Genomic DNA, 72,089 nt, shown 5'->3' with positions numbered 1-72,089 from the left:
GTGTTTTAATTCCCACATTTGTCATATGATTACTTTCATAGAATGTATTGAAACTTATTGTCGGATTCATTAGGAAACAAAAGACATGCATTAAATAATTATATTGCCATGCATGTTTTTCTATGAACTGTAATATTAGAAGTATAACTGCCATATTACAGGGAAGGGGACAACGACAATGAGCGAGGCAAGGTATTGTAATATTGTAATGCGCATCGGGGGGGGGGGGGGGGGGGGGTTAGAGGGTTAGAGTAAGGGCCTAATAACATTAACCCTTTCCCGACCCCTAACACTTACCTAACCATAACCCATGGTTATCTCCCCTATACCATGCCTCGCTTGATGTCGTTGTCCCCTTCCCAATATAACACAGTTACCGACTGTGCCCTTGTATGGCAAGCGGTTCGACGCATAATCCCAAGAAACTAGGTTAAAATTGAAAATAAAATTCGCATGATAACCTAGATTTTCAAATGAAAACCTAGGTTCTTGTGAAAACCTAGGATACCAAACAAGAACTTAAGTTCTCAGAATGAGAACTTAAGTTCTGATGAGAACCTAAGTTTTATGTGTCTATGAGAATCTAGGTTCTCATGAAAAACCTAGTTGCTTATGAGAACCTAGGTTCTCAAGCGTAAACTAATGTTTTCAAATGAGAACCTAGGTTCTCATGAGAACCTAGGTTCTCATGAGAAACCTGGTTTCTTGGGATTTTATAAACCTAGTGTCTCTAGGCAAGTCTATCTTTGCCGTGTGCAGTAATATTTGAAGACTTTTTTTATCTTCGATTTATTCATTATAAAAGTGCAAGTGAATAATTACCAATCATGGCGTGCGTGGGCCGATTTTGAATTGCCGCACCATGGGTTGGGGCTGGGATCCGGGTGCAATAGAATTTTCCCTTTTGTACGTTGTAGATGGATTTTGGAAGGAATTTAACCCCTAAATCTCTAAATCTAGTTACAAGTTAGCGTAAAATAAAATACAACGCAAGTTAATTATATGTTTTGGTGATAATATTATCCATATACGTGTAAGGCGACGGGTTTTATAGCGTTTTTATCTGTTCCACTTAATATATCAAATACACGCACGTGCGCCTGTGCTTAAGCCAAGGTAAGCGCCTGCAAAGTACCCGATGATTGTGCTGAACAGGTTCATCGGACAACGGACTCCAGATGAGTCGATATACGCGCCGTGATCGGACGTCACCTCCGTTATATTATTAACTTTATTATTAAATTAGATAAGCTGATAAAGACTGACATAATATGCTGATATGCTCCGAGTTATCGATCTATGTGTTTATCTCATACGTCATTATAATTGCGTTACCTCAGTTGCGCCGGACTACAAATCCGAGGTTCGCGTTTCGCCCGGCCAATGAACTACGACCATTCTCCCCCTACCTCTGAATCAGGTAATGCAGTTTCCAGTTTATGGCAGAAGTTCTGGTAAACAAGCTTCACAATTAATGTGAGTCGGTTAACTGTCCGCAGTAATGAATTTGAAAGCATGTGAAAACGGTGTAAAAAATCCGCATACAAAACCCGTCTCGAAGCCATGATATCTGTATAGAGGACACATGTTGAAATAGGTGAAACATCGTGTTTTCTTTCGTTACAGTTTGAGATCACAACACAGCAATATCGGTTATTACACGACGAAGGTGTGCCATGGATTCGTAATAGCACACCTTCCGATTGCAATGTCCCTGAATGTGTGCATATACGGCCTGGGCCCGTTTCATCAAAGGTCGTACGACAATCTTAATTTACGACTGAAATTTAAAAACTGAAAATATACAAGCTGTTGATAAATAGCTCCGCAAGATATAAGCCACGGGTGGGACAATGATGAAATACATGATTTTACACGAAGTTAGTAATAATATGCTTTGGTCTTTTAAAATAATGTTTCATTGAAATTCGTATCGTATTCTCAATTTTTCGTACGATGTTTGATGAAACGGCCCCACACCACAGCCGTTCTGTAACCTATACACGTAACCCATTTATGCCTAGTGGACTCTCCCATCCTTCTAAATTGGATCAATTTATTTCACAAATTAGGGATGTCTAGTTTATTTATTTCTATATTTAGAATATTTATTACAGAAATTCCTTTAAGCAAACAGCGCAGACCCTGATGAGACGCCGCATCATGCGTCGTCTCATCTGGGTGTACGCTGTTTGCCAATGCCTTTTTTCTAGACGCTAGGCATAAATGGGATAATCAATAATTTAGCATAATTTATGTTAGCTAAGATGCAAGCTTAGTTATGGTTAAACATATACATTAAGCTCGATGGCGTCGTAAGCCGAAGTCTTATTGAAACTCTCTCGAGTTCGTTTCCCGGGTAGAAATTTCAAGGACCACAATGGAAATAAGGGAAACTGATCTTTTTGTGTAATCCTTGGCGCTAGCGTGCATGCCATTGTGCCTTCTATGCACGTACTTCATATTGTTTTATGTACATGTTGTTTCAATGCATTGTGTGTATGTATGCTATCTCCGAAACAAATCTATCTATCTATCTAACCAGCAAAAGGTGTCTTTGAGGGAGATCTTACATACGCTCCTACTGTCGGGATCAAAACTGTGAACTACATGTGGACATAAAATAATATTCTTCAACATTGTATACTCGGCTGACGGTTAAAACGCGTGCGATGTTTATCGGATCAAAAATGTATTTACTACATGCATGTGACAAGAAAACAGAACAAACACGTTGCCCTAATCACAAGAAGATAACCACGGTAGGTTTATAATAATAGTATACGTACTGTACAGTCCGTTAATTTCGATGTAGTGGGTATTTGCGTAATAAAATAAACGGCAGTGAAGATTTCACACACTGTGAGTCAGTCTACAGTTTTAAACTAATAGAAATAATTTATATTGATCGGAGAGAACACGTTTCCTTACATACAAAAATACACGTTACTTGAAAGCAAAGGTCCGTAATTAAATGCAGCACATAAGATTATTATAAAAACAAATCGACTTGAGCAATAAAACCAAAACATGCTTTCAATCATAAAATGTGTATGAGAATTTTAAAAGTTCTAAATGATTTAAATCTGCCGAAATTCTCTTATGTTTTCATATATTTATTCTAGTGGAATTCGCACCCTTGTGCAAATATGCTCACATTTTTTTTAAACTAAAGACAGTAAGAAATATTTCGATTCGTGGACACGAACGGTGTAATCCAAGGTTTTTCGGACAACGAAATAAGTGAACATTGGACGACAGCGAAATTTAATGAGTTGACGGTACATCTACTAGTATATTCTTTCATCAAAATTCATGTGACCGCACACATGTGGTACTATCATATGATATCTATAGAATCTGAACACTTTGTTAAACCGAAACAATGGCGCAATGGTAGTGCAGCTGGTGTACATCACTGTTTCCATTCGATTTAAAACCAGCAACTAAATACGAGATTAAATTGTTTATCTTGCCAAATTATCGCATGTTCATAAACTTGAACAAATACCAACATCAATGGGTTCTTTGCCACATTACTTTGAGTGAACACTTTACATCTTTAGTGGGTATAAATGGGTAAAATATCCCGTAATGATCAAGCACTGGGACATGATACTTGTACGGCGTCTTCTCTTAGTCATGCCTATTGTTCAAGTCTTAATATTTCCACATATAGTATGTTCAGCTGCTTTTCTAAATATCACATTACACCAATCACACTGACTTCATCCCTTTTCAGTCAAAAGAAATGTGGGTTTATTAGTCCGCAAATATTTCAAGGTGCTGTCATAAATCTGTCTAAAGCTAATAACAAACCGAGTAGGGGGCATACGGACGCAGAACTATAATAATGCTTTTTTAAGCCTATGTCATTCCGAGTCGCGGGCTTAGAGACGCAAACCTGCCATTATGCTGTCTTAAGTCAATGACAAACCGAGTTGTGGGCTTAGAGACGCAGACCAGTCATAATACTTTCTTGAATCAATGACATACAGTGTCGCGGGCTAAGAGACGCAGACCTGACATAATGCTGTCTTAAGCCAATGACATACAGTGTCGCGGGCTAAGAGACGCAGACCTGACATAATACTGTCTTAAGCCAATGACATACCGAGTCACGGGCTTAGAGACGCAGACCAGTCATAACACTGTCTTAAACTAATGTCATTCCGAGTCGCGGGCTAAGAGACGAAAACCTGCCATTATGATGTCTTAAGTCAATGACATACCGAGTTGTGGGCATAGAGACGCAGACCTGACATAATACTGTCTTAAGAAAATGGCATACCGAGTTGTGGGCTTAGAGACGCAGACCTGACATAATACTGTCTTAAGCCAATGACAAATCGAGTCGCAGGCTAAGAGACGCAGACCTGTCATAATACTGTCTTTAGCCAATAACAAACCGAGTCGTGGGCGCAGAGACGCAGACCTGTCATAATACTGTCTTTAGCCAATAACAAACCGAGTCGTGGGCGCAGAGACGCAGACCTGTCTTAATACAGTCTTAAGCCAATAACAAACCGAGTCGCGGGCGAAGAGACGTAGACCTGTCATAAAACTGTCTTAAACAAATAACAAACCGAGTCGCGGGCTGAGAGACGCAGACCTGTCATAATATTACTGTCTTAATCCAATGAAATACAGAGTACCGGGCTTAGCGACGCAGACCTGTCGTGATGTTGTCTTAAGTCAGTGACGTCCCGAACCATAGGTTTAGAGACGCAGGCCTGTCATAATACAGTATTATGCCAATGACATACCGAGTCATAGGTTTAGGGACGCATGCCTGTCATAATGCTGTCGAAAGCCAAGGTCATATCGAGTCGCGGGCTTAGAGACGCAGGCCTGTCATAATGCAGTCTAAAGCAAAGGTCATACCGAGTCATAGGTTTAGAGACGCAGGCCTGTCATAAGATTGTCTAAAGCAAAGTTCGAGTCGCGGGCTTAGAGACGCAGGAGTCGTTAGCTTTATTTCAGTTTTCCCATTTCGCTAAGCTACGTAGATTGCTCTATAAATGCTCTATGTCGATAAGCGAACTCTTGGATGTAAACATTTACAATGACAACAAAGCACAATGAAGCGACGTAAGACAATGCACAATTTACAAAAACTACATAGGACCGTTCAAAAGTCAAGTCAGGTTTTCAGATAAAGACCACAGTGATAGCTGCAGTGAAGTGATTGCTTTAAGTTTCTTTGTACATAAACACTTGTTGAACTCCGTTAATGCCACTTAAAGAATTGCCATTTAAGGCTTTAATAGAAATGTTTTTTGAACAGTATTGAGTAATCAGAAATGTTTTGTGAACAATACTGAGTAATCGTCAACTCCAACGAGGAAGTTATAACGTAACATTAATGTATATTCTGGTAAAGTAATACAGATTGTTGGTACAAAACCACATTAAAAACCTCTATGAATCATTACATGTCGTTCAGTAAGTTTGATTCTTTTCTTGCTTAGTTATTGCTTGACTTGTTATTCAAAAGAATATGAGAAAGTATTTCAGCAATTCGATAATCCTGTGTATGATACTCAAACATTGTACTTTAATTTTTAATTAATATTTTAATTATTATTTCAAAATTTTAAACAAGATGGTCATGGGCGCTTAGGCACTTGGAATGTGACTGCTAGATGTGAACAAGCTTTCTTCAATATGACCTAGTTTTTAAAAAAATCTCAAATGACCCAGTTTCGAACTCACTCGAGATTTAATTGGGATAAAATTTATGTTTTAATAAATTTTCATACGGATTGGACTAAAATGCGACTCCTTGAGTGGCGAAAAGATATCATTAAAGCCATATTTGAAAAACTGCAGTGCCTTTTGCAACAATGGTTTTGACAGACCGGAACCATTTTCAAAATCGACCAAGATATATTAGACTAAAGGTTCTTACCAAGTTTCGTGAAGATTTGACTAAAATTGTACTTAGAAAGTTAAAAATCGTTTGCAATAGCAATATTAGTAAAACTGCCCCACCATTTTATAACTCAGATGAGATATATTTTGAAAAAATGATCTGACCAGCTATTTATGAATATTTGACAATAAATGTGACTTCTAGAGTGTTAAATAATTCTTACCAACATAAGGAAAATGCCTCGCCCCCTAGCGGCCATATATTTTTACAGACCAGACCAGAACTATTTTCAAGAAACCCAGTTATAATTAAAACAAATGTTCTGACCAAGTTTAATGCAAATTGGACTTAACATGTAACTTCGAAAGCCTCACAAGGTTTTACAATAGCCATATAATGAAACTATCCCGACCTCTGGCGGCCATGTTTTTCTACGAACCGAAACCATTTTCAAACTCTGCCGGTTGTCATTCAAACAAATACTTTGACAAAGTGTCACGTAGTTTGGACTAAAATATGACTTCAAGAGAGTAAACAAGGTTTTTCTTTAACCATAAAAGAAAAACTGGTCCGACACCTAGAATTTTCAATGGACCGGAACCATTTTCGAACTTGTGGACCAGTAATAAGAACAGATGTTCTGAACAATTTGCTGGTTGCAATGACAACCACGTTTTACTTTAATAATTAAGTTTTGGGTCGTTTACTGTATAGTTCAAATGAATATTAAAGGAATGATTGGCGCCTAAGTGTATTGGTAGGTCATACAATTGCGAACCTGTATGAGGTGTTCCGGTTTCTGAGTACCAGATGGGCGCTGAAAATTGTAGATAAGAATTTGTGTATTCCTCCTAATATAGCCCCCTCTCATAGCCAAATTGCAGGTCTCCCTTTACAATACTGAGTACATTCCCAGATGGTAAGGTGTGGACCCCAGTTCTAAAGCCTTTCAGAGAATATTGTTCAAAAACGTTAATGCCACATGGCTGGAAAATCCAAGATGGCCGACCTTTGCATTGCTTAGAACTTTTATTTGCTGTGAATGAGACTGATTAGATGTAAAACATTGCTAAGAACTATTATTTTCTGTGAATGAGACTGATTAGATGTAAAACATTGCTAAGAACTATTATTTGCTGTGATAGTCACTGATAACATGAAAAACATTGTCTAATCATGAGAAACAATAAAAGAAATGGTAGAATGCCCCAGGCATCTGGCAATAAAAATGACCAAGCCAAATCCCATGAACATAGCTATAGTACTGTTGATGAAAATACATGCTCTCTGTGTGAAATTTATCTGGATGAGGAAGAAGCTAGTATGCAATGTGAACTTTGTTATAGTTGGTTTTGCTTGATATGTGCTGAAGTAACACAAACTTTTTATGATGAGCTAAATAAAGATAACCATGGTGATAACTGTATCTGGTATTGAAATAGATGTAATACCATGTGTGCGTAAAGTGCTCAATATAGTGAGTGCCATGAAACAGTATCAGGATGAAATGAATAGCCGTCTTGGAACGATTGAAAGTAAGCTTCAAAATGTGGGCGCAAATGCCGAGTTAAGTATGGATTTTAAAGTTGATCAAGCCTTGTATGATCAGAGAGAACGTGAGGTAAGAAAAAACAACAATATCCTATACAATTTACCAAAATCAAACACTAAGACGAACGAAGACAAGCAAACTTAAGATGAGGAGAAAATCAGAAAAGTATGTAAATTTGTTCAGAACCAAGAAAAGTGTGAACCAATAGAGATTAAACAAACCAAGAGACTGGGTGAAATACAAAGAGGTCCAAAGGCCAGACCTAGACCGATGAAAGTTGTTCTTGAAAGAGAAAATTGAAAAGGCAAAATTCTTACGAAATGGCGAAAACCTGAAAGAAAGTGAATATAAAGTACGTTTTACACCTGATTACACAAGAAAACAAAGGGAACTAGAGCTTTGTCACAGACGTGACGAATACCCCCACACGCCGCATTGACACATAATATTTTGCATGTCGTCTTTTCAAAAAACAACGGACACCATGCTTAATTTTTAAAACGCACTTAGTGACCCCTTGACCTAGTTTTTGACCCAGAAAGGCCCATGTTCTAACTTGGCCTTAAGATCATCTCCATAAAACTTCTGACCAAGTTTGGTGAAGATCGGATGTAAACTACTTATATTAGAGAGCGGACACCATGCTGAATGTTAAAAAACGCACTAAGTGACCCCGTGACCTAGTATTAGGCCCGGAATGGCCCATGTTCAAACTTGTCCTAGAGATCATTTAGATAAAACTTGTGACTCAGTTTGGTAAGGATTGGATGAAAACTACTTGAATTAGAGAGCGGACAACATGGTGAGGAATAAAACGCACTAAGATACCCCGTGACCTTGTTTTTGACCCGACATGACCCATATTCAAACTTGACCTAGACATCATCTAAACACAACTTCTGACTAAGTTTGGTGAAAATTGGATGAAAACTACTTGAATTAGAGAGCGCACAACATTGTGATGTTTAAAACACACTAAGTGACCCCGTGACCTTGTTTTCGATCCGACATGACCCATATTCAAACTTGCCCTAGACATTATCAAGATACAACTTCTGACCAATTTTGGTGAAGATTGGATAAAAACTACTTGAATTAGAGAGCGGACAACATGGTGAGGTTTAAAAAACACTAAGTGACCCCGTGAACTAGTTTTGGACCCGGCATGGCCCATGTTCGAACTTGACCTACGCATCATCTAGTTACAACTTCTGACCAAGTGTGGTGAAGATCGGATTTAAACTACTGAAATAGAGAGCGGACACCATGCTCAATTTGTAAAACGTACTAAGTGACCCTGTGACCTTGTTTTTGATCTGGCATGGCCAATGTTCGAACTTGGCCTTCAGATCATCTAGATAAAACTTCTGACCAAGTTTGGTGAAGATCGGATGAAAACTACTTAAATAAGAGAGGGGACACCATGCTGAATGTAAAAAAACGCACTAAGTGACCCCGTGACCTAGTTCTTGACCCGGCAAGGCCCATGTTCGTACTTGGCCTTAAGATCATCTAGATACAACTTCTGACCAAGTTTGGTGAAGATCGGATGAAAACTTCTTGAATTAGAGAGCGGGCATCATGATGAATGTTTAAAACGCACTAAGTGACCCCGTGACCTAGTTTTTGACTCGGCAAGGCCCTTGTTCGAACTTGGCCTAGACATCATGTAGATACAAATTCTGACCAAGTTTGGTGAAGATCGGATTAAAACTACTTGAAGTACAGAGTGGACACTTAATACGGACCGACAGACAGACCGACCGACAGATAAGTTCACTCCTATATCCCCCTAAACTTCGTTTGTGGGGTATAATTAAATAATAAAATGTAAAATAAGGTAGCAAAAAGGCGTGAACAGGATCCTTCCTTCACTTATCGTAAGTTAAAGGATGAACTGTATGGAAGAGGTAGTTATGTTGGAAATTTAAATGAAACGGAAGGTTCAGAAAATGGGTCAAATTAAAACCTATCGCAAAGTAGAAAACCTAGAGCAAATGGTCCCAATACTAAGATCCCTATTCCTACTCAATACGAAACACAACAGGGTTCAAAAAGAGTAACGCGTCAAAGTAATGCGATGTCTAGTCTTAAAACTTCTAGTCAAGGTGGAGCGGTGTCTAGTCTTAAAAATTCTAGTCAAGGCGGAGCTCGCGGTGTTGGACCCCCTTTTAGAGGAGGTCACGGTCCAATGAGGGACCGTCGTTAAAACATGAATCTAAAATAGTTAATAGTTCATGTTTTGCAGTTTAAAAAGTTAATTGTTCCAGTTTTGAAAATGTTAATAGGTTACTCCCTTATTGGTAAAAGTGACCACATTGTTATTTCATTCATTAAAGACTGTTGTAATCAGGTAAATAATTTTAAAAAAGAGACATTTTTGTACGATAAAGGGAATTATGATGCATTAAATGAAGAATTGCCAAGTGTAAATTGGGAACAAGAGTTCAGAGACAAAACTATACATGAAAATTGGTCATCAATGAAAGAGATACTAGCGAAATGTGTAGAAAAGCATGTTACTTAAAAGAGACATAAACCTCAAGTTACATCGAAAAAGAACAGACCACTATGGATGACTAAATTGGCTCTTAAAGCCATAAGAAAAACATAGGTCATGGCAAAAGTATATGAATACTAGAGAACACATTCATTTTAAATATTATTGTATGGACCGTAACACAGCTACACGTGCATGTAGGCAAGCAATAAATGACTTTGAAAATAAAATATCGGAGGAAAACAATCCAAAAGCTTGTTATAAGGATGCGTAAAGTGCAAGAAGGAATTTCAAACTTGAAAAAGACTAATGAAGGATTTACTGAAAATGATAAAGAGAAGGCAGAAGAACTGAACTCGTTCTTCAAAAGTGTTTTTGTAGTTGAAGAATTGAATAATATTCCAAATGCAAATGACAGGAGTAATGGTTTAAACATTGGTGAACTGTTGAATGATGAAAATAAAGTTATGAAATTACTAGAAAATTTGAATACTTTGAAATCCTATGGACCTGACCTTATTCATCATAGAATTTTGAAAGAATGTAGAAGCAATTTAGTCGTCCCACTTAAAATGATATTCAAACTATCTTATGAAAGTGAAACTGTTGTTGAAGATTGGAATTCTGCACATGTGAAAGCATTGTTTAAGAAAGGTGCTAGAGATGAAGCTGGTAACCACAGACCCATAAGTTTGACTTGTATACCTTGCAAAAAATGGAAAAACTTGTTAGAGACTGTATAGTTTCATACATGAACTCAAATAACATGTTTTCAAATTCTCAATTTGGTTTCCGTCTTTTACGTTCGTGTGCTTTACAACTTTTAGACGTGATGGAAAAATGGACTGAATGGATAGACGAGGGTAACAGCTTTGACTGTATTTATTATGATTTTAGCAAGGCATTTGATCCAGTACCACACACCCGATTGATGAAGAAATTAGAGTCTTATGGTATAAATGGCAAAATTTTGAACTGGGTAAAAGCTTTTCTTACTAACAGGAAACAACAAGTTATTGTTAATAAAAGTTAATCTGAATGGTGCAATGTTACTAGCGGCATACCACAAGGAAGTGTTTTAGGGCCACGCTTTTTTTAGTTTACATAAATGACATGAGGACTTAATTGAAAGTACCATAAGACTTTTTGCAGACGATACAAAACTATTCAATATTACACAATCACGACAAGATACGGACCAAATTCAAAGAGACGATGAAAAATTATGTAATTAGAGTGACACTTGGCTTCTAAAATTTAACACTGAAAAATGTGGAGTAATACATAATGGAAAACATAACCCAAACAGGGGCGTTCCTGAGGCTATCGATCGAGCGAGCAGCGATCGAGCAGCGAAGCTTCGATTAGAATATAGGTGCGGGAGGGGGTCTCCCCCTTCTGCTGGGGAGGGGGAGTGGGGGATCTTCCCCAAAACAAGTTTGGAACATTCATTGCAGATGGTGCGTTTTGGTGTTATCTTTCAGCCACGTTTTTGCGATTTTATAAATCAATTTCTTGCTTGAAAAAGACGGATAGAAGGCAATATTTCATTAAACATTGTTAACGGCAAATATACTTTCGACCATAATTTATTTTAGTTTAAGTGTCAATGCTTAAAAATCAAAAAGCTTTATTGCGAGGGAGAATTGATCCGTAGTTGCATAGGTGTGCGAGGGTATTTAACTCTATCGTTGGTGAGAGTATGGGGCCCTCCCTTAGACAATTTTTGAAATTTCTTATCAAAAGGTGGTATTTGGTGTTGCATTTCGGGCACATTTTGGCAATATTTATCATCGAATTTTAGCTTGAAAAAAAATGAGAAAAATAAATATTTTCAAGAAGCATTGCCAACTGCCAATATACTTTTGACCATTATCTATTAAGTTTGAGTGTCAATGCTTTAAATCACGAAGCCTATGACTGTGATGGAATGGGTATGTAAATGTGAGGAAATGTTTGAATCTTGCTTCCTCCCCAATAAAATTTTGGATTTCATTGCAGAAGGAGCGTTTTGTTGTTACCCTGCAGCGACATTTAAATTTATTCCACAATAAATTCCTCTAAAAAAGTAAAGGATTTAGCATGTTTTCCATGGAAGCCTTTCCCATGTCCGTGTATTTGTTGCGACTCTGTATATATGTAGTGCCACGCTCACGGCAAGAGTATTTGTTTTGAGGAGTCGTCAAACCTGGTGCGACGTGGCATCAAAAACTAAGCCCGTCATTATTTTCTGCTAAAAATAATTTTATTTGGGGTATTTGGTAAACAGAAAATTAAATTCGTTTATTATTAAACTGTAAAAGAAACACTCTTTGAATGAAACAACAGCATGCTCGCTGAGTCTTGAGCCAGCATACTAAACTTTTATTTAACTCGTTCAATAAAACCAGTTAGGACTATGTGTAATTCATTCAAAAGAAAACATCCTCGTATTTCACATAAAACACAGGTTAACTTGTATGTGCAATACTACACCCTGAAAAGTAATGCTAATCTTCAATCTTTCCTATGTGAAAAATGTCGACCACATGCTCAGCGTTAATTTCTTTTTCCCTATATGCATCAAGGGGTCCAAGTCCAGACAAGCATTCCGCCCCCGCTGTACATAAACTGGTACCCGTGTCCGAATATTGCCATTTGGTTCCCCCAAAAATTAAGGGCAACACCACAGTAATAACTACCCCTCATCAGTGAAAAAAGACTACTTCGTATGTTTGGAGTTAAGACTGTGTAGTGTTCTGTACCCACTGTTATTTTCTAAAAGTGGACGTCGTGTTTGCTTGTTTACACAATTATACCCCGAACCCCCTTAGCCCTCATTTTTATTGCATTTTTCGAATTTTAAAAGTTTTCATTTTTTAAGTTTGAAACTGCTTTATACGCACGGGCGTTCTGTCGTATGCCTAGGAACGCCCCTGCCAAAGACTTATTAGCTTGGAACAGGATCCGAAAGAAATAAAATTCCAAGTAAAACGCATGGAAGGGATTTAGGGATTACATTCAGTCCTGATTTGAAATTTAGAGAGCATATGAACCAACCAGTGTATAAATAAAGCCAACAGCCACATAGGACTTATTAGAAGGACTTTTCTTCACATTACTACACAACAATTAAGGAAATTACACAAGTCGTTAATCAGACCTCACTTGGAATATGGTAATATAATTTGGTACCCACGATTCAAAAAAGATATAGAAGTTGTGGAACGAGTACAAAAAAGCGACTAAATTAGTATACTATGTTAGACACTTGCCATACATTGAAAGACTTAAAATTTTGAAAATATCATCCTTTTCATATCGTCGTTTCCGTGGAGACATGATTGAAGTTTTTAAAATCTTGAATAAAAAAGAAGACAATGAATTTGACAGATTTTTTTTAAAGAACAATACTATAACAATGGGTCACTGTTTAAAACTCAAGAAGAAATCTTGTAAAAAGGACATCAGAAAATACTTCTTTTCTCAGAGAGCGATAGATCCTAGGAATAATCTACCAGAATTTGTTGTTACTGCGCCATCCCTGAATACTTTTAAGAACAGATTGGACAAATACATTGGTGACAAAATGTACTCAAGTTATACCGGAGACTACCTTGGTTAACGAACATGAGGGGGCTATTAGAAGCTGATCCAGCTTGCGGTCCTAACCGGATATGTATGTATGTATGAGGTGATATTTTGTTCCAGTTAACTGACTAATCGCTCATTGCAGTTTTTCGCTGCTGCAGTGAATTGATGATCAGCACATACGGGTCGGCTACACTTTAACCACAGCTGGGTATAATATCCCATATGTTGGGGGTTAGAGTGGACGGAGGGATGTCACACAATATTATACTAGGCCTTCAATAACAACTAGAGCTTTGTCCCAGACGTGACTTCTACCCCCCACATTGCGCATTGACACAGAATAGTTTGCATGTTGTATTCACACAAAAAAGCTCAATGTATAAAACGCACATAGTGACCCCGTGACCTAGTTTTTGACCCGGCGTAGCCCATGTTCGAGTGATCATATAAAATAAATATGTACTTTTTATGATCACGAGTGAAATTAAGTCGATATTCCATCGAATCCAACAATTTTTCTTTATATTTTATGCTTTTTTTACCGTTTATTTATATTATGAATGAATTTAACTGGATAATTTCGCTGGATTTATGACGTCATTTCGTCGTAAAAATGACGTCATTTCACAGTAAAACAGTGAAAAATATCGATATTTTTCACTGTTTAAAACAGTGAAATATCTCTTTTAATTCACTGATATTTCTCTATAAACCCCCGGAAAGCATAAAATAAAATAACTTCTTCTGTTTCTGAGTATCATTCTCGACGTGTACAAAAAGGGACACATTGGGGGTTATTGTAAACGGAAATGGTATAACGGAAAAAAACAAACATTTGTTATTTTAGAACAACATTTTTTTTCAAAGAATTTTATTTGTAACTATAACTCTATGAAATGTTTTACAATACAAGAATACAAGATGTAGAAAATAAAGATTTAGATTTGATGTGGATATTAAAAATAAATTAACAGTTTCTAACGAGAAAAATCTTTAAACCCTTTGTTGTAACAATCATATAAACTGTAACAGTCAACTATAAGATTCAATTTGTCAGCAGCAGCCAACAAAAATATAATTCCTTAATATGATTGCCAACAAATAAACAGTATCTTATGTTGAATGCAAACAATACATGACCATGTGACTTCGCACAAAAACACGACACCATATACAATATCATTATATTGCACCACATTTTTTTTGTCAGACAAATACCTTATATTTCAATGCTATCTGAATATCCTTTGTGTTTTTTTCTACTTAAGAAAACATTTTGGAATTGTTCTTTTTTTTTCTATTTCCTTTAAAAGGGACAATTCTACCAAGAAGATATCATTACACAAATGAAAAGTGCCAAACACCAATGATAAGCTACAATTAAGTTACAATTACTTTAAACTAGTAATACTAGCAGGTACTAAAGGTTTCTACACTAGCTTTAAATAACTCGAAACTTAAACAATTTTAAAATAACCAAAAAATGTATCCAGCTATCAAAAGAAAGTTGATTACTTGTAAGTTTAACATCTTGAAACTTTTAGGCCAAGAAGCAAAAACACAAGATTAACTCATTAATCTTAAAGTGCAAGTGTTTATTTCAATGATAGTATTTTCTTTATTTGGAAGGCTCCAATCAGAACATATTTCTACAAAGGGGACAAAGTGATGTTAAATGGATCACATCATGCCATTTTGATATTCATATTCAGAGTTTTTAAATCATTTGTGTAAGTAAATTGTCAATGACCAGCTTTTTTCAGCCTGGCCATAACTTTCTAACACCAAATAAATGAACTGTTTTTATTTTTTTGTTTTTTTTTTAAGTTATAACATTAAAGGGATCTTTTCACAGGTTGGTTAATTGACAAAATTGAAAAAAGTTGTTCCAGATTCACAAATTTTCGTTTTAGTTATGATATTTGTGAGGAAACAGTATTACTGAACATTTACCATAGTCCAATATAGCCATTATATGTATCTTTTGACGATTTGAAAACCAAAAAATGATAAAGCTTTGCAACGCGAAACGATTGGATAATTTGGAGAGTTCTGTTGTTGTCGTTTAAATTTACGAATCTACGAAGATTGCTTATATAAGGTATAAAATACTTAAACTGTGTGTACCCGGCGGAACAGCCGAGAGGGCTAATGCATTTTTACTTCAGACTAACTCCAGGACTCCGGGGGTCACTGGTTCGAGCCCTGGTACCAGCTAGAATTTTTTTAAAAATTTTATTCTTGTTTTTTACTGGAGCTTTTAAGATCCAATGTTTACATTTATCAATATAAAGCATTTAATGACAAACTTCAAAATATGCCAAAATCTGTGAAAAGGCCCCTTTAATGCCAAAATTAGTTTTCAAGAATATTTTTATTCTAGCAACATTAATGTGCTCAAGATTTTTGTTAAACAAAAAGATCATATATATTCTAATATATAAAATTTGTAAGATATATTGAAATGCAAGAAATGTACAACAAATTACAACATTCAACACAACAAAATATATTTCAAGAAATAGCATAATAATACATTTATGCAAACAAGAAAAACAAACCATACAGATTTGATACAGTTGTGCACAGTTTTAGATTGAATTTTTTTACAATAAATTCTTTTTCAACAAAAAAAATTAATAGATGGACTCGCATTACCAATACTTTTTACTCGTTTTCTATTATTTACCAATATGAAACCAGATTCAAGCTAAATTAATGAAAAAGTCAATTTTTAAAGAGAATTTCTTATTAACCAAGCAACTTCAAAATGTCAAAATGAACCAGAAAAATTATTACACATAATATTGTTGATACAAACAAAACAGATGCAGAAAATTAATGTAATTAAAAGTGAAAATAAGATCTTAACTTTATTTGTAAATGTTATTTATTCAGGATTAACAGAGAGGTTTTACCCATTACAATGATAACATGATTTCAATCACCATCTATGACATTCTACTGAATTTAACTAAACCCATTATCCATTAAGTCACAAGAGCCCAAGCAGTCTGATTGGTTGAAAACTTGACTGGTTTGTCAGTGTACATGATTGTCATTTCCACAGACTGGTTACACAACTTCATACTCCTTCTTGATTGCTCTGGCCAAGCAACATGAAAACAGAATGCCGACCAACTGGAAAGGAACACAATACATATTTTAGACACAATTGAAACAGTGCTACTATTATAAATTGACACTTTTGCTTTATAGACCAGACTAAAACCGCACTTATAGTGCCACACATGAGGCAATTTGCACAGAGCATTGAATTGTATTATGACCATAGTTTTAACTAACCAATCATGCTCGAAATTTGGACTGACTGTTAGCACCTTACAATAATCTACAGCTTAAGTACAAGTCAGTTAGTCCAGCCATATTTTGGTTAGACAATAATTGACAACGTCTTAAGGCATTCAGACACAATGAATTTCATTGTTTGAGAATGAAATACAACACAAAATCTAAAGACATTTCTTTTCATAGATTGACACGAGATGTAGTACTATTCCAATAGCAACTCGTCAACTTTTACTGTATATGTAGGCAATCTCACCTGGATGAAAGCAAATCCAATGCCTACTCCCCCAACGATAGCAACATGACCCTTGACCCAGTCTGTGAATGTGGACAGACATCCCTTCGTGTAAATATCACCAATTATGGTGGTATTACAGGCCTGATTCCCGACACAGCAACTCTGGGGAATAGATTTCCCATTCTTTTGCCAGTCAGAAGCGTTGTTGATGCCGCAACACTTCAGGTCCTTTTGGATGGCGTTCCACACGTCGATGTTGGTAGTATTGATTGTTTTTGTCATGTAATCCTCAACTACTGTCTGGACCTAAAATGACAAAATTCATTTAAGCCTTGCTCTGAAAAGGCAGGTATTAACCCATATATGCGTAGTGGACTCTCCCATCCTTCTAAATTTGATCAATTTATTTCCAAAATTAGGGATGTCTAGTATATTTATTTCTATATTTAGAATATCTCTTACCGAAATTCCTTTAAACAAACAGCGGAGACCCTGATGAGACGCTGCATCATGCGGCGTCTTATCTGGGTCTACGCTGTTTGCCAAGGCCTTTTTTCTAGAAGCTAGGCATAAATGGGTTAATGAATGTGCGTAAGTGTTGTCCCAGATTAGCCGTGCAGTTCACACAGAATAATCAGCGATACCACTTTCCGCCTGTACCGTGTTTTTGCTTAGAAGATACTTTCCTTAAACAAAAAATACAATAAAAGCAGAAAGTTAAATCATTGATAATCTTTGACAACACTTTACACACATGATTAAAAAACTTTTTCACAAAGCGTGGCTATTTTTATAACCAAAATATTCTACCACTATTTACACAGTTTTATACAAAACATGAAAATATGTTTTCACCCAATAATCTATCACTATTTTCAGGCCCGTACCCAGGCCATGGGCCCAGGCCCCCCCAGCTGGCTGTCGAACTATGAATTTTTTTAATAATCAGCCCACTGCAATTTTTTCTCTCGTGCTAGAGCCCACAGTACACTTTACCTCAAAACAAAAGAGCAGCTATGTTTTATTGTCCCTGATAAACAAGGGGATTAACGCTCGCCAATCGAGATAAGCCTCTAGGCAATGTTTTCTTATCGCCTTGTACACACATCCCCGATCAGTACCCCATTGTGATCATGAATGCTTCATCTATCGATGGTTGATGTAACATGTATTTTGATACGTGCAGCGAATGGAAGCAACTGCTACAGGAGTTCGTAGACTATGGTCTGATAATTGCCGACGCAAGTTTTTTTCCTTCTTTGAGAAGGCCCTAGACGTATTTTTCCCTTCTTAAAGTTTAATTGTTTTATTTTACACCTTTTATTGGGAATTTTTAGGTCCCAATATATACTTTTTGCATTGAGAATAGGGCCCTGAATTTGAACCGGAACAAAAACACTGACAAAGGTATTAAAAATGAGTATTTATAATTTTTGAAAGGAAATCACTGAAAAAGACTACGATGAGATAGTTAACATGTTTGTTTAAAAGAAAAACAGATTAATAAATTTGCAGAGCAACAGATAAGAATTTGGCAGAATTCAGTATTTAAAATAATTGAGTACCGAGAATTGAGTAATATCAACCTATTAATGGCTCATTGGTAAAAAAATGAAAATTGAAACAACAAATCGATCTCATTATATTAGTTAACCTGATCCAGTGTAGAAAAATATTGTATAATTAAATTATCTCTTTCGTTGAATTTGTTTGAAAACAGTAAAATATGTAAAATTGATTATTTAAGACTTTCATTATTTCCCCCAAAAATTAGGCGTTTCGCGCAATTTTTTTCCTCAAAAATGGCAAGGTCTTTCCCAAAAAAATAGATTAAAAAAACATGTGACGTTATTGATTTGTGAAAAAATGGTGGAAGCAATACGAAAGTTGATGTGGATAATCGTCAGTTTCAACCTGTAAGTTTCGGAAATCTAAAGCTGTTAATATTGTTGTGAATTCACACCAATGTTTAAAGCTTAAGACTTCCGAAATGTGCTGATATACTTGTTATATTCCATTAATTCATATCACAAAATACGTTTTTTTTTATAAGCATTAAAATTCACCTTGCAAAGTGCCAAATTAAAAGAAGTATATATATAGGGAGAGGGGACCCCACCCAAACCCTCCCCGGTTGGGCCCCCCCAGTAAAAAAATCCTGGGTACGGCCCTGATTTTACTGGTAGTAATACCAGAAGACAGATAGGTTGCTTAGTCACTCTATTTATTTATTATTATTATTACATCTATTATTTGTTTGTAAAAGGGGAGACCAGCGCTTGAATCATATAAACTTTGGTATAACAGGGATTTCAATAGACGCAAGCAAATTAAAAATGACTCGTTTTTGACGCACAGCTTTTTTGTGCCGCGCGTCATTTTGACGCATCGAAAATTTGACCAGTGTGTCAGTCAGTTAACATCTCGAGTTACATGGTAATAAATCCCGATGTGCTCCTATTAAATTGAAATTAATGTTTCAGTATTTAAAACTCGGTCTATAATCGAGGGAATACCCCGGGCGTTGTTTATCTTATCTCATCTTTTCCAATACACATGTCACCGTCTAAATAGTGTGTGCGCACTAACTGGGTAGCCGAAGCTACTACGTGATAATTGATTAACCATCCAATAATTGCAGGTTTTTTTGCAAACTTTGCAGACGGCACGGTTAAAGAAAGTCGGCAAAAATAATTAAAGAAAAAACAAAATTGATCTTATAATTACGTAGATCCACTATTAAGTCCAGCGAGTTTTGTCAGTTTGTTAACCCACTGATAATTACGAGTAACACCCATCTTATATAAACTGGAATCACAGTTCATTTTTATACTTACATGTCATAATACTACACATAAACATTAAGAAAACACATTACTTTGATTAGATATAAATTATCCGAGTAGAATTAAATTGCTACGTCATGACCTTTGACATTGTAAATGGCGGGCATTTTGTAAATTAATATTCAACCCGCGTTCAATTCAAAAGATGGTGATTCAATAATGGAGAAAGCATAAACTGGATTTAACAAACATTTGATAAGGTTTGTTAAACCAGATAACAACAAGTGAAATTTGGATTATTAAAGTTAAACTACTACTGGTATAAGGCATTCTTAAGTGTATATATTTCGGACATGTATAGTATTCGGATAAACATTAATAGATATACTAGATGTTCCATGCATTTAGATTGTGTTTTTGTACAAATGCTATCATAGGGATGATGATAATATAATGAGGATAAATATGTGATGAAAAGGTGCTACCGGTACATATCTTAATTTACTTAAATGTCTTAAAAGACTAAAATGTGTTATGATGAAGTAGATTTTAATGAGCATTTAATGTTTTTACAAATAAACATAGCATAGTGATAGAAATAATAAAAGTTGTAAAATGAACATGTTTTGTTTTTGAAAAACTTAAAAGTCGATATTGTTCGCACAAATTATTAATATTTTGTCCTTATCTGTGTGTACCAATTCATTAAAATATGTTGTTTTATGTATCATGGTATTTTTATTTAATAAAGCAGTATAACTTTTTAAGATAGTGTTCCTCTAAGAGCATATTTTTATCTAAAAAAATGAATATTACAGACAAAAACACAATTAACGCGCTTCAAAATGACCCCAGCAATTTTCAATTTGACTCCTCAAAATTTCAGTCCAGGGGTCATTGACTCCTGGTTTATAAAATCTATTGCAATCCCTGGGTATAACCTATATTTGGAAGGAACCTTTGTGTTTTATGTTCACCATTTAGCTGACAGTTCCAGTTAACAAATGAGAAAACAAAACCTGTGTTTCATCCAGTGCTTAAATAATTATATTACCTTTACCGAAAATAATGTTGAATATAAACTTGCAATTACTGTATGTGTGAATATACCAAGGCAAATAATACTCACTTGGTTCCTGTAGACGTAGGCGGCGATACCAGCTGCTATTTCCAAGATGAAGATGAAGATCAGAAGGGAAGAGAACTGAAATTAATACACATCACCATTGTAATCTTAGTTTTTGGATGACACTTGAAATTTGACAGTTATAGTAACATTTTAAAAAGCATGCTCTAAATATTCCTAATGACTGTAGAACTAATGTTTGCACTCCTTTCATGACATGTTTTAATGAAAACTGAGATCATTTTATCAAAGCAGAGTTTTCACAAATGTATAGTATTTTCATTTTTTTCAATATATACAATGTGAGATTGCATATGATTGCCAAGAGTATATACAACTCAGTTAGAAAGAGCATGGAAAAACTAGTGGCATATATAACATGTAAAAGCATCAGACAACATTTAGATGAATTGACCATTTGTTTTTGCAAGCTGACTGCGAGTTACTAGAAGGCTCCTCTGGTTGTATGTTGGTTGAATATAGGCATACTTCGCTTGTAAGTGGGAAAGGGATAAAATAGTAAAGAAAAACTCATACGTACAATGAGGACGCACACTCTGTTCTCCCTGTAAGCACCGAAGCAGCCGAATGAAGCAATGAAGAAGATGAAGACCCCCACAGCTATAAGTAGTGCTGCTGCAGCACTAAACTTGCCCCCTATCACATCAAAATACTCCTTGAGGGCAATCTGTACATAGGCGCCGATTGCAATTAGACCAATGGCTGCCAGCTGAAAAACAAAAACAAGAATTTTAATTATTACAGTGGAAATATTATTCAGCGGGCCAGTACAACACAAAATCTAACGTAAAAAAAAACGCTTGTCTATGGCAAAACCAGAGACTGCCATTACCATATCAAACCATGTGTCCAACTCAATATGAATGTATGTCAGATAATTATGTTTTTTGTCAATCACAGAAAAGAAATGTGGTAATAACAGAAGTTCATCATGGTATAGTACATCTTTTGATGATAATTATTTTTAAACATATTAGTATTTACCAGTGTAAAAGAGCACACGCCACATAATTGATAATTATGTGGAAATTATCAATGACTAAATTAATAGATACTGTTTTTAATCTATTAGCCTCAGGGTACCAATTCTCGAACGGAACTAATTCTCGAACGATTTTTTATAAATTATAAAATTTACTCATGGTGGAATCATTGAATTTGAAATCGGGTCCTATTTTAAGTAAGTCCACAATGAATATACACTCTATTTGAAAACTTCCATTTTAACAGCATCTTCTTCGTAAACGCATCTGCCGACAAAGATTCATTGAACCAAGTAAACTTATTATATTTTACCAGATAAATGTAGGATTAATTCAGTTAGATCATTAGAAGTTATCAAAATGTTTTGTTTTATAAGATTCTTACAATACATGTATGAGCAATGTTTTTATTCACCTTTTACATGTAGGCCTGGCTTTTTACCACCTTTCACTTTGTTTACAACTGTCGAAATAAGCAAATAACATTCTTGACCTTTCCCTGTTTTCTATTTTTATTTAAATGGATTAGATTGCAAACAACTAAGTTGTTTTATGATCAATTCGTACTGAAGCCAACTCATTACTTGGCATCATTCAACCACATTTATTGAGAATCAATTATTTAATATAATACATCTACAGTCAAGTTACCATAACCGGATCAGTAGCTTAATAAAGTTGTTCTGGTGATAAGCAATACATATTTTGAGACTTGTTTTACACCGGTTTGATTAAATATTACCTTTGCTTACTGTTTCGGCGAATAGTCTTATTTTAAAGCACATGCAATATATTTGTGATAACTTTTTTTCGCCTCAGAATTAACGCATAAACGGATCAGTTGTAGCCATAACAGATCACGTGATCGAAACCATTCAGTAGGGCATCTAACACGCTATTTGAACTGTTGAAACATGAACTGTGCTGTTTACAATGGCCAAGTAACATTGCCAGTTTTAAATTATATTCAATTTTTTTTTTTTAATTGTTTTCTATATGTTATATTGTATGTACACTTTACGCATGACGTTCGTAAATGAATTATCTGTTGATATCTTAAATAGATTGAACAGATATGGGCATCTTATAATCCATGTTTCTATCTTATCGATATTGAACATGGAACATAATTAAAACATTTAGTTTATACCCATATTATCACGCTTGATCCGCTATTGCCCTAATTCTTCATTTTACTTAAGGTGTTGCAAAATCTCAAGCACGAATCAAAACTGAAATGGACTGTTGCAGGCAGAAAAACTACTAAATGGCCTTTAAATTAATGCGTAAACATCTTACTTTCCAACAGATTTATAGCATGTGGCCGCAAATAATGTTCAACCTCGATTTGGAAATGAGACGGAAATCAACAAAGTCGTATATACATGTCAGCAAAATATACCGAATGTTTGACAAAGAGTAGCTCCAATTACGACTCAATCAATGCTTTTTAAAGAACAGGCCTTGAAGATGTTGTGTGCAAAAAATCATCTAAAAATGTCAACTATTTATCGCTATACGCAGTCTTGAACATCAAAGTGATGCGCTATGGGTAATGATCCCGTAATGGTAACTTGACTGTATTTATATTTTCTTTTTCTCTCTTTTAGACAAATGACACAAACAAATCAAATAAGCAGTAGTTAGAGTAGTCCAAATAATTAGACGTAAGCTACCCCGCTTACGTCTAAACGGCTACCGTCGTTTTCCTATAGCAAATTGAGTTCAACTTAAACTTCAGTTTTTCTCGTTAAATCTTTGCTAATGCATAAAATTATCATTAATTAGACATAAATGTGAGCGATTACCTCTTAAATGTGTAAAAATTGTGCTTTTAAACCACTTATGTACATTTTTAAAAATAAACATACACAACATACGAAGTGGGTTTGTCGTTTATAGAATTACATTGAATTATCTTGAACGAAATTATTTTTTGAATAGGTTACACATAACCAATTGTTGTTGTACAACAAACCACATCACTTTTTAGCTTTCTGTACTTTTTAATTAAATGAAACCTATATGTGTGTGTTAAAACTACCAGTTGTATCACGGAGTGTATATTGATAGGAGATGATTCGAGTATTTGACCCTTACTGTAGTAAATTCAATCTTATGCAAAAACTATTCATTCGATTTTATTGGTTTACAGAGCTCCAGATAAAAATTTGGTCAAATTCTTATTTACTCCCTATTTCGAAAATTAATTCTTATTTTACCCCCTATTTATAAAATTAATTCTAAACACTAACACCAAATAATTTTTATGCTTTGTTTTTGACACATCAACAATCCAACATTTTGGTTTATAGTCTTGGAAAAGCCTGGCTTTCTTTTCCATTTCTTGCTTTCCCATAATCGGACAGCTTTTTCTGGCTCAAAAGACCCCACATCTATCTTGCTCATCTTGCTTTTTTTGCCTTCAACGCTTCGATACACCGCTTCGGTCGGCCATTTTGATTTTTTTTATTTAAAACAGTCACCGACACTTCGGCTTAGGTCATAATGGCATTTTGGTCGCCTTTAAAGTCATATCAAAAATACATATTTAACATTTAATTTTAATGACATTTTGAATAGGTATATATAGGTATATTGTATATTATTTGTGTATAAAAATTTCGATAAGTGTAATTAAAAAGGTACAATAAACAGTAATGACTCGCCTGTAATACCAGGAGAACAGAATCGAGACTGTTTGGCCTTTCGACCGTTCTTAAGTGTGGCCCTTCCTCACAGCAAAGTGACGTTGACTTAAAGTTGTAAGTTTTAATTGAGCGACTCGACGAGTCAGAACCGGGATGAAATGTTTACCATATATAATTTGCTACTGGAAGTTTTACGCACGTTCCAAAATGTCGAATTCGTGTTTTATTTTTTCAATGCGTAACTTTACGCAAAGATTTTAAATCTAAATCGTTATTTAAGAAATTTTATTCGTTTTTACGCCTTTACGCATGTTATCTGGAGCACTGGGTTTATACGTTATCTTGTTGCTTATTAATTCCTCTTTCAAAAAATATATGTTTTAGTATACTCCCGTTGCTATTAATGGATTTATAGCGAGATAAACACAAGAAATACACATTTTATGTTTTACCACCGCGCGTTTTACCGTGTTGTGGCTATCGATCTTGTACAATTAGCGTAAAGCGAAGCGCCGAGGTTATACATTTTGATGTACCCAATCACGTCTTTTGTTGAATTATAGTTTCATTTCTCGGCCGATTTTGACAAATTATATATCATTAGAAAGCTTACGTTCCGTAGTAAACAGATATATAAACATATATTAAGTGTTTCTTCTGATTTCGACAGCCCGGCGAGTTATAACTTTAACTTTTGCAAATATCATACCGTATTGGAGTTTTAGAATCTAGATTTACGGTTGACATGTTCGTACCTAATACCAATTTGTAGCGTTTATATTTGGAGTTCAGTTTTAAAAATTACATCTTGCTTAGGAGAATAGAATTCTGTATACGATAGAAAAAAATTGTTTAAAAAACGAAAGTAATTAAGGAATGAAGGCGGAAGAAAGTAGCGCGCGTTCCTAACGCACTTAACTGATGCTACGATCTTGGCGATTATGCTTTTGTTTAGAAACCGGCCATTGAATTTCCTTTGCCATGATTATTATATTTTTGATGGAATATATTGTGGTATTTTGTTCACGAAACATATCAATAAAGCTTATTATAAATAAATATTAACAAATTAACGATTTCAGCTCTTGTTTATAACACAGAAAGGGTGATAACTTTATGATGAAACAGCTTTTATAGCGGATCCTCTCGATTTTATTCGGCTTTGCATGCATACTTGAAATAAAATGGGTGTCAAAAACATTCATTGTTTGCTGTTAATTATCAACGAGGGACTTATGTATAATTTTATGAAATGTTATTTACCTTAAATTATCAATTTATTAAAGATTCTTGAATATCACGGTCGGTGTTACGCATTTCGTATTTTGACATCAGGGCATCATGTCAAACTATTCAAAATCATATTTTTTTTCACTGGGACGATGACGGCTTAGATTTAGACAGGCAGACAGATAGTTTATTCAGACTTATACAACAGTACATCGTCTTCAACTCAAATATATAAATTATTTTTAGACGAATTGTTAGGTGATTACACATATAGCAGGGGATCCAGACATAAGCCCCCCAGGACAAAACCCCCCCCAATGAAAAAATGAACATTTGGACAATTGCCCCCCAGAAGAAATGACAGGTAGGATATAAGCCCCCCAGTGCTTATTTTGCATCTGGACATTTGCCCCCCAGTGCTTATTTTAGAAGTGGACATTTGCCCACATATAGCAGTGATGATTCTGAGAATGTTGCCATGTTTCTTATCCGTGTAATCTAGAGCCCGTGGTTTGAGCATTTTTATCGCGGTGTTCAATAAAAGATATCTCAATAATCTTGTTTATCGATAGATCTGTGGTTTTATTGCCCCTGTGTTCAGCACAAACCAATTATCTCTTTATGATCAGATACTGTGCCGACCAATACTAAATAGCACTATGGTGTCATACGCCACAGCAGGGACCTATACTTGTGATCATGGAGTCTTAGTGCAAGACTTAAAAAAGTATGTTGTTTCGCTTTCGGTTGTTAAAGCTAAAACGGGGTTACCCAGCTGGCACAGCTGCAGATATTCGGATTTGAATACCTAAACTTATTTAGACCTTATTCTTAACCGTTGTGCGTTTTACGATATCGGATTTTAGGCGGGAATACAACTCAGTGAAACTATTCAATTTCTTATACAACATTAAGCATATTAACAGTTATTGAAATTAACAATATCAGCGACATCTTTTTAAAGACTAAACACCTTTTCAAGTATCGAATTTAACATGTCAATAAAATATATTAATACCAAAAAATGCTTCATTTAATATTGTTCACATTAAACCTTTAAATGAAAGTGTCGCTTTAACCATTTTCCGTGTCTTATTTAGCCGCGAATCGTTTGCTAAAAACAGTTAACAAAAAGGGACAAAATTGTCACAAAACCAGGTTTTCATTGTGAAAAAAAAATCTGATAAAGGGAGAAAACTCAAACTGAACTTTTGAAATGACCAAAAAAAATTAACCCCCTTTGTAAGTTTTTTTTTTTTAAATCTATTTTTAGTCGTGGCGACCTTGACATTGGAGATATTGACGTGATTCTTTCATGGGACACACCGTCCCATGATGGTGAACAAATGTGCCAAATGATTTTAAAATCTCACAATGAATGACATAGTTATGGCCAGGACAAGCTCATTTATGGCCATTTTTGACCTTTGAACTCAAAGTGTGACCTTGACCTTGGAGATATCGACGTAATTATTTCGCGCGACACACCGTCCAATGATGGTGAACAAATGTGCCAAATGATTTTAAAATCTGACGATGAACGACATAGTTATGGCTCGGACAAGCTCATTTATGGCCATTTTTGACCTTTGAACTCAAAGTGTAACCTTGACCTTGGAGATATCGACGTAATTATTTCGCGCGACACACCGTCCAATGATGGTGAACAAATGTGCCAAATGATTTTAAAATCTGACAATGAACGACATAGTTATGGCCCGGACAAGCTTATTCCGCCAGCCCGCCCGCATTCGCCAATCTAATAACCAGTTTTTTCCTTCGGAAAACCTGGTTAAAAAGGGCTACACGTTCTAATTCTTAATGAAATACAAAAACAAGAAATATCTTTAAAAAAGATATACGGCGTTGATTGTGGTCGATGTTTATGAACGATCAAAAGTTATCTCTATGAGATAAAAAGTAGCGGATGCCTCTTTTCTGCGCAGTTCTTAGCTACATCATAAGCAAATCAATTACGGGGTGTTGCGCCAGATTTCGTGGCTTATTTTGCTTTATGTGATATTATTACTCAGATATCTATATTTACATAATAGAAAAACACAAGAAACATGAAAATAAACGAGTGCATATAGGTCAGCCGGCAATACTCGAATCTTATTTAATTGCATAATTATAGTATAGTGAATTATTGTGCTCATGCTTAATAAACTGGTCTAAATGGATAAATATTTCTAATTAATTTTATCAAAATTGGTCCTTATCATGGTTGAAACCATATTAAAAATCGATGATTGACATACCACAATAATATCGCCGAATATCTTTATTTAGTATCTCTCTGATCAAAACAGACTTCAAGTGCACAAAGTTTACGAGACGGCGTTTATATAAAGATTTCTGCAACTGACCGCAAACTGACCTTGATACCTTGCGGATTGGAATGCAATGCGTTATTGTCAGTAAGACCGGTGTAACACAATGATCGCAACCCCTTCTGCGAACTCCGGTGATGAACTGTATATAAACTCTGACTTTCACAAATGGCCGCGACTTGACCCGAAACCTCGCGGGTTGAAATGCAATGCAAGTAAGTACTAAATATGACAACATAGCCTTTAGTATAAACGCTTTTGCGCTGGTAATTCTCTGAAAATAAAAGGTGAACGCACAAACTGTATTTATGTCGAAAATTGATTGTAAAACTGTTCTATCTATTGAGCCTTTTCATTAGATAAAATTGTTTCATGCAGTAAAACAGTGTTACAAAGACGCGGATATGTTTTCAATGTTCTGGTGTTATACTCAAATCAGCCAATGGAATAAATGAAGTGTATTCATTCGTACCTAGCCGCGGGAAATTTTATTTGAGAATTATTGGACACTTACAAAGGTCAAGTCAGGGTGAAAAGCTGGCTTAATACAGCTTACGCCGAATAAGTATAACATAATTAATAACGTCCATAAACACACACGGCAAGATCAAAGTTTTAATGGAAAACTAATATGACATTCCACGTAAATTATTATTTTCGTCTAAATCGAATACTATATATAGAGAAACAATGTATTTATAACCGACCAATGAGGTAACATTATGCAACTTTCAATTTACACAGTGCTATATGGCAACAATATGGAATTTGAACAGTGGTAGTGTTTTAAGGTCTGGACTATCATTACTTGTAAGTTTGTATAAACATTTTTCTAATGCAATTAGTAAAATAATGTTTATATTTTATGTTTAATAATTTATTGCATGATTATTCTGTGCTGTTATATGAATTTGATGCCGTTAAAGCTTCCGACATGAATTCATGTCGGAACGATGCTATTGCAAAATAACGTTAAACGATATGAGGTCGATGTAAATCGACCTCATATTTATAGGAGTATAGTTAGAAGTTAGCTGAAATAATTCGCGTTCAGAATAAATCTGAACGCTGAAACTCCGGTCTGCAAAAACCATAACGAAAATTAAATACAATACTATTATATCAATATGCTTAAAATTGCAAAATAACATAACCAACTCATAAAGTTTTAGTTAATTAGTCCAATTTTACCTCAAATAGCGTCGAATTGAAGTTAAAAGGCATAATTTGTTTCAGTTAAACTTCTGCTTAAATCGCAATACAATCACTGACCTCTCGCCATGTTATGAAATATTTAAATATCAACCAATCAGAAGAAGGCATACGGTGTAATAGGCTGCGTTATCGATTAAAATCTACCTGCCGTATACAGCGGGCACAGCGATTGGAATTGAAAATGTGAGTAGTGTGTTGATTTAAATTGGTCAGGCGTGCAAAATTGAAAAAGTCATTACATAATTCTTACGGAACATTATTGAGAAATGAATTATCTACACAGGTATGTAAATATTATTGCAATCCGTTGATATTAACTGTCTGATATCGGGGCTTGAATGTTGCGCACCAAATTCCTTGCGCATCAATATAGACAAAGAAGGAAAACTCTCGCTTTTAAAAAGATAGAGTGGACTATTGACGCCAAGAGTCTGCCAAAGAAAAAATCATCAAAAGACTCTTAAGGCGGCAATTTATATTGACTAAGTTAGAAGTCAAAAAACGAAAAGATTTGTCCAAAGTATCAATTGATATTAATCTTTTGATTAAATGAACAAACATATAAGTAATGATTCTTTACGTCAGTTGCAATGTAAATGAATTTATTTTACCAGTTTATGTGTGTTTCAAATGTCTGATGGCTTGCTTGAGACAGGGGTTCCGCTGTCGATCGCCATTGGCGCCAAATGTCGCTAAATTTTTAAATGTGGCTCCAATTTTTTAAAAGTGGCGAATTTAAAAAAATCGGTAAAATCCTATCCGAAAATGTACTGCGAGTCGAAAGCACGCGACCGAGCATTAGCCGCCAGCGTCTGTCAGTTGTAAATATTGATTTACGACGATGTAAGCGACCTACAGTGCAGAGTGCATTAGAAATCACCGAAGCGTGTAAGTGTTACAAACGGTGTTTTTACTGCTATTGTCAAGTTTTATGTGGGTTATTATCGGATTAACGGCTCCTTTATGATATTGAGCAATAAGTTAAGTAACACGGGGACAAACTGTCACGACGATCAATAATTATAATGATTATTAGGGCCGCTATTTCTTTGTTAAAATCAAAACCATGGGGCTGGCAAAAGCATTTAATTTCTCCACATCAACAAATACAAACTTGTTTCAACAGGTATTTGTGAGCATTTCTGTTTAATAGATTCATTATTGTAATGTTCTGGGAAGGATATAAATTGATTAAAATAACAACAATTTCTGAAATAAATATAAAACATTCACTCGAAGTACTATATTTCGGATATGTTAAATTCGGACATTTAAAGATAGGGACATTTATGTGTTGGTTTGATGTTGATAGTTTGTAAAAATATGTTTTATGTTATTTCAGGCAACTAGAATGGATGGTGGCAATTATCTGGGCCTTTCTGTCAGGAAAAAGGCGTGAACAACAGTCATTTAATTGAACCTGGAAATCATCCACCACTAACAGAAAACTTGTTAACAACAGAAGCTGATGTATATCATGTCCAAATGACCAAATATAACTGTTAAAGACTTTGAAGTGAGATACTGTTTAATACATTGATGTTAACATTATTATATTATTTTCGTTATCTGTGTTGTTTATCAAGTTGAAAAAAATGTTATTTATATACAAATAAAGCTTATTAAGACTTATGAAGGTATGACTTATGAAGGTACTTATTGTTTTTTATTATGAAATAACATACTTTTTAAAGTGATAATATAGTCAATGGCATTAATGTAGTAAGGTTTCTTGAAATGATTGTTCTTATTAAGGTGGAATAACCGACAGTATTCACGCCGCGAAAAAGTGGCGACAACTTTTTTTGGGCCAGTGGAACCCCTGTTGAGACTTGAGTGAACGTTCGATAATTGGTTCCAAATCGGTTGCAAAATGTAAACAGAACCAACTTCATTTGACCAACGGTAAGGTCGAGTTATTAACGCTTGTTTTTGTTGGCTCTATGAAATGAAAAAAAATGAAAAAAGGTATGTTATTACTAACTGAATTGCGAAATCCGCTCAGCCATGGCCGAAGCTGTGAGTGTGAAGGCCATTTTGGAACAAAACAACACAAAACACTGCACCTCTAATTCCTAAACACTTACCACGAACAGAAGATTAAACAAGAACAGAAGGTACTTCACGCATTTCATTCCACCTTCAACCATGGTTGCTGTCTTTAATTCACTAATATATAAACTAAGTACAAAACAAATGTGTTCGTTCTTATTTCCGTAACTTCTCTACGTGTAAACCGAAGAACTTATTTATCGACAACTAGAGAAAATAATCCTCTTATTAAGTGTATTTCACACGTTGTAACTATTGAACGAAATAACTGAAAGCAAATTAATGTATGCCTTGTTTTATACAACGTCTTGTGTCACATGAGTTTGATTTCACAATGTCAGGATGAATAATTTACCAATGAATAGCGCAAGGCAGATGGCCTACTTTCGAAATGTTTGTCACATGAGCCAATCGTGATACATCGGCTATCTCGGATTCCTCCGTAAGATATTGATTTATGAAATAAATCGTCTGCTGATCCAGAGTGTCACATGAGCATGACGTGAAAATAGTTCGCATGAGAGGTTAGCTTTCACTAATAAAGGGAGACGAGTGCGGATTATTTTGAGCGAAGCATTGTTTGTCCCCCTTCTTAAATATTATTTGAATTGCTGTTTTACTGCAACCCTTTATCAATTACAATCTATAGGTTTTTGCCTTTATCGATATTCGTCTCCGGTTAATGCCACTTATTTGCATTAAGAGAAAAAGTATAGTGCCACAATGAAATGAAAATCGTTAAATTGTCTTAGACCACAATGTGTGACGTTTATTTCCAAGTTGTAAGAATCCGTGACGAATAATTCCGTATTTCCTTTATTTAGTTGCAAGACGCATACCCGAAATCGTATCAACTTAATAAACAGTGTATGCAATAAAGTTGCACAGTTAATTAAATGATTGATTAACGACTGATAAAAGATACACACGTGAAGTACTCTTTAGATGCATTCTTTAGTTTGTTATTAAACTGCATTTTATTTTCTAAAACTCTCTTTTTTGAATTCTGATGTTTGCAATTGTCGCCAAATATCGTTTAAAATATTTTTATGAAGACAAAAATACCCCACAATACATATTATCGTTGTTTACTGTTAATGTTTTTCTGCATCCAAATGTAATCTTACATAGAGCAATCTCTCCATACGCAGACGGTTATGGGTAGCGGCGAAGTTGAAGCGGGCATTGGGACTTCTCGAACCGACATTTTGGATACGAAACCAACCTTCAACGCAGTTCCCAGAGGCGCATTCGGGCTGGTCGACTTCATGAAAGATTTGTAGAGGGCGTGGTTCATTCTAATTTAAAATATATTGGGTCATGCTCGGTGAAAAAGGGGTTTCATGAATACATGCGCGTTAAGTGTCGTCCCAGATTAGACTTAGCAGTCCGCACAGGCTAATCAGGGACGACACTCTCCGCTTTAATTCCTTGTTTGCTAAGAAGAAACTCTCTTGACACGAAAAATATCAAAAAGCGGAAAGTGTCGCCTCTGATTGTCCTATGAGGACTGCAGAGGCTGATCTGATACGACACTTTACGCACATGCATTGAACCCCCTTTTCACAGATTACGGCCCAATTTAATGTTCGTTGTTGGTGTTGCTAATCATTTGTTTATATATGTATAATTGTTCATGGATAAAACATTACGACGCCTGTTAGAAGGCTGTCCGAAGATGCTGATTAATCAGCGAACTTTTCCAGAACATTCCATAAGGTTGCCGATTTTTTACGATATCCGCAAACTGTTCCGAATCGGCGTCAATTTTTTTTTTATAATTCTAATCACCCAATGCAGGTTGCATAATTGTTAAACATCACATGCAAAATGGTTCCAGTTCGACGAGGCACCGCCACATTCCGCTAAATCCAAATTCGCTATCATGTAACATTCGGAGGTCTAGTTGAAGGCAGATTTAAAATGCCGTATGTTATAACGGATATTTATTTATTTGGTTTGGGATTAAACAAGAACTGTAGCGCGGTCTTGGACTGTTGTGTATATATCATAAGAATGTATACTACATATTAATATACTTTGGAAAGACGTTTTTAATTTTTTATATTGACCAATGTTTACAGGAGGCGACAGATTCGCTCCTCTTTTCACACCTGACCTGCTTGGACGGTTGCATTTACAGTAAAGGTTTATACAAGTCAAACATTTCAGTGCTAGAATATACGGGTCACAATATAAAATAATGATCACGCTTCGCCTCGGTAAGTCTTGCTAAATCAATCAATCTTATTCAATTCAACATCTCCCTTCAGCGCCGCACATATACATTAGAACTGATTTATTTGGAATGTTTAATCAAACGATTACCATTTAACAAGTTGTGAATTTTTATTTATAAGCACCAGTTTCATTTCATCTTATAGCTAAATGATTTTATAAAATTATGTCTACTGGCCTTAACATGTACATAGAATTTTACGGTTCGTTCATTTTTCTTAAATTTGGAATATATAGATGGAGTGAATGTTTACATTTTAATCAGTATATCTTATATAGAGAATACCATGTAAGTGTAATTGTGTCCTTGTTTGCATCCGACGAGTTGAACCCATTAATGCCTAGTGGACTCTCCCATCCTTCTAAATTCGATCAATTTATTTCCAAAATTAGGGATGTCTAGTATATTTATTTCTATATTTAGAATATTTCTTACATAAATTCCGTTAAGCAAACAGCGCAGACCCAGATGAGATGCCGCATCATGCGGCGTATCATCTGGGTAAGGCTGTTTACCAAGGCCTTTTTTTCTAGACGCTAGGCATAAATGGGTTAATAAAGGTTTACATTGCGAGGCGTGTCGTATCGTGTAAGCCTTTCTGAGACGAGTCGAATCAATTCAAGTACACAATCTACAGTATTTTATTTATCGTACAATATTTTCTTTAACTTTATTTTTTTACTGATACATTCATAAATATTAAATTATTAAACGATAGCAAACACATAATTAATTCCCGAATATGATCTTGCGTAGTAAAATCAAAATTGTTTGTGATATTTCCCATTTACCGGTATACCACTCGAAATGGTCCTTAAAATTTCTACGCAAAAGCGCTCTCAAAAACAATCTGTGCCACCACAAGAAAATAATGTCTACATTAAGGTTCATAAAAAATTATCTAATTTAAAAATGGGAAAAATAACAACGGTAAAATTATTGTACCACGTGGCGAGGCTATCCTCAAAGGGTTGGTTATAAAGGCAGGGATTTGATCCTCCTGAGCTGGTGCCAGTCTAATCTCTGCGCTGAGGTTTGCAAAAACAGCGCAACAAGACAACATAACGCTATACAATCTTCACGCTGAGTGGTCGTTCCATGCTCTCACATACAATCACTGCCATCACAAGAAAATCCTACCAGATCTGGTAGGATGTTTCGTTTTTTGTTTAAGTATTATATTACGAAAAATAGTATCATTTTCTTATATATTTTGAATATAGTGTATAAGTTTAGGTTCATAATAAAACATACATTTCCTAAACTAAAAAATAAGTAAAACAACGGTACAATATTGTACCACGTGGCTCGACTATCATCACATGGTGGGCTATGAAGGGAGGGTTTTGATCCAGCTATACTGAATATACTCAGATCTCTTCGAGCGCGGTTGATCGCAATATTCTTCGACTTAGATGAGGCTAAAGTAAAACAACGAACTTAAAGGTTTCATTCCACTAGAAAACGGATGGAAACAAAGAAGGTGCTAAAGCGGTCGATTTAATTTGTGTGTCACATGACATATCTTTTGTATCGCTTACCCCATTCCCACTCAGAAGCAAAGTAAAAATGGCAATGTGCAAACAGCATAAAACCAGAACAGCCTGTGAGTAACTCGCAGTCTGTTTAGGTTGTATGCTGTTTGCTGCTCATCAGTAACTAAGGATTGGAAATGAAGCCTTTAAAACTTGAAGTTAGTAAGAAAGGTCTTATAATAAATTCAACTTTCTAAGCGATAATACGGTACATGTGTAGAAATATGTATCTATGTGGTAAAGTGTTATTTCGATTCAGCTAAGAATACCCTTTAAGGAAAAGAATATGTTGGTATGGGGGTCTCTGTGTGCAAAATGATGCATTTATATTTGCTTTAGGTTGTCGATTTTACCTTAAAATATATCAGGACAGTATGAAGTGTATTTTGACCAAAATAGCCCTTTTAAAATGTCTCAGGTAACGATGCTTCGGTGCAGTGGCACTTTGCCAGGGGGAAAGTCTGGTAAAGTAAAGTCAATTTAGTTTTTGGATGGGATTATTTAAAATGAAGAATACCGGTAATTTATTTAAACAAAATGTATGATATAAAATTTCTCGTAATTACAACGTATTAAAATTTTACATTGTGTAACGTTTAAAACAGTGCTAAGTGATCGAAACTTATAAACAATAGAGTAAACTGTGCACGTTAACTCTATTCAATACAAAGCGAACGTTAAATACATTTCGTGTAATTTAATACGTGTTGTAATTCAATTCAGTACTTAAGTACAAATGAAAAAATGCTGCAAGTAAACCGTGTTGGCTGGTAATTACACTGACAAAAGCAGTTCAGTTTTTTTAAAAGGGTGTAGTTCAAATATTTAAAAAATCATTTTCGAACCACGCTTTATATGGACATACATAGGCAAGTGATGACAGTCTTGATTTCTGGCGGGCGGAGGTACCATAAAATAAACCTCGGAATACATGATTATATTGTGTTCTTTATATTGTGTACACTAAAAAAGAACTTACGCCTCTCATAACTCTTGTGATATATTCAACAGTGTTTTAATCGGCTATTGAGATTTCACAGGCTAAAACCTTGTACTTTCGTCGCGACCATGGATCGGTGTCCGCTATGTTTTGGAACCTTCCAGAAGCCAAAGCTTCTTCCGTGCCTGGACACCATGTGTTTCACGTGCCTCGATGAATACGTGCTCAAGCATGCGCGCGCATCAGGGACATTCCCGTGCCCGGTGTGTGGCTTGGAACTTCCGGTACCGGATGGCGGCGTATCCAAATTTGACGACAACCAGCACATCAAGGTGGAACAGACGCTCGAGCGCGCCCAGGCGGCACATGGAGGTCATGTTCCGTGCGAGGTGAGAATAAGGGACAGGCCATGGGGTATCTTATTTAAGAAGTTTTTGTTATATAACTTTATTTATCTGAAGTCTTTGAATATCTAATCGGAGTTCTTAGGTGTAGAAATCAGACCTTATTTGAAAAAAATTCTGTTCCAGCTATGATAGTTTATTCGATTAAAAAAAACGTGTGGTCAAATTAAAAAATACAAATTCACAAAGTATCCATGTAAATGCACATTCCAAATAAATATCGTGATTCGTAATGATATACACCGCGTTCTGGGAAAACAGGGCCTAATGCATGTGCGTAAAGTGTCGTCCCAGATCATCCTGTTCAGTCCGCTCAGGCCAATCACGATCGACGCTTTACGCTTTTATCGAAATTTTCGTTGTAAGAGTCTCGATCTACGCGAACATCATGTTTTGGCGGAGAGTATTGGCATGTGCAGTCTTTGACAACACTTAACGCACATGCCAAAACGCGGCTTATTTATTGCCTAGTGTAATACTTATAAAACATTATTAGTAACATAATTGCTCATTTCTCTGACTACTTAAGAATACAATATTCTCTAAAGAGGAGTTTCGCATCATTACGAATGTTCTAAATTTTAATTGCCTACGGTCAAGGGGGCAAACTTTACTCCTAGTCAATGACGTCAAAAAGCACAACAACTATACACACACCTAAGTGTTGTAATGATGAGTAAAATGTTTATCGTCATTATCGAAGAGCCAATGTTTCTTTTCCACATATTAGCCATATGCCAGTGTTTCCCTCTCCTAAATAGTAAATACCCATACGCCCGTGTTTCGTTCTCCCATGTTACTTACACGCCCGTGTTTCCACCCCCACATTACCCATACTTCAGTGTTTCCACCCAGGTTCATTACCCATACCCAATGTTTCTATCCTCCACATTACCCATACTGCCGTATTTCCTTCACCAAAATTATCCGTACCCCCGCGTTTTCCTCCCCCACATTTCCCATACCCCCATATTTCCTTTACCAAAATTACCCATACGCCAGTGTTCATGTCCCCCACATTACCCAAACACCGGTGTTTACCTCACCAACATTACCCATACTCCCGTTTCCACCCCACATTACCCATACGCCGGGTTTCCAACCCCCCACATTACCCATACACGCATGTTCCCCCTAATTACCCATACGCCATTGTTTTTCTCCCCGTATAACCCATACGCCTTTGTTTCTGTCCCCCACAATAACCATACTCCGGTGGTTCCCTCCCCAACGTTAGCAATACTCCCATGCCCCCCCCCCCCCCATTACCCATACGCCTGGTTTTCTCTCCTCCACATTACCCATACTCCCGTGTTACCCCCTCATCACCAATACGCCAATGACTTTCTCCCCCATATTACCCATACGTGTTTTCCGTATGTCAGTTTTTCCCATACGTCCGTATTTCCCTCACCAGGTGTGCGAAGAGAAGAAGGACGCCACACAGCGCTGCATCGACTGCGAGCAGAACTTCTGTGGCGCCTGTAGTCGGGCACATCTGCGCCTTAACGTGGCTCGTACCCACGCCCTTGTCAGTCTGGCAGGTCCAGAGGGAAGGCACTTCCTCATGACGACTGGTGGGTGGTCGACTTCACAGTTGCAGGTCTTTTCACCCAGGATATTATGCTAATGCTCAGAGGCATACACAAGCGCTTGTGCGCATGTGTGCACGGGTGTAGTACCAAATACCGTATTTTGTAAAACTGGGTTTTCGCTTTTAAGAGACTTTCTATAAACGAAAAGTACAATACAAGTGGAAAGTGTCGTTCATGATAAGTCTATGAGGACATGAATTTAGCCCCATTTTCTCAGAGCGAGGATAATATTTATTAGAACGTACTAGTATTTAGTTAGAGAAATATTAGGAGAGAAACAAATTTAGTTAAACAAGTTAACGTTACGTTTGATGAATGGCTGGATATTAAATCTGACGCAAGTGTTTGCGATGTGTATTCTTATTTTATTGTTGGACCACGCTGGAATGGCGGAATGACATTAGCCGAGAACCACACCTTTGAATTAATAATCATTTTTGACAATTAAGAATATTAAGTACATAATGTAAAACCTTTTATATTAAAAAATTATTATTATATTAACAGTGGTTCACACTGCTTATACACAATCTATGTCGCAATTGCCTATTTTATAATTTATAAAGTAAACAATTGAGACATAAATTATGTATTAGTAGTATGAGCCATTGTTAATAATGCTCATGGGGTCATTGTCGACCTGAAATGGCCCAAAAGTCACCCGGGGGTGACTAGAAGCCGATTATTGTCACCCTAGGGTGACTTCAAGCCGATTCATGTCACCCTGGGGTGACATGAAGCCGATTCTTGTCACCCGGGAGCTTGAAGTCACCCCAGGGTGACATGAATCGGCTTCAAGGCACCCCCGGGTGACTTTAAGCCATTTCAGGTCGACAATGACCCCATGAGCGTAGCGGGGGTGACTTGCGTCGGCTTGAAAACACCCCAGGGTGACATGAATCGGCTTCTAGTCAACCAGGGTGACTTCAAGCCATGTTAGGTCGACAATGACCCAATGAGCGTTAATAATACCAATAAAAATGTATATACGATCACATCATACATAATATAATAACAAGTACAAGTATACTATCTTATTTTCTTCTGTCTTGCAGGTTACTGCGAAAAACATAAGAACGAGGAGCTGACGTTCTACTGCCGTACCTGTCAATATCCGGTGTGCATGCGCTGTCGCCTGACCACGCACGAGGACCACACTACCGAGGATCTCGTGGACTTTGCGTCGCGCACGAGACGAGATCTCAAAGTCGCGTTGGACGAGAACAAGGGCTTCCGGTTCCACATGCTGAACGAAATCGAGGAGTTGCGAGTGTACGCCGAGAAAACGAACGAAGCTAAAAACGAAATAACAAAGTTGGTGTCAGGAAGGCGGGAGCAGTTCCACAAAGCGATAGATCGGGTGTGTGACGCAATGTTGAGTAAGCTTGAAACGGAAGTGGAGCGCGAACAGGAGCGCGTAGTCGAGGACAAGGACGCGGTGGAGCGGGACATGCTGACTCTGTCGCAGAAGATCGCCACAGCCAACCAAATGGCAGACTTCGGCTCGGATATCGAGGTTGTTCGCTGCCGTCAGGACATCATCGGGAGCCTCAAACTGGCAAAGAAGGAAGTGCCTCTCAGTATGACGGGCATCAAACTCAACATTGAGTTCACATTCCAGACACAGGCGGAAATGAGTCTGCGGTACCTAGTCGGACGTCTCTCCACCGACCTGACCCCGCCCCGCTACATCTCCGTCAGCGAAGTGGCGACGTTCCGCGTTGAGAACACGTCTGACGTAATCAACTCCATCTGTCCCTCGATGGATGATAAGTGCTGGGTGGCGTGCGGCTGGAAGTCCGAGGTGTTCTTATTCGACAGGTTCGGGCAGCGCGTTCGAACCAAGTCTCTTGGTCGTGACGTTGATTGCCTTGCGATAGACTCGGACGGAAACGCGTATGTGTCATGTCGTGAGGAGCATTCCGTCAAGAGATTTGATAGGAACTTCCGGCGTCGAATGGCGACGTTGAACATCGAGTACCCGCGCGGTATAGCGACGACCAACGATAATAAGTTGGTGATCTGCGTCAACAAGACTACTACATATTTTGACTATGATCCCAGCCACGAGAATCGCGTCTTAAAACTGGGTCCTGACGGCGACGAGTCAAAGGAGCTGAAAAATCCGGCCCTGTGCTTCATGTACCCTATCCGGGTGGCGGTGAACATAAACGACGAACTCTGTGTGTCGGACAATCTAAAGCACGCCGTGCTGTTCCTGCGCCCTAACGGCGAGCTGAAGTCGGTGTATGACGGCTACCGGAAGACCGACGATATTACGCTTGTCAAGACGCCGACACGTGCTAACCTCAGAACGGCGCACTCGTCTACTTCCAGAACAGGTACAGTCAGTTTCAAGCTTCCGGAGAGCCGGAAAGAGCAGGACGGTCCGTTGGAGTCGACCCCTAAATCTATTATGGACAAGAGCCACTTACAGTTGAACAACAGTCCCAAGACCGTGCAGGCGTCCGACCAGGCGCTTGCGCCCATAAACTACAGTTACGAAAGCACCTTCGACAGCAGCGTAACCATAGAGAGCACCGTCAAAAACGACGACGCGGATGCCGGCAAGAACAATGCACCTGTCCCTGCGTACATCAAGGCGCTCAGCGGTATGACGGGCGCAATGGAGACTGCGAGCGTAACAGACGTCGACTCCGAGGAAGACTTCGCGCCCTACCTGCCACCCTTCGATCCCCGGGGTATCGCGTGCGACAAGTATGGTCACGTGATCGTCTGCGACTATAGCAGCAACATGGTTCACCTGCTGGACAAGCACGGCCGCTTTTTAATGTACCTACTGACGGAGGCCGACGGCATTTTTGGGCCCACTTCCGTCGCCGTCGATAGGGCCGGGTTCTTGTGGGTTGGTGGCGGGGACGCCACCGTGAAGATCTACAGATACATCGACTTTGAAAACATTTGATCCGAGAAAACGAAGTTTAATGTATTTTCGCTTTAATTTTATTTTTCGGTTAAATGAAAGTCTGTCATAAGCGAAAATCCAGTTAAGGCGAAAAGTGTCGTACCCGATTAACCTGAGCGTGCGGACTGCATATTTATCCACAAAACTTATAATTAGTTACAAAATGCATATTAGGGTAGTTACAAAATACATATTAAGGAAACAAAAATGATAATGTTGATGATGATGATGATGATGATGATGATGATTATGATGATGATGATGATGATGATGATGATGATGATGATGATGATGATGATGATGATGATGATGATGATGATGATGAATTTGATGCTGATGATGATGATGATGATGATGATGATGATGATGATGATGATGATGATGATGATGATGATGATGATGATAATGATGATGATGATGATGATGATGATGATGATGATGATGATGATGATGGGGTGATGATACTTCTAGAACAATAGATCTGAGCAAATTTTTGTAACCAACATTCCATTTAAATCATTACTTGTTCATGGGGGATCATGTGTAATAAAATGACAATATATGTAAATATTCCATTCATTATCTTGAAGTGTATATTGTATTGCCGGTAGTCAGTATCGCGTGGAATTCTTAAGGACCAGTTCGAGAGTCTTAAACGTGACATACCGTCCGTTTTCGAACCCGAGATATGTTATTGAATATTTCTTTAGAAATTATTGTGGCGAGAAAATTGTTTGGCGCGCGTAATGTATCAACAGGAAACCTCAAATGTCTCAACGAGGATAAGGCGGAGCAGTTGTGCCAAAGACTCACTGTTAACGCATTCAAATACAACCCATGAGGCACAATCGGGTCCCGGCGGCACATGACTCACACATTCGATTTTGAATTATTGTCCTTAATGAATAGAACATCGGGTTATTCACTATAAAAATAGATTAATATCAAATTTAAAGCGTCTAAAATTTCAAAAATCACACGTTTTTAAAGTTTGAGTTATATAATACGGTAGAGTATACATACTGTAAGTAAATGAATGTATATTATCCGATGTGAAGACGAAAGAATAGAGAAAACATTTTCACACGTATATCCATTTTATTATAAGGTACATATGCTTAAGTTAATATATCACTTTATGTATTGTATGCACAACATACTTCACAACAAATAGGATTTCTTTTAAAGTTTAGCATCGTATGCATTTGTGGCATTTATTTGAAGGACTTTAAGTTTCAAGATTGCTAAACTGTGTATCAAACAACATATTGCTGGTACTGTAATTATCTTTGTTACATTTTTATCCGCAAATGATGGCTTTTGGAAATTTCGAAAATGTCACACATGTTTTCACAAATCTTCTTGAATTCGATTCTGGTGAACTTAAAGACTACACCTGGACGTTACCTCGGCAACGGTCAAAATCCAATGTGGAGGTTGGCTTAATGTGACAGTTCATAGCTATATATATGGGCAGAAGACGTGTTTTTATTGAGGATATCAATTAAAATATCGTTGAAATCGGTTGAAAACGAACAATATAGCAATTTTTATTTTGGGGTCGAGTACAGTAAATTACGAAAACGTACGTGCTGATAGTTACCGGATAATAAGCCACAAATATACCCCTTTAAATGAAGAGAACTGGGTAACTTTTCTTATACATGTTGTATTTCATTCATATAATTTGCGTTATGGATTTTATGTTCAAGGAAATAACATACAAAGTCGGTTTGCATAGCTTGTTTTATTTGCATGGGTCAATGAATACGTATATGGTTGGTATCCTATAACGGTAACCCTTTGTTTATTGCGGCCATACTAAGTAACCACTGAATGACGAATACACAAATCCCCAGACCTTATCATCTGCAAATTCACCACTTTGAACCGCGACTTCATCTCCAGCGTTCAGCTGTATGACAACCGTCTGACTGCCTTGATCGTATTTTCCACCGTCCCCATGACAATACACGCGCGCAACGAGGTTTCCGTTATGAACCATGGTAGCCCGAACCTCCCCATTCTCGGCACACATAATACTCGAGGAGATCATATACACGCCGGACTGTGGAACAATGAAAACACCGTGATTTGCACGGAACCCACCTCCTTCATTCGTCAGTACATTCTCAAAGATGATGTTCTGATTAATGCCAATATGCTCTTGGTTAGCTATTTTCATTGCAGAAAATGCTACAATCCCCTCTGCAACCAATCGTCTGTGTTTGGATTGAAGTACTGTAACTTAAAAAAAATAACAATGGGTGCATACATTCGTTGCTTAATATTCTGAAGGATTTAAATCAGACAACATTCACTTAGATGCGTTCTTTTTTTGTAAATGTGATATTTAATAAATACTCCGGCTTCGAAACCCAAACACATTAAAAAAAACACAATGTTTATGTACATTTTCTAGGAAATATAATATAAAGTTATTTGTCAACTATAACTCGCATTTGTTTTTATTAATACCTATTTTTCATATGTTAAATACAAATAAGTAAACATTACCAGAAGTTGGCCGATCTGCAATTTCACCAAAAGCCGTGTATCTTTCATCTTTGCCACTCCGGTCGGATGATAATGCATTGTCGTTCTCAGGCGTGGCGCTTTTCCTGTTAGACAGTATTCTTTCCTTAACAATCGAAGCGACTTTTTTGTCAGACATGGTATTATTGTATCCATTCGTTGTATTGGTTTTGTCAGGCAATATGTTGTCGATGTCAAGCGTGACTTGGTTTGCATGAAGTTCCTTTACACTATCAAGTGCAACTTTTCGTCTGTTACATAATACATTTGTTCTTTCAAGCGAAGCGACTCTTCTGTCGGACAATGTCTTATATTTTTCTAAATCAGCGATTCTTTTCTGTGACATCTTATTTTCCGTTTCAAGCGCTGCGATTAATTTCTCGGAAAACGCTTGTTTTTCTTCAAGCACAGAGAGCCTGACAAGCAATGATTGAGAATCCATATCTGTTGCAGCTTCCACGTGTATAAAAGCAAATAAAACACAACATGCCAAAATGGAGAACATGGTCTTCATTTCAGAAATGAACGCCTTCCTTTAGAACGCCAACGTTTTCACCTGTACTACATTTCAGGCAGATAGCTTATCTAATTGCGCTGACATAGTTTAAAGACGAAATAAGTGTGTTTCCACAGTCATTCACATGTTTTCGAATCGTAATACGTTTAGCCACTTGGATAACTTATCTAGCGTCATAGTTTAGTGTGACACTTTGAGTCAAATATCCATGTTAAACGTTCCCTTTGTATTACTGATGCCTTGGTTTGCAGGCCATTGGAACTTAAACATCCTTGCTGGATATAGTACAACGTTTATGGATTTGTTACTTTGCAAAAAAATCAGTATATACCAGTATACAAGCAGTATCAATAAGCGCCAAGTTACTTGTTCTATTTAAATGCAAACACTAATTACTCTTATAGGCACACGTGTTATCTACAAGTATCAACCGCAGTCACGACATTGGAAGGCAATTAGGGAGCTCCCTGAGCACCACTGAAAGTGGCTAAACGGAGCTATGTCACCGTTATTCCAAACCCCGTTACCATAAAGGCGACGCTGTCTCAGCATCAAGCAACCAATTTGAATAGTACGGTTGTGAGGTATCATTTTGAAGGGTCTCATATATGTGCGTTGAAGAGTGAGGTTGGATTTAGTAATGAAATGTATCAGTTTACTATTACGGCAGCACTATTGTATCTTTGTGAAGGAAATAACACCAAGATATATCTTTTTGATTGATGTTTTTTGTGTTGGTAGGAGAGAAGGTAGCCAGTTTAAGAAATGCGATCAATCATCGTCTGTAAGAAAAATTAAACCCATTTATGCCTAGCGTCCTGAAAAAAGGACATTGCAAACAGCGTAGATCCAGATGAGAAGCCGCATAATGCGGCGTCTCATCTGGGTCTGCGCTGTTTGCTTTAAATGAATTTCTTTATGAAATATTCTAAATATAGAAATAAATATACTTGACACCCCTAATTTTGGAAATAAATTGATCCAACTTAGAAGGATGGGAGAGTCCACTTGGCGTATATGGGTTAATGATCATCATGTTCAACAACATTCTTCCTAGATTGACGTGGAAAACGCAATTAAAACGGGGATTGTTGATGTAGTGTTTACTATCGACCGTAATACATGAACTATGTGTGAACCATTTGTGAAAAACAATATATTATGGTGGACACTAAGGCGAGAAAAATAGCACATTAGAAAAACATGTGTGGCGCCAATTTTAGAGAGTCTCTGATAAACGAGAGTAAATTTTCAATTGTTGAACTCATTGACATGTATAGACGTTTGCTAAACCGAGAAAACAAAAATGTGTTCAGAACTGGACAAGATTATAGGCATTGAATGGTATTGTTTGTAGGTACATAATTAAATTAACCGAAGATGAGCGTAGTCGAGTCACATTAAATTCCGATTGAACTACTATATATTTACACTCCATCTTTTTTTGGCAAAACGACTTCAATTTTGTTTTAATTCATATACTCGTTTTAATATAATTATCATGAAAACTCTTCTCTTGGTGGTCTGTGCTTAACCAGCAAACGCTGATACATTGTTAAATAATAATGGTATCGTAAAAGTTTATTATGTAAATTTATGACACCATTATTGAAACGCGTGTTATTAATAATTTGCCGAATACATAACGTCATCCTCCACTGTTTGATTTATAATGACACGTACAGAGGGGGTAATCACGTGACAAACAAGATGGCGACGTCCATGCCAAGGCTAGATTGGTTACCTTCCCTTATCTATCGCATACTCTCTATATAGGAGTCAACGGTTATATTCAACGGGGGACCAGTTAATGCCAAGGCATGTATTTTTCGTCGTTTTATACCCTTTATTACTTGTATTATTATTCGTATTCCGATCACTTTCCAGACATATCAGGAAAAAAGTTACTGGCTTTTATTTTCATAGTAATATTCGCTCTATATCTCGACTTTACTCGGTGCGAAATTTCTTAGCGAGATTACCTAAGTTGGGCTCCACTAAGAAAATGTGCGGGGAGTGAAGTCGACATTGAAAGCGAATTTAAATACGAAATAAACGCTAATCACCTTTTTACTGATATGGCTGGAAAGTTAGCGTCATTTAAACTATAAACTATACGAGGTTTTTCTATTACTTGACCTAATGACCTAGTTATTGACCTAAGGACCTAGTTTTTGACCAAGTGACCTAGTTTTTGACCCAAGATGACCCAAATACAATCCCAACCCAGATTTCATCAAGATAAGTATTCTGACAAAATTTCATAAAGATTGGATGAAAACTGTGACCTCTACTGTCTCTACTTCGTGACGGGTGAGCTAAAATGTGTTGTTATGGCGATATCTATGTGCAAAATGATTAATTTAATTTCGATATAAGTATTTGATTTTTCATTGAATTAAGGGAAAGGGAAATGTGTTGTATATTGTGACCAAAATGGCCAAACTAAAATATCTCAGTTTATCAGGCCTAGGCGCAGCGTTACTTTAAGATATTGTGATAAAGTCAGTTCCGTTTTTAGAAGTTTTGTTCAAATAAAGAACAATTTATTTAAACTACATGTCATTTGCACGCCGCAAAGAGACAAGTTCATATACATACATGTATGATCTTAAATTTCTCGTATTTACAACGTATTGAAATTTTACATTGTGTAACGTTCAAAACAGTGCTCAGTGATCGAAACTTTTAAACAATAGAGTTAACTTTGCACGTTTACTCTATTCAACATAAAGCGAACGTTAAATACATTTCGTGTGATTTAATACATGTTGTAATTCAATTTAGTATTAAAGTCCACATGACAAAATGCTGCAAGTAAACCATTTTGGCTAGTAGTTACAATGACAAAAGCAGTTCAGTTTTTAAAAGGGTGTAGTTCAGATAAAAGTATTTTTTATTTTTATTTAAACAATCCTGTTTGAACCACGCTATTTATTGACATACCTATGCATGTGATGACAGTCTAGATTTCTGACGGAGGAACCATCAAATAGACGTCTGTATACATGATTATGTTGCGTTCTTTATCATGTGAACAATAAAAAAGAACTTACGCCTCTCATAACTCTTGTGATATGTTCAACAGTGTTTTAACCGGCTATTGAGATTTCACAGGCTAAAACCTTGTACTTTCGTCGCGACCATGGATCGGTGTCCGCTATGTTTCGGAACCTTCCAGAAGCCAAAGCTTCTTCCGTGCCTGGACACCATGTGTTTCACGCGCCTCGATGAATACGTGCTCAAGCATGCGCGCGCATCAGGGACATTCCCGTGCCCGGTGTGGGGCTTGGAACTTCCGGTACCGGATGGCGGCGTGTCAAAATTTGACGACAACCAGCACATCAAGGTGGAACAGACGCTCGAGCGCGCACTGGCGGCCCCGGGTGGTCACGTACCGTGCGAGACGAGAATGAGAGAAAGGCCGTTCGGGGTTTTATTAAAGAAGTTATTGTTATATATCTTTATTTATCTCTAGTCCTTTAATATCTATTCTGAGTTCTTGGGTGTAGAAATTCGACATACTTGGATAAATTCTGCTTGAAATTCCAGCTATGTTTATTGGATTTCAAAAAACGTGTGGTCAAATTAAGAAATATACATTCACAAAGTTATTATGTAAATGCACATTTCAAATAAATATCGTGATTCGTAATAATATGCATCGCGTTCTGGGTAAACAGGGCTACATATTACCGATAGACTTGTGTTTCTCTCCTCAACATTACCCATACGCTTGTGATTCCCGTCCCACAGTACCCATACGCCCACAGTACCCATACGCCCACAGTACCCATACGCCCACAGTACCCATACGCCCACAGTACCCATACGCCCACAGTACCCATACGCCCACAGTACCCATTCGCCCACAGTACCCATACGCCCACAGTACTCATACGCCCACAGTACCCATTCGCCCACAGTACCCATACGCCCACAGTACTCAAACGCACACAGTACCCATACGCCCACTGTACCCATACGCCCACAGTACCCATACGCCCACAGTACCCCTACGCCCACAGTACCCAAACGCCAACAGTACCCATACGCCCACAGTACCCATACGCCAGTGTTTGCCTCATAAAAATTACTTATACGCCCGTTTTTTCAATACGCTAGTGTTTCCCGTACGTCCATGTTTATCAAACGTCCCCTTTTTGCCTCCCCCAGGTGTGCGAAGAGAAGAAGGACGCCACGCAGCGGTGCATCGACTGCGAGCAAAACTTCTGTGGCGCCTGTAGTCGGGCACATCTGCGCCTAAACGTGGCTCGCACCCACGCCCTGGTCAGCCTGGCAGGTCCAGAGGGAAGGCACTTCCTCATGACGACTGGTGGGTGGTCGACTTCACAGTTGCAGGTCTTTTCCCCAGGATATTATGCTAATGCTCAGATGCATAGGCGAGCGCTTGTGTGCATGTGTGCACGGGGGTAGTCCAAATACCGTATTTTGTAAAACTGGGTTTCCACTTTTAAGAGACTTCCTATAAACGAAAAGTACAAGTGGAAAGTGTCGTCCATGATAAGTCTATGAGGACATGAATTTAGCTCCATTTTCTCAGAGTGAGGACAATATTTACTAGCTCCAGCGCGTTATGTGCATGGTAACCGTACAGCTGTTAATATAAAATATGGGACGATTGAACTTTACCGGTACGCAACACTTAACATCAAACAGCGTACCCTAACCCTAACCCTTAACACATAACTAACGTAACACCTTATAATCCTTTTTATCCTATATATCTCCTGAGTATCGGGGGCTACCGCCCACAAACCCTGCGTACCGGTAAAGTTAAATCTAGCCTAAAATATTACATTTTACCAATCAAGCTCTATCTCGCGTATAATTAAACCATATCTAGCATTTGAGATAATTGAAACTGCGTTTTTGGATGTAAATATACGCCGCTATTATATTTAACCTATCAAGTGTATCTCTGTCTGTGTAGTCCGCACATGCTAATCAGGTACGACACTTTTTAAGTTAAAATATGTTTCGTGTAAAACAAGTCTCTTAGCCAAATGCAATAAAGGTGGTTAAGTGTACCCCTTAGTAGCCAACAAGTCTCTTAGCCAAATGCAATAAAGGCGGTTAAGTGTACCCCTTAGTAGCCAACAAGTCTCTTAGCCAAATGCAATAAAGGCGGTTAAGTGTACCCCTTAGTAGCCAGAGCGAATTAGCAATAAAGGCGGTTAAGTGTACCCCTTAGTAGCCAGAGCGAATTAGCAATAAAGGTGGTTAAGTGTACCCCTTAGTAGCCAGAGCGAATTAGCAATAAAGGCGGTTAAGTGTACCCCTTAGTAGCCAGAGCGAATTAGCAATAAAGGTGGTTAAGTGTACCCCTTAGTAGCCAGAGCGAATTAGCAATAAAGATGGTTAAGTGTACCCCTTAGTAGCCAGAACGAATTAGCAATAAAGGTGGTTAAGTGTACCCCTTAGTAGCCAGAACGAATTAGCAATAAAGGCGGTTAAGTGTACCCCTTAGTAGCCAGAGCGAATTACAAAAGTTGATCTTGTATGACACTTATATTTTACACTTAGACCAAGTCCAGTTTTCCAAGAACGAGGCTGAATTACCACGCGCCGGTATTCGTTTAAATTCTTGTTTACCCCTTACAAAGTATGTCCGTAAAGCAGCATTAATGTTTTATACGGAAGTTTAAATCATTCTGGGATTAAATGCTTAATATGGAATATTAAAGAAGAAAATCTCATGTTAGTAACCACGTATTCAAGGAGCGAGTTAAACGCACGTCTTTTGGCTATTTCGAAAGTTACTTTCATGCATTTCGTTGCTCGATGCTTTTCCTAGAGCACCCCATGTGCGTCGATAATCCAAACTCAGTTGGATAATTCAAACTGAAGGAAAAATTGTTGGTCGAAACGGAAACTGAAAGATAGATGACTATTTTATCATTCCTGCTACTTTAGCAACTACAATGACGTGGTTTGTCTACATATGTGATAGTGAATGTCTGACACACACAGGCGTTTTGAATTTTGCAATGATTTAATAGTTTTCTAGTAAAAAAAGATAATTTTGTCTTCGAAAAATGCTCATTTACATGAAATGCGACCGATGTGTTGAATCATTTATACGTTAATTGACAATAGAGCGAACAAAACTGTAACAGAGTGATGTCAAATTATGTCAGGAATGTCCTTAACAATTTTCCTTTTAAAACCAAAGTGTGTTACTGTGTTAAAATCATGTGTTTGCAGGACGGGTATGAAATTTTATGGATAAATCCAAACTGACATAAACACATCTGGCAGTTTGGTCATTATCCATCGACTTCTTGGAATTATCCATACACTAGTTAGGTCATTATCCAATTTGTATATTTTTGTCCCAAACAAATACAAAAATATTGCGTTTTCGACCATTTACGCCAATACTTTTCTTTACATACATACATGAAAGTTAAAAACATTCAAGTCCAAGCATTAAACATTAAAAACCTTCGATTACAATTGTTTTTGGTCTTAACCTTTCGACAATTTCATTTCCTTTTTCAAGATTTTCAAACATATTCATTTTATTTTGACGTAATTGTTTTTAATTGCTATGGGTTTATTAGCGCATTGTATCCGGCAAATACCATTTTATAAAAAAGAAACGTTTATCATGTAACAGCTAAACATAAATAAACGTGTTCTTAAAAATAAATAAATTAAGTCTTTATTTATGTCGCCATTTGTTTCTTCAGTTTGAATTATCCTACTCAGTTTGGATTATCGACGTACAGGGGGTGTAGAGCAGTTCCCAAAAATAACACGAACCATCTCCATAGGATGACATATGCCCCAGATAAAAGCTTTGATAGAAGTTATGAGCATTTTTCGAAACGTAAACACATTTTTTCGAAACCTTAACGCGGACCCTAAGTTCAAGGTCATAGGGAGGGGTCAAAATTTGTGTGCGTATGGAAAGGCCTTGTCCATATACACATGCATACCGAATGTGAATGTTATATCTAAAGCGACATTATGAGTATTTTTCGAAACCTAACGCAAAGTGTGACGGACAGACGGACAGTGCGATCACCATATGCCCTCCTGCGGGGGCATAAAAAGGCATAAGATATTCATTTTTTTTAATAAATTTATTTGCTGTCTTTTCGACAAATACCAATCGAAATTATCGACAGTTTAGAGAAAGACAATTACTATCTGTAATACATATGAATAGAAACTGTAACAACTGTTAACTGTTAACAAATTTCAAAAAGATAAATAATATGTAACACATGTCGATAGAAACTGTTAAAAAGTGTATAAACATAATAGCAATTGTTTTTTACTCCCACAGGGCGTAGAAGAGCCGTTGCCGTTCACTTCACAGAGGATCTGCTTCGTTAATGATGTGACTACCCACTGTCCAGGATAGAGACTCTAACGGCCAAGGCCGACTGCATTCATTGCGTTTTTAATCCAGTCTAACAACCAAAAACGCTGAAATAAATGTATGTGATGAATCATAAGCATGGGACGGCAGCATTATCTACAAACAAACAGGAGTTCAAACGTGTAAGTATAATGCATGTCCATTTGCACGTTTTGGTCGATTATATTTGCCCTCGTTCCCATGCTACAATGTCATGTAAATATACTTTCATGTTGGTTATACATGTATGAAAAGAACAATTCTTGTTAAAGGACTTCAGTCAGTTATCACGATGATTAAGTTGTATTCACCAAATGAAGGGACTTATGATTTTATCAAGTTGTTTTATACAATTGTACACTCGGATGCGGTGCGTATATACGCCACATTGTGAAGTTGTTTAACGATGTTAAAATGCAATCTCCACGCAGATTTGTCGTTCCTTGCTTTCGCATACACCTCTGCGAAAGGCTCAGCATGCCATATTGCCCAGAAACTGGATAAACCAAACAAACGCATTCAACGTATATTTGATTTGGATTTTGTAGGATCAGATGCGTAAAATAATGAAATAGAAATTTTAAATTTACGATAAATCGTGCAAAAACTTGCGAGTTTTAATGCAACTCTTTGGAACTATTTTATTGCCCATTTACGCAGATGGAATCATTCCACGCACTTCACAAATGTAAACAATTGAACATAATTTTTATTGAGTGACGTTAGGCATTGCTTCGACGTATGTTTGTATGTAGGTTTGTTAACATTAAGGTTACGCATGCGCGATTAATTTCCTTCTATATTACATATAAAATAGTTGAAGTTCGATATCAATTTTTACCATTATCATACCCACTATATCATCATACATCATATGAAAGATAAATGCATAATCTTTTTAAAAAATGCATGTCATTAAATTCAATAGTGCTAACTCAAAATATTGACCTTAGAATAGGCACACCGATTTTGACAGCTGTGCAGACCGTTTTGGGCTCAAATAGTATGACCTACTTTCAAAGCCGGGAACCATCAACACAAAAAGTAGAGCACAAAAATGGCTTTTTTTTGTTATTGCTTACAAATATAGCTTCAAGATGATACCAACATCAACCATTTGCAATGTATTTGACAAATCCTCGGCAGCATGCACTGAATAATGTGTGCGTAGTATCAATTGACTGCATGTAACTCTGAAAACAGGAGTTCCGGTTTAGGGTTACATGACCTTAACAAGAGCTCTCAGAGGACTATTCCGAGTGCTTGACAGTATAACATAAGCCATCATGGGGAAAATGTTCATATTCAATAATTTATAAGACAATCTTTCAAAAATAAAAAAGCTAAACAAATTGGGGGGGGGGGGGGTAGGGGCGGTAGGAGGGGGGTGAGAGGGGGTATAATGTGGGGGGGGGGTAATTTATAATATGTTAAAAAATATTTGGGGGGTGGGGGTAGGGGGGGGGGAGAGAGAGGTGGGTATAATGTGGGGAGTGGTAATTTATAAAATGATGTTTCAAATAAAAAAAATTGAGGGGGGTGGGGGTAAGGGGGATGGGAGGGTGAGAGGGGGTATAATGTGGGGTGTGGTAATTTATTAGAGGTTTAATTTTTTTTTTTTTTGGGGGGCAGGGGGTGAGGTTGGGGGGGGGGGGAAGGGATTCTGGTAGGGGCGTGGGGTATTGTTTGGGGTGGAATCCATTGTGGTATTCAGGTGTTGTTTTGTCAAAGTAATAATAAAATGTGATCATAAATAAAGAAGTTATGGCAATTTAAGCAAAATGTTCAATTATCTAAGTGTAAAAGGGGCAATAATTATGACAAAATGCTTAAAAAAGTTGTCTGCTCTTTTTTATAGATTGGGGTGATGTTGGTTAACAAGTATGAAAAATATAAAAGCCATATGTCAAGGGACAATGAAAATAAATGGGGTAGAACGAAAACTTGAACATTTGCTGCATATTCTAAGTGGAAAAGGGGCCATAATTATCACAAAATGCTTGATAGAGTTGTCTGCTCTTGTTTATAGGTTGGGGTCATGTTGGTAAACAAGTATGCAAAATATGAAAGCAATATGTCAAGGGACAAAGAAAATATTTGGGGGTAGTACGAAAACTTTAACATTTGCACGCAGACGCAGACGACGGGGTGAGAAGGATAGCTCTACTATATATATTTCATATATAATAGTCGAGCTAAAAACCATATCAATTTTATAATAATGCATTAAGACTTATATAATATATCAAGTTATCAGATGGGTCTTTTAATGCAGTGATTGTAATGTAACCGGCGTGCAAGAGATTGTTTAGTATACTGTAACCTCCATGATGAACGCTTGGAATGATCATGACATGAATGAGACGCTTTCACAAAAGTAGTCCGTTTTGAGCCCATCACAGAGGTGAATGTAATGTAACCGTCTTGCAAGAGATTGATCAAAATGATAAAGAGAGCGGCGCAAAAATGAAATAAATTCTGACTATGTAGAAGAAATAACTTGAAAGTTACTAAATCTAGCCCTAAATTTAAACACCACCTGGATATATTGCCCATGTTATAATTCAACAGTTGTTTATACAAAGCTCATTTTTCGAGATTGTGTAAAGTGATGGAGTATTGCACATTCGTAGATCGTGCTTATTGACAAGTTCATTACAAGTAATATAGAAGTTTGCCTTTTACCGTTAAATACTACGGAGAAGTAAATGGGTTTTGTAATTAATTAAAATGTCTCCCCTCGGAAAAAAGTTTTAATACAATTGTTCCATATTTTGTAGCAGTGGCTTTACTAAGCTTATGTGCGATTTCTTAACACATGGAATTTGATTATTGCATGTAAACGGCTTAATTCAATATGTACTGTAAGCAACCTAAAACCCACAAACCTCATACATTCGCATGCTGGATCTGGACATGTATGTCTTTGCATAATATATCAAGATTATCGTTTTAGTTCCCTATATGCATTCCAAAGATAGGTCTGGATACGATGTAACAATGAGGGTTTTATTAAAATGAATTTCACATCGATAAATTTAGTTGAATCGCTTTTGATATCGTTAAGTAAGTGACCTTGACCTCGTGTATCCAATCCTGGGATGATGTGATGGGTGTCCTGGTAAAAGTTATCAACGTATGAAGTTTGAATATTGAAAATATATGTAACGCCTTTGAACGAAATCCATTAAAGTAATTTCAGTAGGGGAAATATAACGTTAAAACTTTCTATTCAAAATTAGCTTAATGAAAAACATTACTTTGCTCGGACACTTACGCCAATGTACATTGTATTTTCTTCGCAAATTCGAGCAAAAATTATGTTATGATAATCAATTCTTCCAACTTATCCGACACAGGCGGGGCTTTAATGTTTTATTGAACGATATAAATACACAAAAAAAGGGTTGTCTATGCTAGTTTGTTAGAGAAGTGAGGCGGAATGAGGAAAGTAGCGAATGAGGCGTTGCACCAGTCTTGATGAATCCTTGCACTTTAAGAGCAAAACCTGGGCAATGCTCCTTGTAGCCGATAAAACGTTTGCTTGATGAATAAAAACTTACTTTCTGGGGTCGATTTCCCTTTTTCTGATCAGCGTACGCCTTGAATACCGAGTCGCACTTTTCAGCTAGGCGGGCAGTCATTGAAAGAAATGGATCATCTGTCAAATAAGACCTTTCATGTAAGTATATGAAAAATAAAGCAACGAATGCATATGACAATTTTCTGTTATATCAGTAAATACCCGCTAAAAAATTCACGAGCTGGATTGTGTATGTTTGCTAAATATATATTTCCTAATTATGAATTACATTTATGAAAGTACACAACGTGGGGCAAGTTTGGGTTTGTAGAAAAATACTTCAACACTAATGTTTAATATTATGCATATATTACAAAACGTACCGTTGATTGCGTCCGCGTCGTGTTTTAGGACAGCCATGGTTTCTTCACGATAAATCTGAAGATTTGTACCTGAAAGTAATACAACAAGATATTGCCAAGCACTATTGTCCCCTACCGGTGAAATTCCAGCATTGTCGGTTCATTTTTTTTTGTTTTATGTATTTATTGACATAACAACCATAAGTTTTGACGTAGGAACAAAATGAAATGACGTGCATAATCTCCATATTGCCATCTATCCACGTTTCAAGTTTCATGAAAAAAATATGAAGAACTTAACAAATAAGTTATCGCAGGATCCAGAAAACTGTGAAAGACTGGCTGACTGAATCACGGACACAGAGCGCAAACCATAATTCCTCTCCGGTAGGGAACAATCAAGTATGAGAATGATAAACATAATGTCTAAACACTTTTAAAATATAAAAATAACAACTTTGTTTTAGTTTTTCTACACGTTAAATGTTATTGATTCACTGCGGTTTAAATCACATGTATAATAGGTGTAAATAGGCATATCTAAAACTGTGCTACATTAAAAATGTAAAGCTAAATTATTCACATAGGGAAATTTCGGAAACGAGAACTGTTTTCTATACTGGAATATGCCTTACACTGAAAAAGTGGGAAAATCTCATTAAACTCTGCCATGACGGTCCCCTCTGCCTCTGGTTTAAGGTCCGTCTGCAAAATTGTATTGTGAAATCAATTATACACGTGTTGTACTCGACCTTGAGGTACCCAGTCAGGTGTTTTGCAATAATAATTGGTCTCATTGACGGGCATTGTAGCTTCATATCGCATAAGATCCATATAATAATGAAGCGGCTCAATCTATTTAGCAAGTTTCTGTATCAATGTATATTTAAACAATCGAATGACATACTTTATAAGTGCAGGAAATATTTTATTTTGATAATTATTATTAAATGTTTTCGTTACATTAACACGCAATAGAAATACCATTGAAATTAACCAATATACTATAGTACGAGTACGACTATTGTTTTTTAACTGAAGCGTTGATTACCAGTTTTACCAATGTTAATGCATGTACCTTCATGTCTTTCATCGCAACGAACAGATCGGTGCAAACAATTCCTATCGTTCCCATGTCCGACCAATATGCTCCACCCGTGGCTGTCATGGAAAATAACTGTTGATGCGAGTTTATTATCCGATTGTAAGCACAGCAACATATGCCAGTTAAAGTAGAGTGTTCGTATTAAACATTTCAGCACCGTACGTCGGTCAGGTAACCTACTACTGCGTAGTTGGCAACGAACAAGTGCACTTAATTATGCCAATCTTAAAACTGCATTAATTGATTTGGAACGTAGGAGGAATGAACAAACTCGTAATACGGCAGGTCTGGGAATCAAAACACGCGACCATCTTATGTAGTAGAGCGATCTCACAACTGAACTTTACAGCCCGGTTTGAATCAATAAAGAACCCTAAATCTATGGTATCTAAATTCAAGATGTCGAAGAAAATTTTCAGTTTTGCTCAGCTTCAAGACAAAAGATGTACGCATTTGTTTAGTTCCTTAAATTGATCAATTAATATTTCCAGTATCAGATACGAGTCAAGATTTGTCTCGCTAAAAAATTGTTTTGGTAAAATTATGCTAAGATTTCACAGAATTAAATTTCAAACATTGGTTAAGTATTAAACACCAAAGTTTAATAAATTCACGCAAATAAATGCCTATACTTTATATCAGAAAATAAAATCTCTTTCTGCATTTGAAAATGATGCTAATTAAAACGTAGTCTTTATACGTCGTGAAATTGAACGAGCGGTTAAACGATTTATGAAAGCGGAAAGTTTTATCTCGGTTGAAAACGTTTGAAAATAATGACAGTGTATTAAACAGAATAAAAGTTTCGTATAAAGTTAAGTGTCATAAAACATGGGTCTAAGTCGATAAAAGAGAATTGGTTCAAATTTTTAAAGTGCCCACAATTAAACAGCGAATCACTTAAGTCTTTTTCACAACACCGTGGAAAATTAGACCTCTACTTACCTTCGCTAGCATCGGTGCTCGTTACGAGCTCCAATTCGCGACATTTGGCCCACAGGGAGACAACTGCAATATAACGTTTTAAGGATGAGTAGTCTCATGAATCAATACAGGTGCAATTTACAATATTTATTATTTATCAGGCATTCAATGTGTTCACCCTTTCCCAAGTAGCAAAGTAAAAATGGCTTTGTGCAAACAGCATAAAATAAAAACAGCATGCGAGTAACGCGCAGTCTGTTGAGATTTAATGCTGTTTGCTGCCAATAAGTATCCAAGGGTTGGACATGAAAACTTGAAAATTAAAATCCAGTAAGAAATGGAGAATATTTGTTGGATTCGGTTAAATATCGATTTTAATTCACGAGTGATCAAAGAGAATAATGTTTTCACGAGTAATTAATATTATATATATTTTTTTTCTTTGATCACAAGTGAGTTAAAATAGACATTGCATCGAATCCAATAAATTCTTTTTATTTTATGCTTTTTTTCACCGTTTATTAAACTTGTTTAAGAGTTAAATTGGAAAATTTTGCTGGAATAATAACCTCATTAAGTAAAAATTGTCATTTCACAGTAAAACAGTTGAAATTATCGATATTTTTCACTGTTTTTGTTCACTATTTAAAACAGTGAAATATCAGTTTTATTTCACGGAAATTTCCCTTTAAACCACCGGAAAGCATAAAATAAAGGTCTTTATTTTACCTTTCTAAGCGACTAAAAATGCGCCAAAATAGGAATGTAAGTGGTAAAGGGTTCATTTGATGGATCAATAAAGAAACTGCTTATAATTTATAAGCAAGTGAGGCTGGCTGTTCAAGAACAGCATAAAACTATACTCATTATTTGTATACAACTTTCGATTGAAAAACAAAACACGGGTTTATTTGATATTCGATGCCGCTTGACCATTCCAAGGAAGACAAATATGTTACTTACATTCCATAAATCCGTAAGGCCAGGTGCTTGTGACATCGGTATGAGGCGCTGTTCCAACAAAAAATACCATTGCTATTTTTTATAAAGTGAATGAAGCCAAATAAGAGATTTTCATAACAGTTGTTTCTTTTTTTATCACCAAAAGAGAACACAGAAAGCAAAAGTCAGTTCGAACAATTAAGCGCGAAATTTGCATTTTGAAAGTAACAATACATGTTATTTTTGAAGTATAAAGCAACTCTTTGTTATAATGTAATAATTATCCAACGGTGGAAAACGCACGACTTTTGGTTCAGTTTATGAAACATTTTTTTGCTTAAAAAGTAATTTTTCGAATCTTATCAAAGGTAGCGAATAAATAATTCAAAATTCAACACGCAATTTAGCAAATATGTTCGAGCGTTGCTAAAATTGAAAACATAGTATTAACAAGTTAAAAATTTGGTCGGCTCAAAAAGGCAGGGTCGGTCGGAAAAATGAAAGCAAACAAGTGGTTTAGAAAAAAAGAAATATAAAGCTTTACTTACTTGGTGATGGAGGGACAGTACGCCTTTTGACAACATGTCGATTCCTCGGAAGAGCTTCAACATTAGCAGTAACGCAGACAAATAGCAAAACTGTAGCCCCAAACTTCATCATTTCCATGGTAACAAATCAGTATTTGATTATGTTATCAGGTAGGCAAGTTGAACAGCATCTGAAAAAACTAGAAATGTCACGTTTTTAAATACTTGCCGATCACTATTTGAGGCCCGTCTACCGTCTCTAGGTTTTAAAAACAAAACGCTGACAGCATACATTTGGTTTGAATACACAACAAATAGAAACGAGTCATTTATCAGTGAAGTTTGCTCGAGCAAAATATTTTAATGATAACCCTAATATCGTAAGGACGCTTAATCGGATCGATAATAGTTATGGGAAAACGAGCATCGAATAAAGCAATCGCTTGAAATATGTGGCAGAAGTTTGCCTTTCATCGCATGGACGAAACATCCGTTTGATTTTATGCATACACAAAACAAAACCTGGGTGACTTTCAATGTGAAATAACGGTGACAATGAGACGGAATAGGGGTGCGGAAATGTTAAGAAAATGCAGTCTTTGTATAACTGTTTAATATTGGACAAAAATGAAATTTGCTTCTTTAAAGTAAATTCTAACGGCTTTGACGAAAGGAAGTGAGAAAGGCCAACACGTGGTAACACAAAGAACCAGACTACTTCCGATCTATCTATTCAGGATACCAAAATATATAAACAATCCTATGTTTTCGTTTTCATTTTAATATCTGATCTGAGACGCACGTGAGTCTTATTGGCAAATCAACATTGCCCGTTTGCATGCGTTAAAAAATCATCACAGGCATGCGTTCGCGCACACAAATACAATACGTGCATGCGTGTTGTGAAGGCAAACATTATCGTGCATACTAAAAACCTTTATGAAAAAAAGACAATATACAAACTCGCATTTAATTGTTCACAAATTAAAAACTAATATATTCGATTTTTTTGTTTGCAGTTGTAATACTTTTATATCAGACATGCTGTCAGCGAGAATACAGAGAAATTTCATACAATACAGGTTATGGAAATACCACTCTCTGACGAACAGTGACTTCTGCAAACAGTCTGACAGTCCTACTTTCAGCCTATATTCAACATTGCGTTAATAAATACTATTTGAATCATTCTTGTAATTTAATTGTCTAAAAACGGGCCTCACAAGCTTTTATTTCACTAGCAGAAGGTTATCGTGATTCACAAAATTCATGTTTTGCACGAACCTCTGTCTACACGATTTCCACGACACTCTGTCTACATGTTTTCCACGACCTCCGATACTCACGATGTTCACGATCCTCTGTCTGCAATATCGCAATGAGTAACTATTCAATTAGGAAACATGGGGCGATTTACGTGTGTAGATTTGTACAATGCACATTAATATGGAACAATAGGCTGACTATTACATAGTGGCTTGGATAGATCTTTTCCTCATTTGTGTCCTCTATGAACGCATAGATTTAACTTTAAATTTTAATCGTGTGAAATTCTTAATTCAACGCTTTAATTTAATTAACCACTGATCATAGGGGAATATTATTAGTTATTAAAGAACCATTGCGCTAGTTTATTTGTACATGAGTATGTTATAATCGAGCAGCTTAGTGTAGCTTGATTGGTCATTGTCGGCTCGGGTACTACGTACATGTATCCCGGGTACTCTTAGTATACTTACATGTACCCCGGGTACGGTAAATATGCTAAAATGTACCCGGGAATTTTAACGCTTAATTGGTAGTTGTCGGCTATATTTTTTATTTAATTATGTTCACATTTATGTTAATTTTCTGTTAAATAGCCTCTATATAATCGAAACTTATACTCAAAAACTATGTTGTTGTATTTTTTTTTCAAAAGAGAAGTTTGTTAACGATAAACAATATCGTTTTACGGTTATCGGTAGCGCTTTTTACGACATCGGATTTTTAGCGGGAATATAACTCGGGTACAGTCTTACATCGATCGGGTACGCCTAAGTATATTTACCGTACCCGGGGTACATGTAAGTATACTTAAGAATACCCGGGTTTACATGTAAGTAGTACCCCTGTTGACAATGACCAATCGAGCCTTATTGTATTGTCACGCTTTACGTGGAGGGGCGAAGCATTCCAATGATCGTGTATTGATAAATGATATCAGCTTTACACATTTGTAAATTAAGGTATCAAATAGCCCTGACCTCCGACAGCAAGTGGACTTAAGTATGTAAACGCTTTTTATACATTATTAAAGTATCTGCAAGGTTTTCACATTTTGAACCATTTTATTGAAAAAGTATTTCCTCTTAATAATACACACATACAGTATATAAATATTACATGTCTGACAGGATGACAGTAAATTTGTCAACTTGAGGAAATACTGGCGAAGCCTCGGTTGGCAGTATTTTTCCGAAAGTTGACAAATTTACTGTCATACTGTAAGACATGTGATTATCTCAAACAAAACTGTTCATTTCATGATCTGAATTATTTCGTCACATTTGTCTTAACTTACAGTACTATAAGCACCTTTCTACAACATTTTCGTAAATCCAATTAAACATACAGTCTTTATGTAAAATTAATTTGTATATGCCTATTTTATATATAATATTTGTAAAATTTAAAACTTTTACTAGTTAATATAGCATAGAACACATTGTTGAAAATAATAATCGGAGATTGTAGTCTTTTTCGAACTTCAGATTACTATAACGTAATATTGAACTGTATGAGTAGCCTTTTCCTAAGGTAAATGCAATCCAAAATGCATTTTATCCCACTTTTACCGCGAATTCGATTGGTTTAAACCCCATTGATTAAATTTCATCTATAATCAACGGAACGTGCTACTTTGGTAGGCTACGTTGTAAACAAAAATAGTTCCTTGTATATAACATCTAAATGTTATATTGATGTTATAAAACTTTTAGATTTGCAATTCAATATGAATCAAATTGTAATTAATAACGCACAACTCTTTGTCACACAACGATAATCTGATTTAAAAAAATGATTATTTGATCAGCGGTCATTTTTTTGAACGCGGAGTAATACACTGACATTGGTTACACTACAGTCATTATCAAAGTACGACAAACACTCATGAAAACGGGAAATAATCCTGTAAGACTTATTTTGTTTAAATAAAAAGGTTTACTGAATAAAACGTGGGATAAATAGAATAATAGGTTAGTGTTGATTATAGATCAGTTTATCATGCTCGGCACGAAAACGAAAAAGCACTTGCCAAGGCTCGTGGTTTTTGTTTTCTAAGCCTCGCACGATAAACCTGATCTTTAATCAACACTAACCTATAATTCTCTTTATTTCTACCGCAAGTAGCTTATAATACACCTCATGATCACAAATAGTATTATCACAAACATAATTGAAATGCATTGAAGCGAGCCAATTGTCCGGAAAATTATATATATTCAAAAAGAGGGCGAAGCGAGCCAATTGTCTGGTAAATTATACATTCAAAAGAGGGAGAAGCGAGCCAATTGTCTGGTTAATTATATATTCAAAAAGAGGGTGAAGCGAGCCAATTGTAAGTTAAATTATATATTCAAAAAGAGGGTGGAGCGAGCCAATTTTCTGGTTAAATATATATTTAAAAAGAGGGTGAAACGAGCCAATTGTCTGGTAAATTATATATTCAAAAAGAAGGTGAAGCGAGCCAATTGTCTGGTAAATTATATATTCAAAAAGAGGGTAAAGCGAGCCAATTCTAAGGTAAATTATATATTCAAAAAGAGGGTGAAGCGAGCCAATTGTCTGGTAAATAATATATTCAAAAAGAGGGATACACTTTTATCAAACTTAAGTGCATTTATGCCGGAACAAATGCTAAAAACAATTTTCTGTTAAAAATGTTGTTTTTCTTCATTTGGAAAATACTGTGCCAATAACGCTACGTTTAATGTGCATTTAATACACTTTTGATCGAGCAGTTTACATTCACATATATATATCAATCACCCCCCCCCCCCCACCGCACACAAACACTTCAATTTTACATGGTTGTATCCTGTCTTAAAGACATTAACCCTTTGAATGCTGGGAAATTTGTTTTCTGCTAAAATGTCGTCTGCTGAATTTCTAACATTAGCATTTTCTTCGATATTTTTCAAAGAACACTGTCAGAATAGCAAACAGTTTTGATCCTGATGAGACGCCACGTTCTGTGACGTCTCATCTGGATCCAAACTGTTTGCAAAGGCCTTCAAAATTCGGTTCATGCACTGAAAGGGTTAAAAACACAAACACATTCGACTGATGTCAACCCGAAACACATTTGTTTTAAAGACCAGGAAAACACGAAAACACAATCGCTCTTTTTAGGCATCATGTATTAAGAAAAGATGAGGACCTGGCAACAAAACACGTGGGAAACTTGTGTCGGGCTCGTTCCGAAATAGAAATAGATGCCTTGGAATTACTTAACGGACATTTCAATCTTGACGGGAAGAAACATGCAACATATGGTGGGGCATTATACCAGGCCCATTGTGACTATGTTCAGACATTATCAAAACAGTTCTTTGTTGTACACAAGTAGAATGAACAAATGACTAAACATTTTTATACTGCCTTTCGAGCCCGGAAAAAGAAAAACACGACAGTTTATTTTTGGTTAAGGCTCCTTTCCTTCTTCAGAAAACATAATATATTTGTGAAGTCTACAACTGTTAAATATTGGTGTTAGTTTTGTCCATTTTGAGAAAAATGTGTTGCCTATTGATATAGAATGTCAGTGTTAAAAGTACTTACTAAAACACAGTGTCCCACTTTGTTCGGTGCTCAAATTCCAAACACGAAAATATTTCGGTCATGATGATAGATGTGCTGTGAAAAAGTACTCACATATGTCTTGCGTGCAGATTGCATATTAAAATAAATTAATTTGTGTCAATTCCTGTCAACCATACTATGAAAACACAATTGGTTATTATGTTTGCGTTTTTATGTCAAAATTGTTTTAATTGTAATTATGGATATTATGATATTAATTATATTCAAAGTGCCTCTATTTAATTTCTATTTAACAGACATTATTTATTATCCCATTTCTTGTTGATCAATTGGTGCATATTTTTAATAAAAAGTCGACTTTTAAATACTGCCTTGAAATTTTGTCTCTCATTTGACTTCAGCCCATGTTTAAACTGATACATGCTAAAAAGTTATTGTTTACAATTGTCTTCGGTCTTTGTATGCCTTCACTTAAAAGTATTGTTACTGTAGCACAATGGCTTGTTTATCAATTTCTAAGCGCATGCAAATCAACATGTAAGCAATAGCAATATAAAAGCTTTGAAAAAACAACATTATTTTCATGATCAGCCATATATATTCTGGGCATATGCATAATTAGCTCAACTGTAACATGGTCTTTAGAAGCAAGGAAAGGAACTCGCCTAACAGGCTCTCAGAATCGCTTTTCAAATGGCAAATGCATTATTAGCTCCCCTGTCAAATGGCCTTTAAATGCTATGATCAGGGGAGGGAACAAAGTATCTCACAAGCGCGAAACAAATGTGTTATTAGTGGGAGGCGGAAAACTACAACGGGCGAGGCATCGTATGGTATTGCGCAAGGGGGGGGGGGCGGTTAGGGTTAGGGTTAGTGTTAGGGCTCGGGTTAGGGTTTGGGTTAGCCTAAACCCAACCCTAATCTTAACCCGACCCCTAACCCTTACCCTAACCCTTTTTGGGGGTTATCACCCCTGACCATGCCTCGCCCGTTGTAGTTTTCCGCCTCCCGTTTTTAGTTGACGGTATATTTTCTTCGATTCATTCATCCGTGGTCGAAATATGCGTGTTCTTTAACTTTTCAATTAGACAGAAAACGCAAAGATCTTTCCACTAGAAATAACCTGATTATCCAAATACATTGTGTTTGCAGAAATAAGCTTAATAATTGTCGAGCCGTAGTATTCCAGAGTGAACCTTTTGATATTACACCTAACCTGATGCGATTACTCGCTTAGCTAACCAGCGACCATCTGACTTTATGTTTGTTTTTTGTATTGCTCACATCCACTAAACTTGTAACTACCAGTGAAACAAACAAATAAATCAATTTAAATCGGACAAATATATCGCATATTAGTTTATAAAAATGCACGTATGCGGATCCATGTCCGTACGACCAGAAATCATAGCTTAAACTTTACCATCATGCATGTTGGTCAGGAATTGAGATTAAGTTCCAAGCTGAGTATTGTTTATGCTTTGCTGTTCATTGCTGATTATGTTTACATTTCTAGCTTTTCTCATGTATGCACTGTTCACGCTTTTGACATAAACCGTAACTACCTTTATTTTGTGCCCTGCATATTTGGTGGCCGCAATCAACTGTGTGCTGGCCGCCATCTTGAACCCGTTGCATAACATCGCCTACCAAGACAGGATGCAGCAAGAGTTGCGCGCAGATGCACATCCGTCCCCCCTCGTGACGCAGGCGGATACGGAAAAGCTGCCATACTACAGGACCGTCGTCCTGGAGATGCTGCGTCTATCTTTTATTGTGTCAATTGTCAGCAATTACTGTTACGGAATGTAGTAGAACAAATTAAAATAAGCTTGTCCTCTTATCCGATTTTGTGTAGTTTTGCCGTAAGCAAATTGAGTGTTTAGCGTAAACATGTGACATTGTGTAAATAGGTTATTGTTATATAGTGGTTCTGTTAGTTTCTGTGTGAATGCGGTCCATTATTTTGACATTAACAATGAATTAATAAATCAAATATATGTCGACATCAAACAGTTATTTATTCAAGGCATATAGCCAAATGTATTCATTCGAGGACAATCAATACTTTTAATTGCGTATTGCAAATACTAATACGACCAACAATATGCCTCAATCGAAATGTCCTCTTGCATTAACAAACAAATCGCTTACATTGGGTGAAACTCCATTAGTGAGATAAAAACAGCCATTTTAGCATCCCCTAGTTCTTTTTAAAGATAACGGGTCGTATTATAAGAATGGCGTGCGTATCGGATATTTGAATATTTGGTACCGTTTGACTTGAAGAGTCACCTCAGAACTGATCTTGATCTGGAGCATTTTGCCACCATGCGTATTACAGGTGGCATCATGTTGGTCAAACTTATTGCTATGTTCGCCGGTAAGGTAGTAATTGGAATAAAGTCATGTGTATTGCTTAATTAGAATATACTATAAACTTGGATATAAACTATATTAACTAATTAAAGTATATGGTGTTACGTAAACATTCAGAGTGTGATTCGTCAAAAAATGTTGGTAACGGGCGAATGGGAATATTCTTACTACTAAATGTCATGTTTACTTTATTTGTTTATTGTCAGCTAATTATATACATGTGTATTACGAAATATGATTTGTATGGAAAAAATGCGCAATGGCAAAAGATGAAGTATTTTTAACCCATTTATGCCTAGTGGACTCTCCCATCCTTCTTAATTTGATCAATGTTTTTCCAAATAAGGAATGTCTAGTATATTTATTTCTATATTTATAATATTTCTTACAGAAATTCCTTAATGCAAACAACACAGACCCTGATGAGACGCCGCATCACGCGGCGTCTCATCTGGGTCTACGCTGTTTGCCAAGGCCTTTTTTATAGATGCCAGGCATAAATGGGTTAAGTAGTTAACAGTGAATTCAGTTTACATTTTGAGGAAAACAAGTCACGGACGTGAACCTGTAGGACTTCGGTGATGATCCCCTCCCTCACCGCAGTAAAAATTATTTAATAAAACTGTAGCAAATAAAATACAAGCCGTCTAAAAATGTATGTGAAAAAATGGTCTCATTTTTATGATGCTTTTTAAAATTCCTATTAGGGTGCACAATCGCTTTGACGTCATTGTTTCAACGGAATGTCCCGGATACAAAATGGCGCCCCACATCCGGGTATTTAGTCAGGTATGATATCATCAGTTTGTGATACGTCAGATTATGATCGAATTTGAATACCATAATATATGTACTTAATTCCACTGGAACCCGAGCAAACTCATTGCACCGGGTATTTCCCTTGCAAGGTCTATACTAGAATTTAGTCGAATTCCGTCTGCTTCAGAATCGAGAAAAGGAATGCTATCGCCTGCTGTACCGCCTGCAGCCGACTGTCCAACTGCACCTCGGTGTTCTATACGCCGGCAGACGGCGACTGTCAGCTCCACAAGACGGCAATTGACGTCAACACGTACTCTGGTGGAACGGAAGTGACGTCATCGACTTCAGCCTATGCGATATCAAACAGTATTTTTTTCTACATTACATAAAAATCGTATGAAGTTTAATAATGACCTTTCAAACTAAGGCACGGTTATCGCTTTTAAATAAATGCGTGTTTATAAATTCGGCTGATAAACTAACGCTAAGCCATGTGGTACTTATGTATTCCAGCGACGTCATCACCAGTGACGACATCACCAGCGACGACATCACCAGTACCGACTCCGACACCATACTCGTTCAACTGCAATACCCTGACGTCACAGTGGACCCTGGCCATGATTCCTCCTACCGACAAGTTTCACGTGAGGTAAAGATAACACGTATACAGATAAGCTAGATGTTACACAATGCGGCATATCAACAATACGCCAACCTGTCATATTTGGCCATAGAAATGTAAAATTATTTGAACAGCATTATCCATGCAGTAATGTTTCCGTATGTATTTGTAAACGATCGCGCAGGTGCGTCTTTCGTTATAGCATAGATCTAAATCAATGTAGATAAGCGTTGTATTGTTTAAATCAAAGTACTGAAAGTACTGGTTTGACGATGCTTTTGAAGAGGATGGATATATAGAGGATATTTGTTGGATTCGGTGGCATATCGATTTCCCCCTCCCCCAAAATGCGAAAAATATCGATATTTTCACTGTTATTTTTCACTGTTTAAAAAAGTGAAATACCAGTTTATTTCACTGATATTTCTGTATAAATCACCGGAAAGCATAACATAAATAAGCATCCATTTAAGTTAATCTACATCACCGCAATTGTGTAATTTTTATTGCTTGTCATTTATCCGCAGGTCAATAGTTAATGGTTGTGGTGCAATCGTTTTCGTTCTTGGACACTGCATCCCTTCAATGAAATTTATTTACCTTAATATCTCATATTTGAACTTAAAATTCTTTTGGGAGAAATGGTCCAGACAACTGGATAAAACAGCAACAATGTGCTAGCCCCCATTCACAGTATGTTGGTGTATAATAATAATCAAACTTTGTTTTTCTTCTCAAAAGTTTGTCGTAGATTACAAGTTGATGAATATATCATCCAAGACTACAAGTTTTAGAAAGCCATTTTTTTCATTTATTTTCATTGATAAACATAGTTTTGTAACAATCTATACTATACATAGATAGCTTTAATAGCACAATGTGGCTCACCTGAAACTGATTGTTTTCTAGTGGTGTTAACTAATTTTTCATGAAAAAAAGGCATTGTGAGTATGAACAAACTATTTGCGTCTATCCGATCTAGTTGAGTCTTGTTACCGAGATCCTACTTTTATTTATTTGAACATTCTGATCAACTGCCATGAAGATCAGGTAAAAAATGTAAGTTTTAACATGGATTTTAATGATTTTAGTTATTGATCAAATGCTTGGAAGCACATGACCCACTTTGGAACGTGACCTGTTAATCACTGAGACTAGACCTTGTGACCTAAATGTTAAATATGCTACTTTCATGCTTGACTTTGAAATCATTAAAAATAATGCTCTATCCAATTTACAAGTGGATCAGAGAGAGAATGTGACCACTAAAGTATTAACATACCCTTTCTTATATTTGACCTAGTTCCCTAATTTTTGATAGAATATGAAACCAAAAATGACATAGAGGTGACTAGTCTCATAAGAATCGGGCAAAGAGGTGACACCCAAATTTAAACATTGTAAAATGATATCTTATGTGTTCACAATAAACTTTGGATAAAATGCAACAAAGAGTGATAACAAAAGCTCACCTTGTCACATCATAACAAGTGAGCAAAATAACCAAAGCTATGACATCATATAATTGCTCAGTTACTTCCAATAACAATAAAATGTTACTTTTTAAACAAATACAATACCTTCCCTTTATTACTACAGGCTGTTCTAAAACAAGATAGCCCTGTATCGCTCACCCCAAACTCCTTCTATAGTGTCAAAAACTTGTGTATAATTTGACTAAGTTGTAACCTAGCTTTAGCCTACCAGGAATAACTTGCAAATTTAGCTTTTGATTTGATTAAGATGGACATTGTAAGCAATTTTCATGATAATCAGGAAGATAATGTGACCTGTAGAAAGGTAAAGGAAGTTTTCTATATTTTGACCTAATGACCTAGTTATTGACAAACTGCCAACTTACATACTGAAACTTTATTTAATCGAGATAACATTCAATTCTGTCCAATTTTCATGAAGATCTGGAAGAAAATGACACCTCTGGGGTGTTCACTAACCTTTTCCTTTTCTGTGATTTGGTTTGTTGACCTAGTTTGGACCACATATGACCTACTTTCAAACTTAACCTAGAATTGACAGAGATGAACATTTACCAACATAAGACAAACAAGGGCTGTTTATAAAACATGCATGCATATGGGCTGTCAGTTGTAGTGGTAGCCATTGCGTGAATACATTTTTTGTAACTGTGACCTTATCAATTGGCCTAGTGACCTGAAAATCAATAGGGATTATCTGCCAGTCATGATCAATTTACCTATGAAGTTTCATGATCCTAGGCCTTGCTTTTCTTGAGTTATCATCAGGAAACCTTTTTACTGTTATGAGTCACTGTGAATTTGACCTTTGACCAAGTGATCTGAAAATCAATAAGGGTTATACACGAGTCATGATCAATGTACCTATAAAGTTTAATGGTCCTAGGCGTAAGCATTTTTGAGATATCATCTGGATACTATTTTACTGCTTTGAGTCACTTTGACCTTGACCTTTGACCTAGTGACCTAAACATCAATAGGGGTAATCTGCAAGTCATGATCAATGTACCTATGAAGTTTCATGATCCTAGACGTAAGCATTCTTGAGGTATCATCCGGAAATCATTAAACTGTTTTGACTCACTGTGACCTTGACATTTGACCCAATGACCTGAACATCAATAGGGGTCATCTGCGAGTAATGATCAATGTACCTATGAAGTTTCATGATCCTAGGCGTACGCTTTCTTGTGTTATCATCCGGAAACTATTTTACTGAGTCAAGTCACCGTGACCATGACCTTTGACCTAGTGACCTGAAAGTCAATAGGGGTCATCTGCGAATCATGATTAATGTACCTATATAGTTTCATGATCCTAGGCATAAACGTTCTTGAGTTATCATCCTGAAACCATTTTATTATTTCGGGTCACCGTGACCTTGACCTTTGACATAGGGACCTGAAATTAAAAAGGGATCATCTGCGAGTCATGATTAATGTATTTATGAAGTTTCATGATCCTAGGCATAAGCGTTCTTGAGTTATCATCCGGAAACCATTTAACTATTTCGGGTCACCGTGACCTTGACTTGTGACCTAGTGACCTCAAAAGGGGTCATATGCGAGTCATGATCAATGTATCTATGAAATTTCATGATCCGAGGCATAATCGTTCGAAGTTATCATCCGGAAACCATTTTACTATTTCGGGTCACCTTGATCTTGGTCTTTGACCTAGTGACGTGAAAATCAATAGGGTTTATCTGCGAGTCATGATCAATGAACCTATGAAGTTTCATGATCCTAGGCATAAGCGTTTTTGAGTTATCATCCGGAAACCATTTTACTATTTCGGATCACCTTGACCATGACCTAGTGACCTCAAAATCAATAGTGGTCATCTGCGAGTCATGATCAATGTACACATGAAGTTTCATGATCCTAGGCATAAGTGTTCTTGAGTTTTTATCAGGAAACCATTTAACTATTTCAGGTCACCGTGACCTTGACATTTGATATGGTGACCTGAAAATCGATAGTGGTCAACTGCGAGTCATGATCAATCTACCTATCAAGTTTCATGATCCTAAGCATATGCGTTCTTGAGTTATCATCCGGAAACCATTTTACTATTTCGGGTCACTGTGACCTTGACCTTTGACCTAGTGATCTGAAAATTAATAGGGGTCATCTTCGAGTCATGATCAATGTACCTATGAACTTTCATGATCCTAGACATAAGCGTTCTTGAGTTATCATCCGGAAACCATTTTACTATTTCTTTTTTTTGTTAAACGTCGTCAATTATTAATTGTATATAGATTTCCCTATAGTTTGAAAAACATTTAGGCAAATATTTCTCATGTAAGATAAAATGCAAATAATTAATAAAATATTCCCTTTTAATCAGTATGTTGGTTTATCGGTCAATAACAATATCACTTTGAACATTGAATTATTTAAAAGTTATAACAAACATTAAATGTCCTCCGAACAAATGACTCATAACACATGACACATATAACAGATTGATAGGAAGATATGAACAAATCAAGGTTGCTAGGTTGCCCGCCTAGAATGGTCCTGTTAGTATGGAAGTACTTGATATATAAATTTATTAGCCTGTCGGTGTTGTTAAGACATAAAATATTTTATGAATGTCTCAAAGTGTAGAATTATTTTGCATTTAGTAAAATAAAGGCAACATATATCCCTTAAATGGCTGACGAGAACTTGTGGCTAAATACAACTAAAAAGAGGCATTATGATTCTTGAAAATAAAAGTAAACATCATTATATATGAATTTTCTGATCAAAAGTGTTATTTTTAGTGAATAGGGGAAATACATTTTCAAGAATAAACAATATAATTATAAATGATTTGGCGAGGGCATCATAGTATTATCAAAGTACAGTTTTGGTCTAAAAATCCCGTAACATTTTTTGAATTTCATAACACCTTGTTGCAAAAAAAAATCATGAAAAATAGAATTTTCAGAGTAACCTATTAAAATAAAATAAACAAGGGCTGTTTGTAAAACATGCATGCCCCCCATATGGGCTCTCTGTTGTAGTGACAGCCATTGCGTGAATATGTTTTTTGTCAATGTGACCTTGACCTTTGACCTAGTGACCTGAAAATCAATAGGGGTCATCTGCGAGTCATGA

At 36.5% G+C, this 72,089-nt stretch overlaps 4 protein-coding genes across 4 annotated transcripts; 1 reads left to right on the top strand and 3 right to left on the bottom strand.

The window, feature by feature from the left end:
- Positions 1 to 14,737: 14,737 nt before the first annotated feature.
- Positions 14,738 to 31,837, bottom strand: LOC127831846 (CD63 antigen-like). Its single transcript, XM_052356928.1, has 5 exons — positions 31,480 to 31,837; positions 21,501 to 21,689; positions 20,963 to 21,037; positions 17,066 to 17,353; positions 14,738 to 16,641 (listed from the first exon to the last, which is right to left on the bottom strand). Exons 1-5 carry the CDS (start codon positions 31,540 to 31,542, stop codon positions 16,576 to 16,578), a joined length of 681 nt encoding a protein of 226 aa, XP_052212888.1. The 5' UTR covers positions 31,543 to 31,837; the 3' UTR covers positions 14,738 to 16,575.
- A 4,222-nt stretch (positions 31,838 to 36,059) lies between these two features.
- On the top strand, positions 36,060 to 41,401 carry LOC127831252 (uncharacterized). The gene is made up of 3 exons (XM_052356233.1): positions 36,060 to 36,547; positions 37,980 to 38,139; positions 39,213 to 41,401. The coding sequence occupies exons 1-3, from the start codon at positions 36,287 to 36,289 to the stop codon at positions 41,081 to 41,083; spliced, it is 2,292 nt and encodes a 763-aa protein (XP_052212193.1). The 5' UTR covers positions 36,060 to 36,286; the 3' UTR covers positions 41,084 to 41,401.
- Positions 41,402 to 42,815: 1,414 nt separating this feature from the next.
- LOC127831841 (uncharacterized) lies at positions 42,816 to 44,223 on the bottom strand. Its single transcript, XM_052356919.1, has 2 exons — positions 43,601 to 44,223; positions 42,816 to 43,324 (listed from the first exon to the last, which is right to left on the bottom strand). The coding sequence occupies exons 1-2, from the start codon at positions 44,130 to 44,132 to the stop codon at positions 42,891 to 42,893; spliced, it is 966 nt and encodes a 321-aa protein (XP_052212879.1). The 5' UTR covers positions 44,133 to 44,223; the 3' UTR covers positions 42,816 to 42,890.
- Positions 44,224 to 51,225: 7,002 nt separating this feature from the next.
- On the bottom strand, positions 51,226 to 59,116 carry LOC127831849 (uncharacterized). The gene is made up of 8 exons (XM_052356931.1): positions 58,933 to 59,116; positions 58,406 to 58,453; positions 57,464 to 57,526; positions 56,492 to 56,574; positions 56,049 to 56,118; positions 55,435 to 55,503; positions 55,092 to 55,189; positions 51,226 to 51,596 (listed from the first exon to the last, which is right to left on the bottom strand). Exons 1-8 carry the CDS (start codon positions 59,048 to 59,050, stop codon positions 51,537 to 51,539), a joined length of 609 nt encoding a protein of 202 aa, XP_052212891.1. The 5' UTR covers positions 59,051 to 59,116; the 3' UTR covers positions 51,226 to 51,536.
- Between the last annotated feature and the right edge of the window lie 12,973 nt (positions 59,117 to 72,089).

The sequence above is a fragment of the Dreissena polymorpha genome, chromosome 5 (genome assembly GCF_020536995.1).
Source record: "Dreissena polymorpha isolate Duluth1 chromosome 5, UMN_Dpol_1.0, whole genome shotgun sequence".
NCBI lineage: Eukaryota > Metazoa > Mollusca > Bivalvia > Myida > Dreissenidae > Dreissena > Dreissena polymorpha.
This window is presented reverse-complemented; position numbering and strand designations above follow the sequence as displayed.

Bases quoted from the DNA above. Each gene is read 5' to 3' on its own strand.
- LOC127831846 (XM_052356928.1), bottom strand. From the start codon at position 31,542: ATGGTTGAAGGTGGAATGAAATGCGTGAAGTACCTTCTGTTCTTGTTT. The intron at 21,690-31,479 runs GTAAGTGTTTAG...TTTGTTTTTCAG, and splicing joins TGTTTAATCTTCTGTTCGTG to CTGGCAGCCATTGGTCTAAT. The intron at 17,354-20,962 runs GTGAGTATTATT...TTGTCATTTTAG, and splicing joins CCTACGTCTACAGGAACCAA to GTCCAGACAGTAGTTGAGGA.
- LOC127831252 (XM_052356233.1), top strand. From the start codon at position 36,287: ATGGATCGGTGTCCGCTATGTTTTGGAACCTTCCAGAAGCCAAAGCTT. The intron at 36,548-37,979 runs GTGAGAATAAGG...TTCCCTCACCAG, and splicing joins GAGGTCATGTTCCGTGCGAG to GTGTGCGAAGAGAAGAAGGA. The intron at 38,140-39,212 runs GTGGGTGGTCGA...TCTGTCTTGCAG, and splicing joins GCACTTCCTCATGACGACTG to GTTACTGCGAAAAACATAAG.
- LOC127831841 (XM_052356919.1), bottom strand. From the start codon at position 44,132: ATGAAGACCATGTTCTCCATTTTGGCATGTTGTGTTTTATTTGCTTTT. The intron at 43,325-43,600 runs GTAATGTTTACT...TTTAAGTTACAG, and splicing joins TGCAGATCGGCCAACTTCTG to TACTTCAATCCAAACACAGA.
- LOC127831849 (XM_052356931.1), bottom strand. From the start codon at position 59,050: ATGGAAATGATGAAGTTTGGGGCTACAGTTTTGCTATTTGTCTGCGTT. The intron at 55,504-56,048 runs GTAAGGCATATT...TATTACTTTCAG, and splicing joins GATTTTCCCACTTTTTCAGT to GTACAAATCTTCAGATTTAT. The intron at 55,190-55,434 runs GTACGTTTTGTA...CTTATTTGACAG, and splicing joins CGACGCGGACGCAATCAACG to ATGATCCATTTCTTTCAATG.